Source organism: Manis javanica, chromosome 4, assembly GCF_040802235.1.
Source record: "Manis javanica isolate MJ-LG chromosome 4, MJ_LKY, whole genome shotgun sequence".
In the NCBI taxonomy this organism is placed as follows: domain Eukaryota; kingdom Metazoa; phylum Chordata; class Mammalia; order Pholidota; family Manidae; genus Manis; species Manis javanica.
Window position 1 is genome coordinate 161,510,808 of NC_133159.1, and position 60,948 is coordinate 161,571,755.

At 48.5% G+C, this 60,948-nt stretch overlaps 5 protein-coding genes and 1 long non-coding RNA gene across 23 annotated transcripts in view; 3 read left to right on the top strand and 3 right to left on the bottom strand.

The window, feature by feature from the left end:
• PLEKHH3 (pleckstrin homology, MyTH4 and FERM domain containing H3) overlaps positions 1–4,843 on the bottom strand; it is a 9,123-nt gene extending 4,280 nt beyond the window's left edge. For 2 of the 4 annotated variants that reach the window (XM_037019743.2, XM_037019741.2), the window contains exons 1-7: positions 4,080–4,804; positions 2,119–2,174; positions 1,680–1,759; positions 1,389–1,580; positions 1,145–1,302; positions 914–1,034; positions 1–157 (exon numbers count right to left, since the gene is read on the bottom strand). The exon at positions 1–157 is cut by the window's left edge and continues 150 nt beyond it. In XM_037019743.2, coding sequence (XP_036875638.1) covers positions 1–157; positions 914–1,034; positions 1,145–1,302; positions 1,389–1,580; positions 1,680–1,759; positions 2,119–2,174; positions 4,080–4,244 — 929 coding nt within the window. In that variant the 5' untranslated portion in view covers positions 4,245–4,804. Of the gene's footprint in view, positions 158–913; positions 1,035–1,144; positions 1,303–1,388; positions 1,581–1,679; positions 1,760–2,118; positions 2,175–3,506; positions 3,758–4,079 lie in introns of all 4 variants that reach the window. The other 2 variants (XM_037019742.2, XR_005061690.2) reach the window with 2 other exon arrangements.
• A 1,857-nt stretch (positions 4,844–6,700) lies between these two features.
• CCR10 (C-C motif chemokine receptor 10) lies at positions 6,701–13,379 on the bottom strand. Of its 2 annotated transcripts, XR_005061691.2 has the most exons (4): positions 12,789–13,379; positions 11,694–11,778; positions 8,204–8,393; positions 7,835–7,968 (listed from the first exon to the last, which is right to left on the bottom strand). XR_005061691.2 is itself a non-coding variant. In XM_017643732.3 (2 exons), the coding sequence occupies exons 1-2, from the start codon at positions 8,814–8,816 to the stop codon at positions 6,901–6,903; spliced, it is 1,092 nt and encodes a 363-aa protein (XP_017499221.3). In that variant the 5' UTR covers positions 8,817–9,436; the 3' UTR covers positions 6,701–6,900. The 2 variants fall into 2 exon arrangements, 1 of the variants encoding a protein (XP_017499221.3); XM_017643732.3 differs by lacking the exons at positions 8,204–8,393; positions 11,694–11,778; positions 12,789–13,379 and adding an exon at positions 8,793–9,436 and having other exon boundaries at positions 6,701–7,968.
• CNTNAP1 (contactin associated protein 1) lies at positions 9,528–23,178 on the top strand. Of its 2 annotated transcripts, none has more exons than XM_017643730.3 (24): positions 9,528–9,744; positions 10,571–10,672; positions 10,769–10,962; positions 11,481–11,628; positions 11,708–11,911; positions 12,535–12,719; positions 13,281–13,424; positions 14,101–14,362; positions 14,858–15,007; positions 15,266–15,437; positions 15,921–16,027; positions 16,169–16,288; positions 16,649–16,852; positions 17,060–17,216; positions 17,302–17,429; positions 17,625–17,810; positions 18,261–18,482; positions 18,732–18,971; positions 19,877–20,230; positions 20,393–20,520; positions 20,919–21,012; positions 21,152–21,397; positions 21,505–21,552; positions 22,026–23,178. In XM_017643730.3, exons 1-24 carry the CDS (start codon positions 9,681–9,683, stop codon positions 22,286–22,288), a joined length of 4,122 nt encoding a protein of 1,373 aa, XP_017499219.1. In that variant the 5' UTR covers positions 9,528–9,680; the 3' UTR covers positions 22,289–23,178. The 2 variants fall into 2 exon arrangements, with proteins under 2 accessions (XP_017499219.1, XP_017499220.1); XM_017643731.3 differs by lacking the exon at positions 9,528–9,744 and adding an exon at positions 9,845–10,150.
• Positions 23,179–23,593: 415 nt separating this feature from the next.
• On the bottom strand, positions 23,594–48,877 carry EZH1 (enhancer of zeste 1 polycomb repressive complex 2 subunit). 13 transcript variants are annotated; one of them, XM_073235616.1, is made up of 23 exons: positions 48,740–48,832; positions 47,070–47,142; positions 44,331–44,415; positions 41,880–41,971; positions 41,181–41,308; positions 40,924–41,052; positions 39,931–40,050; positions 38,713–38,833; positions 37,527–37,703; positions 36,495–36,597; positions 35,874–36,037; positions 35,400–35,491; positions 32,626–32,806; positions 32,150–32,346; positions 30,692–30,783; positions 30,145–30,185; positions 29,534–29,659; positions 28,369–28,547; positions 27,767–27,862; positions 27,267–27,348; positions 26,721–26,801; positions 26,234–26,318; positions 23,594–25,951 (listed from the first exon to the last, which is right to left on the bottom strand). In XM_073235616.1, the coding sequence occupies exons 5-23, from the start codon at positions 41,295–41,297 to the stop codon at positions 25,891–25,893; spliced, it is 2,244 nt and encodes a 747-aa protein (XP_073091717.1). In that variant the 5' UTR covers positions 41,298–41,308; positions 41,880–41,971; positions 44,331–44,415; positions 47,070–47,142; positions 48,740–48,832; the 3' UTR covers positions 23,594–25,890. The 13 variants fall into 13 exon arrangements, with proteins under 13 accessions (XP_073091717.1, XP_073091719.1, XP_017499232.1 ...); XM_073235618.1 differs by having other exon boundaries at positions 41,880–41,923; positions 48,652–48,765; XM_017643743.3 differs by having other exon boundaries at positions 40,951–41,052; positions 48,652–48,765.
• Positions 48,496–51,369, top strand: LOC118972637 (uncharacterized). Its single transcript, XR_005061693.2, has 2 exons — positions 48,496–48,611; positions 48,759–51,369. It is a non-coding gene; the product is annotated as an uncharacterized lncRNA (long non-coding RNA).
• A 7,330-nt stretch (positions 51,370–58,699) lies between these two features.
• On the top strand, positions 58,700–60,577 carry RAMP2 (receptor activity modifying protein 2). Its single transcript, XM_037019720.2, has 4 exons — positions 58,700–58,873; positions 59,388–59,453; positions 59,892–60,003; positions 60,135–60,577. The coding sequence occupies exons 1-4, from the start codon at positions 58,774–58,776 to the stop codon at positions 60,388–60,390; spliced, it is 534 nt and encodes a 177-aa protein (XP_036875615.1). The 5' UTR covers positions 58,700–58,773; the 3' UTR covers positions 60,391–60,577.
• The last annotated feature ends 371 nt before the right edge of the window (positions 60,578–60,948 follow it).

Sequence of the window (60,948 nt, forward strand, 5' to 3'; positions counted from 1 at the left end):
GCCAGCTGCAGGAAGAGTTCGTCGCGCAGCGCGGGCAGGTCCCGGCAGGTCTGGAGCACACCCTGCATCAGGGGCCCGGGGCGCCGCGCCCCCTCCAGCGCCTGCAGCGCCAGGAACAGCCTCACCGCCTCCTCGCGCAAGGGTGCGTAGCCTGGACCTGCGGGAGGGTGGGGGCGGAGGGACGGTTTGGAGAGGGGACACAGAGCTGGGTCCTGAGAGGAAGGCACGAACCGAGGGAAGGTCAGAGGGAGTATAAGGGGACGGGGGTGGTGAGGAGGGGAGAGTACGAACGACAGGAAGAGTGAAAGGAAAGCAGTGGTCCCCACAGAGCTACATTCTCAACCCCCGACTCCCAGGGCTCTCTCCCTCCGGATCAGCTAAGATTGCACTTTGAGCTAAGGCAGAGAGAGAGTCTCAAGGACAGAACTGCAAACCCCAGATTCTGTAATTGGGTACGGAGAGCCATCACCACGGGCCAGAAAACAGGCTGACTGGGAGTCAGAAAACCAGGCTTCTTCTCCCAGCTCCCCATAATGCTCTAGCTTTAGGACCTGGGCCAGTCACTATTCTCTTTTGGGGAGCAGTATAGCTGGATGAGGCTGGCACATTCTCCCAAAGTGGTGGCTTTTCCAAAAGGTAGTTTGACGTGGTCTTAATAGCACAATAGAAAATAGAAGAGAGAATATAAAAACTCATGAAGGAACATCGGTTATTAGAATAAGACCCAGAGAAAAGATGGTCAAAAGGGTACTTTTTTTGGTGCTGGCTTCCCTCCCCTCCACCCGGGGTATCAGTCTGGTCAGCTTCCAGTGTCAGCTAAGGAGCTGGGTAGGCCCCCTGACGACTCCTAGATCTCTGTCAGGAGAGGCATTCAGATTCCCCATCCAGGGTACTTGGGCCATGGCACACTCACCTGGGGCGCTGACTCCGTAGGGCAGGGGCAGGAGTGGGGCATACAAGGCCCCACTGGTGTGCCTCAGAATCGGGTTCCGGCAGTAAATAAGGGCTATGGCCTCCGGGTCCCCACAACTCTCCTAGAGGCCAGGGTTAGGGTGACAGTGATGGAAAAGAGGGTTCTCCGTGAACCCAGAAGTCTTCTGTGTCCACCACCCTCCTCTTTCTCACTAAGTCCCCTCTCTCGCACCTGAATGTCCCTGAGCAGCAGCTGGGTGGGGGTCTCCAGCGGCGCCTTGGAGGCTATCACTTCGCGCAGCACCACGCCCCAGCGCTCCGCCTCGGCCTGACGCGGGGAGCAAAGCCGGACGCTGTGCTTCCGGCCAGACACGGTCACTGACCACAGACCTGAAGGAAAGAGAGGCCACGGAGGGCAATCAGGACCGGCTAGGGCCTCTGCTCAGGGAGGTAGAAGACTCCCTATGAGGTCTCACCGGTTTCCTTAGGCCTGCGCTCCGGGCCAGTCACCGAACACAGGCTGGTAAGCACGAGGCTCCCGAGGCGCCGCGCCCCCTTCCCGCTGCTGCTGAACTGGTCCAGGGAGTCCCGGGTGAGCACGAACCAGGCCCGGCGCGGGGGCAGCCAGGGCCGCGCCCCTCCTCCTCGGGGCTCGCGGTACAACCAACCTGGGGGGAGGAGAGGGAGGAAAAGGGGACCAGCATTAGTCATACTCCCCTGGAGGGCTGGGATTGGAGACCTTCAGAGTGCATAAAGTGGATCCCCACCTTTCACGACAACGTCCGGGTCGTCCTCCGGCGCCCCCTTCTCTGGGATGAGGCTCCGCGTCTCCTCCCAGCTCTGCAGCCTGGGCCAGAGGAGAAAAGGGTTGGGTAAGGCTGCTGATCCTGCACCCCGCCTCCAGGGGGCTCCTCAGTAGGGGCTCCCCAGACCGCGAGGGGTGCTGTTCTGGGGCTGGGCACCCCTCCCCCAGGCTGTGGGAACCACTGGGCCACTCTGACCTCGGACCAGAAATAGCCTGAACCCCCCCTTCCTCCCCGCGCCCCCAGCCGGACCGCCCCCCGGGACCCCGGCCAAACCACAGCGTCCGGCATAAGGCCTCTCCCTTATTGCACAACCGAGGTTGGGAAGACGACGAAGATGGGAGGAGGGGTCCCGGGAACCGGCTGGGGTCTCCAGACCATGGGACGCAGGGGCGGAGCTCACCTGTCTAAGACCTGTCCGCTCCTCACAGGCTGAGTCAGTGTCACATCCAAGGGGCCCTGGAGAAACAGGCAGGGCAGCCCTCAGAATCAGAGCCTTCATCGCGGGATGCCAGTGGCTCCTGTTCCCAGGACAGCTCTGCTCAGGGGATTGAGGAGTCAGGATCGTGACTGTGACCGAGCAGGCTGAAGATGCCGGGCTCGCCCCTTCCGCCAGTCTATACCGAAGAGCCCAGGCTCCCGCCATGTCTCAGTTATCCTTTGAAGATGCAATTAGAGGTGGTGGGGAAAGTGGAAAGATCACTGCGCAGGGAGTTAGGAGACCCGCGTTCTGATATCATCTCAACCACTAACTCTGGTAGACCCTTGAGTCCTTGGGCCTTAGCTGTCCCATCTTTGAAAAGGGAGGTGTGGATGAAGTCCCCTTTTGTTATGGAAGGCTGCAAGTCACCCCCTCCTCATTTTCCTTCCTTGGGTGGAGGGCTGGCAAGCGATTGGGCACAGAGGTGAAGGAAGGGGAGAGATCTGTTTCAGTATTGGACTTTAAGAGCTTTTTATGCCCTCCCACAGACACCCCTGAGACTCAGTGGTAAGCAGAGACCCTGCCCCTTTGCTGGGGCTCAGGAAAGGGTAGGCCAGGTTGAGGAATGGCAAACACCCCCTAGTCTGGGATTTTTTCCCCTTCCCCATCGTCCCCCATGTCCTGCAACTTCAACTGTAGACTTGGGTCTGAAAGACGGAAACCCATCCAGCAGCCAGGTCAGGCAGGAACTGTGCCCTCCCGTTGAGCCCAGACTGCTAAAGCCAAGAGGGTGGGTGGGGGAGGAGGGCCAGGACACCTGTCCCCAGGCTCTGGGGAGGGGGGTGGAGGTGGAGCATGAAGGAGGCAATGGTGTGGTTCACAGAGCTGACCCTGTTCCAGGCTGGAAGCACGGGGACGCCTAGGTTCTGTGCCTTCCAGGGCGCGATCCACCTATTTTTTGGAGGATCTGAGAGGGGTTCTCAGTCACACCACCAGGTGCTGACCACTCACTCAGACCAATTCCCCTAATCGCAGTCCCCTGCCTTACTGCCTCCCTCCCTCCCTCCCTCTATATTTATCCGCCCTCCGCCTCCGCCAGGTGCTGGCGCCGGCCCCGCAGCGCAGCCCGCCCCACCCGGGCACAGAGCCACCGGGCCTGCTGGGGACCCCTGAGCGGGGGATGGGAACCTGACCCAGGCCACAGCAAATGGGAGTCTGGTTGCCGGTGTGCAGGGACATCGGAGAGGGGACGTCAGGGGTTGGAGTTCTCCCACACCAAGCGAGTCACAGTTTCCCCATGGGAAGATTCGGCAAAACTGGGTAGCCGAGTGGTCTTAACCATCCTTTCAGGGATTCCCCGAGAGCCTCACCACGGAGGGCCGAAAGTTCCGTCCTGAGAGGCAGGTTAATGACGAGGGGTCCTGGAAGAGTTGTAGCGCCCAGCTCCCTCTCTGTGGGGTCCCCGCCACGGACCCCAATCTGAGGATGCCTTCTCCCCCGCGCCCAGGTCGCCGCGGCGGGAGCTCCAGCATCTGGCCCCAGAGCTCCTCGCTCACGAACTGGGAGCGGAGCGGACCCAGGAGTCCCAGCTGCCCAGCCGGCCTCGCCACATTCCTCGGCGCTGGCGGAGGCGGAAGGAGACGGGATGGGACGCGGACCCGGGGAAGAAGGGAGAGGCAGGGCCAGGTCGGGCCACGCGTGACGCCTCCCCTGCCTCAGGGCCCCCAGCAGGTGGACAGCGCCCAGCGTGCGGCGCAAGGCCCACAGGCACATCCCGAGTAGGGCAGTTTCTCGAGTTCCCGGGGGCTTCTGGCTCCCAAAACCTCTCCCACGTCCCCAGTCCGCCAAGAAAACGGCGTTCGGCTGGAGTCTGGAGCAGGATCAGGCGTGACGGCCAGTTGTAGTGAGGATTGAGACAAGGCTCCAAACCCCCCGGGACTTACCCTCCTCCCGCCGCCCGCTGGACTCGGGGTCCGTAGCTCAAAGGTCTCCTCGTCCTCGTCCTCGTCCCCGTCCCCGCTAAACTCGCCGTCCCCGTAGTCCCGGTGCAGAAGAGTAAAGCCTCGACGGCAGCAGAGCAGCCACCACAATCCCCCGGGAAGAGGCATCCGGGCGAGTAGCCGGGGGATGGGGGTGCGGGCAGCAGGGGCCGAGCTGCAGGGGGTCGGGGAAACTGGCGGGGCTCAGACGCAAGCGAGTGAAAGAGGAGACGGGAGGAGGGGAAGAGAGAGGTGGACAGGGAGGAGGCAGTGTCTAGCTTTGGGGTGCAAGGGGTCGTTAGCTAGAGCCTGCGGGGGGCTCAGTGTCTGGGCCCCCGGAGGGGGAGGGGGGAAAGCGTCCAGGGCCCGGGTGGCGGGGGTAGGGGGGAAAGCAGGGAGCAATGTCCTGAGCTGAGAAGTAGTGTCCGTTGTAGTGTCCAGCCCTGTGGGGGGCAGTGTCCGGTGCAGTGTCCGAGGTGGGCAGTTGTCCAAGCTCCAGGGACGGTCGTGTCCGGTAGGGCGTCCGGTGGCCGGGGCCCGGGCCGCGCGCGCTGCGCTCCCTGCAGCCCCGGGACTGGCGCGCTAGGGGCGCGAGCACAGCGCCGGGACCCCGCCTCCTCAACCTTCTCCCCTCCGCGAGGGGCCCCCCTTCTCTCTTCTTTCTCTCCTCCCTTCTTTACAGGGCAGGGTCCAGTTTTCGTCACAGCCTCCTCTGCCCAATCCCTGTGCCTGGCGCCGTGAGCGGCCACCAATCAGGCTACTGAAACTGCGGCGGTTTGCATCATGTGTCCCTGGCTTGGTGACAGCGGTGAGGGGCAGGGGTGTAGGGAGGGAGGAGGCGGCGCGATGTTAGCCACACCCCTGCCTCTGAGGTAGGACGCGGAGTGCTAGTGACATCACGGAAGCCCGCCTTCCTGCCCTACTATTAACTATTGGCTTACCAACCAACATATTCAAAACCCTCTTGAGAAGAAGCTTTGGAGAACGAAGGGCAGAGGGAAAAGGGGAAGGCCCCGACCGCTGCCCTCTGAATTCCTCTGTCTTCTTAGGGTCTCTGCGCCAGGCACAGCTCTAGAGGTGGCCCTCCTCCCCTGGATGCTTCCAACTGAGTCATCTCCTTTTCGAGGTGAAGAAGCTGAGGCCAAGACTCCGGGGAAAGTGCAAACCTAGGCCGGAAAAAAAAAATCTAATTTAGAGCGCACAGTCCACTGAACTACAGTGGGGAGAGTACTTGGGATTCTAGGGAATTCTGTAGTCTTCAAATAAGTGGAGCCTCTCAAGAAGAGCCTGCGGTTCTGTGTGGAAAAGGGTTAACCGAGGCGCTAAGCGGACGGGGCGGGGCCACCGATGGGGCGGGGCCCGGGCTACCACGGGCGCGCGCGGGCGTTGCTGACTCAGCGGCGATTCCCGCGGTCTCCGGTGGACGGTTCCAGGATGGCCCCCAGTGGCTGGCGTGTGAGACCCTTTGGGGATCGGCGCCATCTCCAGGCCTTCCTTGCATCTTGGACCCTGGAGGCCGAGGCTCTCTGTGTCAGCCACCGAAGGCTCTGGGAAGGCTAGCCCGAACTGGGCGGGGCGGACAGGGCGTGGAAGTCTAGGACAACACCTCCCTTGAGATTTCCCAGCCCAGCCCCGCCCTTCTGGCCCCTGGTCCCCAGACTCTTAAGCTGGAGTGGTTCGTTGGGGCAGTTTAGTGGACCGGATATTAAACTGCATGAGAGTTGTTGCACGTGAACACCATCCTGACTGTCGTGATTGCGTAAAACAAAGACCAGGAATCAATGCGACCGTCTCTGGAGGCCATCCCAGGCTTGCCCTCACCCCAGATGAGAGTTGCCTTCGCTGAGAGTTCTTAGGAATGGAGACATCACAACCGTATACTAGAGAGGATACACTCTTCCCCGCCTCGATCCCAGGACTTGCCTACAGGGAAGTTCTTTCCGATGTCTGACCTCTCTTTCCTGCAGGCTCAGTGCATTTCCTCTGACCCTGTCTCCAGGGAAGGTAGAGAACAGCAGTCACCCCTACCGCGCCCGCGATAACAACTCTGGAAATCTGCAAATTGGAATTCTCCCCTTGGTTTTTCTCCAAGGTGAAAAATCTGCAATTCAACTTGAATTACTTTTTTTCTTTCCCCTACAGAACCTTAGAAGGGACTGTAAGGTGGTAAACTAACCCAAAAACCCACCCCAAATGGGAATCTCCTGCCCCCCTCCCTATCCCCACACCATGCACAGGCACACACAGTGCCCGACAGCCTCAGCCTGAACATTCCAGAGGCCGGGAACTCGGTGCTTGTTATGGCAGCCATTACTGGATAGCACTCAGGTTGTTAGAAAGCTCTTCCTTACGCTGTTTCAAGAGGAACTTCGCCCCTCCTGCCTGGCAGCTTCAATACCTCCTCACCTCTGTTGGCAGAGACCGGGTATAGGTGGAGGGGGTGTCAGCGCCTAGAGCTTTAGCAGGCTCAGCAGCCTTCCACCCCCACCCAGGCTCTCAGCGCCTTCCATTTCGAGCCAAGCACGGTGGAGAGCGGGGGGGGGGCGGAGGGGAGGGGCGGGGGGAACCGACCGGCTCTGGCCTGCCACAAATCACTTCCAAGTCGGTGACTCAAAAATAGTAACAGTTGTTGGGTTGCATCTCATTTCCATGTTATCAACTTAATGTGGCAAAGCACAGAAGCAATTCCTTTAGGTCCTACCTCAGTGTTCCCCCACCTACTCCCCTTTCCCACAACCCTCCCTGGAATCATTTCCTCAGCCTTCCCCTGCTCTTGATCGCAGCCCTAGTTGTCCCAGAAGGAGACACTGTGGGTCTCAGTGGGAGCCGAGCAGGAAGAAAGGCGGGGCCGGCGGGGGCAGCGGCTGCGGGGATGAGGTCCTGGGCTGCAGCCCCCACTCCGTAGCAGCCTCCGCAGGTCCTGGCGGAAGCGCAGGCCCAGAAAGGCATAGAGCACTGGGTTGAGACCGCAGCGAGCGAGAGCCAAGCCCCCGGTCACCAGCAGTGCCAGATCCTTGCGCTTGCTGGCAGGGCAGCTCCGCTCTCGGGCAGCCAGTAGGTCGGCGGTATCCAATAACAGGGCGAGACTGTAAGGCAGCTGCAGCAACACGAAGGCCGCCACCAGGGCCACCACTACGCGCAGCGCGCGCCGACGCTCAGGCCCCCTGGCGGCCAGCAGCGTGCGGCCCAAGAGCGCGTAGCAGGCCGCCATGACGCTCAGCGGCAGCGCGAAGCCCAGGACCACCTGCGCCACGGCGCTCGCGCCCTTCACCGTCTGCGTGAGGCCTTCAGGGAAGATGAGACGGCAGCGTCGCTGGCCTTCCCGCTGACCGTCCTGGCTGAAAAGGAGAGCAGGCAGCGCCAGGAGCAGCGACAGCAGCCACATGATGACTGAGACCAAGTGTGCGCGTCCAGGCGTGGAGGGCCTCGGTCCAGCTGGGAGGGCCCGCGCGATGGCCACGTACCGGTCGGCGCTGATACAAGCCAGGAATAGGAAGCCGGCGTGGAAGGAGGCGGAGTAAAGGCCCGAGATGGCGCGGCAGGTGACACTTCCCAGACTCCAGCCCTGCAGAGCCCCGGCTGCGGCAAAGGGCAAGGTCACAGCCAGCAGAAGGTCGGCCAGGGCCAGCTGGAGCAGGTGGGCGGAGGTGGGCGAGTGGGCAGCACGTCGGGCTGCCAGGTGGGTTGCCAGGACCAGGCCATTGCCAACCAGACCCAGTGCAGCAACTGTCAAAGAGACAGTGGGCTGGAAGGCCCGACCGAAGGCCTGAACATCCGCCTTGTAGCAGAGCTCTGGTAGTGGTTCTGCCGAGTATGCTTCCTCATCGTCCCCAGAGTAGGGGCCCCAGGAGACCTGGGGAGGTCAAATGAGAAGACAGACCTTATACCACATCTTCATACACACTTACCCCTCCCACACATGCCTTCCAAGCTGGGAGTTCCTATGCGACCAAGTACAACAGTACACCGGGAGAAGATATAAACTCTTCTCCAAACTTCCTAGCACACCCTCAACAGGTCTTTGCTTCCCTTGCACCCCTCCTGCCTCTGCACCCAGCTTCCGGGAAGAACTTGAGCAAGGCACTTACTCTTTTTGGATCTCAGTTGCCTAATAGGTATTAGAAGTCCTGACCAGACCACTCGGCTCCATCCTTGGAAGTAAGAATTGTTTGAAATAAGGAAGATAATGGATGTGAAGCATCTGTGCTCTCTCCTTAAGCCAAGCATTTGTGTTATTCATTCATTTTGGAGCTTCAGTTGCATTTGCAGCGCCCTCTCCTGGAAGAACACTCACATGCAGGCTTTGCCTCAGACCTGATCTCTCAACTCCATGCTTGGTCTGGAGAGGGTTTCTATGTCTCTTTTCCCTTCTTTCCCCCTCACCTCTACCTCCAATACACGTGCGCTGAACTACTCATGACAAAGGGGTCTCAAGGACTGGGGTTCAGGTTATCTGGACTGGTCTGGGACCAGGGACCTCTAGATTCAGCTTCCCATTCCCCTCAGCCCCAGCCCCATCCTTCAGGCCCATCTATCAGGAGGGCCCCTGGTTCCAGAGGGCTCCAGGCATCCTGGATAGGTCATAGCATGGCAGAGGCCTGTTGCCAGGTGGCGAATCCCATCCCTTCATCTTACCCTCCCTCTTTGTAACCCTTCCACCCCTGCCCCCACTCCCACCTGCTCTGTGGGTTCAGTCCCCATCTCTGGCTACACAGGTTTCTGAGGTGTAGCCTCTGGGGAGAGAAGTTAAAGTAGTGGGACAGGAAGGAAGGGGCGGAGTGAGGGGCCAAGAGGGCGTGGGGATTAGGGTCTGTGGGCTCTCTTTAGGTAACTTTCCCGTTTCACACCCTAAAAATATTTTTTCTTTATACTGCCATTGGAAAGAAGGTGTTTCGGAATATCATCATTTGCATGCTACCTGTGTGAGCTTAGTACGTTTTTTTTTTTTTTTTTTTTTACCTTTCTGAGCCTCAGGTTTTTTTAATCTGCAAAGTGGAGTGAGGGAAAAATGCTGATTTCACAGGGTTATGAGGGTGCCTAGCATGTGTGCCTGGACCATGATTTGCCTTCCGAAAATGTTAGATTATTTTACTTACTCTTCCCCCCATCTCCAAGCACGCCCCCGCCTGGATTCTTCAAGACCCCACGGCCAGTCCTGGCCTTCCTCCTTCCACCCCTGCTGCCTCAGTCCCTACCAGCCTCGGGTTATTTAGGGTATTTCCCGAAGGCTGGAGGCTCTCCACCCCCGCCCTTTCGCAGCAGGGCTGAGGCGCGCGCTTGCGCGGGGTCCGGGCAAGCAGCGCGTGCCTGGAGAGCCTGGGGAAGGGGGGAGGTGAGAGGAGAGAGGGAGGAAAGGAGAGAAGAGAACAGCGGAAAACCAGGAACGACAGGAAGACAGAAGGGGGCAAGGCTGGGGGAGAGGGGAAAGAGGGAGGGGTGGGTAAGAAGAGACAGCGATCCGCCTAGAACCCCAGGAGGGGAGAGCTGGGGGTCAGAGCTGGAACTGGAGCTCAAGCCGAAGCCGGGCACTGGGAGGCGGCCTCCGGGACCTGTCAGCCGTGCACGATGCATCCATGGCTCTTCTGTATCCTGCTCGCTGCTGTCTCAGGAGCCCAGGGCTGGGGTTACTGTGAGTGTGGGGCTGAGAGACAGGCAGGGTTGGGCCCGGGAGTCCAAAGCCTGCAGGGCGAGTCCCGCACCGCATTGCGGCTGGCTGATCGCGAGGCCCTTCCCCGCTGGCGCTCGCTCGCTCGCTCCTATCCTTTCCTGTCTCTCCCCTGCGCTCCGCAATGCAGCTCCGAGGCTGGTGCACGCGCCCGGAGCTAGGGCTGGGCTCTGGGCGGGGAACAGAATGGGATTTGGGACTGGGATCCTTGCCGGAGCTGGTGCCTGGGTTTGAGGGTTGGGAATAAGTGTGGTACTGGTGATCGGAGCTAGGGTTAAGATTTTGCCAGGGGCTGGAGCTGGATTTGGGGGCTGGGATCCGAGCAGGATTTGGTGGCCCTGATTTGACGCTCAGTTTGGACATGGAGCTGGTGAGGGTGCTTGGCTGGCTGGGGTTGGGACCAAAGCCGGGATTTGATGCAGGTTTGGGGGTGCTGATGAGTAGGCTTGATGCTAAGGCTGGGGCTAGATTGGTGTCTTGGGCCGACTCAGGTTCTGAAAGATGCTGAGGTTTGGGGTTGTGTCCCGGGCAGTGCTGAATGAGGGCTGGTTGGTATCTGGGCAGGGAGAGGACTAGGGTGGGTCTGGCCTAGGGGTTCCCTGAGAAGGAGAGGGCAGCCTTCCCTGAGTTCGCAGCTGTTGCTGCAGCCTGGGTTGAGGAGACGACTTAAGTTAGGGCTGTGTTGGCTGCTGAGGGACAGAGAAGCAGCTACAGTTGCTCAGTGTGCTAGGCCTTTTGGAAGGACCTGGGAGGGGCTATTCTGACCAACATGTCGGTTCCCCCAACCCAGATGGCTGCGATGAGGAACTGGTCGGGCCCCTGTATGCACGCTCGCTGGGCGCCTCCTCCTACTACGGGCTCTTCACTGCGCCGCGCTTTGCGCGGCTGCACGGTGAGCGCGTGGCGCCGCCCCTTGGCAGGGTGGGGGACTCTGGAGGGCTGGGCGTGATGGGGGAGTCGGTGACGACAGCCCTTGTCACTTTTACAGGCATAAGCGGATGGTCTCCCCGGACTGGGGACCCAAATCCATGGCTGCAGATCGACTTAATGAAGAAGCACCGGATACGGGCGGTGGCCACGCAGGGCTCTTTTAACTCGTGGGACTGGGTCACACGTTACATGTTGCTCTATGGCGACCGTGTGGACAGCTGGACGCCCTTCTACCAGAAAGGGCACAACGCGGTACTCCAGGCCTCTTGCGCATACACTTGGGGAACCTGCTCAGCTCTGTGACCTGGGCTGGGCACTAGCCTGGGGGGAGGGCAGGGGAGGTGGCAGTTGTGAGGGCACATATGAGGAGCAGTGACTTCCACTCTGGGTTCTTAGTCCAGAGGGACTGTCAGTTCACCAAATGTGCAAGACACTTTCCACTCTGGGTTCTTAGTCCAGAGGGACTGTCAGTTCACCAAATCTGCAAGACACTACTGGATGAGAGGATTTGTACCGTACTTTGAGGGTAAAATCTGGGAGATCTTCTTGAAGGAGGTCACATCTGAGTTAAGTTTTGAGGAAATAATAGGAGGCTGAGGGAGAACACGCTGGGCTAGGAAAACTTTTCGTGAAGCCATGGAGGCAGGGGAGAGCAAGAAGTGTTTGCTTTGTGAAAGCAGAGATTGGCTGGGGTGACAACTGTGGGCTGAGAGGCTGTAGAGAAACGAAGCAGAGGGTGGGCACCTGGTGACTCCTCTCCCCCACCTCAGACTTTCTTCGGGAACGTGAACGAATCGGCGGTGGTGCGCCACGACCTGCACTACCACTTCACCGCGCGCTACATCCGCATCGTGCCCTTGGCTTGGAACCCCCGCGGCAAGATCGGCCTGAGACTCGGCATCTATGGCTGCCCTTACAGTAAGGGTGCAGAGGTCGTGGCGGTGGCCTCGGGAGGCAATCTCCCTGGTCCCCGGCCCACTTACTGTTTTTCGCGCAGAGTCCGACGTGCTCTATTTCGACGGCGATGATGCCATTTCATACCGTTTCCCGCGAGGGGTCAGCCGGAGCCTGTGGGACGTATTTGCCTTTAGCTTCAAGACAGAAGAAAAGGACGGGCTCCTGCTGCATGCCGAGGGAGCCCAGGGCGACTATGTGACACTCGAGCTGCAGGGGGCGCACTTGCTGCTGCACATGAGCCTGGGTGAGCTCAGCAACCCAGGGTGCGACCCCTGAGGCTCTCCTGCCGCTTTGCTACCTACACCTTCTCCTGAGGCCCACCCCTCATCTCCCCCTTCCTTATTGTGTGGACTAGCCAGCCTTTTTCTTGTAGAATTTGGTGCTAGCAAAACACTGAGTGCTGAGTCTGGAAAACTGGATTCCAGTCTCAGCTCTACCACCTACCAGCAGTGTGACCTTGCATAAGGCAATTCCTCAGTCTGTTTCCTCTTGTAAAACCATTATGTTTACATACACATATATATATGCATATACATATACATACCTACACTCAAAAAGTTATTTTTCATTAGTTTTCCATAACATCCACATGATGAGGTAGAAGAAGCTGTCTGCCCCAAGGTTTACTGATAGAAAACAGGGCCTCAGATAAGTCAAATGACTTAATCCTAAATTGCACACTCTCCAATGGCCATTGCTCCATCCCAAGCTCTGGTTAGCCCAATCTCTGTGTGCCCACCCTCCCTGGCTGCCCTGGGACCTGTGCAGCCTCTCCTCTGTTCTGCCAGCTGCTGATCCACCTGAGGGCTAGGGGCTACCTGGGATGCTCCAGGTTTGAGGTCTGACACTGCCCCACCCCATCCCCAGGCAGCAGCCCCATCCAGCCAAGGCCAGGTCACACCACAGTGAGCGCTGGAGGTGTCCTCAATGACCAGCACTGGCATTACGTGCGAGTGGACCGATTTGGCCGAGAAGCAAACCTCACTCTAGATGGCTATGTGCAACGCTTTGTCCTCAATGGTGACTTCGAGAAACTGAACCTGGACACAGAGGTAATCAGAGGTGGGAGGCAAACTTTGGTTGAATGGAGTGCTGGGTGGTCAGTGGGGGACAGTACTTACCAGAGGTTAATACCTTGTTCTCTGGTTCCTGAATATCTTAGCTCTTGGCAAACTTGTGGCTCACAGAAAGGCCTGGGGTTTTTCTCCTTGTTGCTGTTAGCATGCAGGTTGCAGGGTGCCACAGAGCTACCAAGATGGGGTATGGAAATCTGGATTTGGGGGATCAGGCAAGATAAGAAACTTGTCCCCTTTGGATGGCCCAATTGGTCAAGACAGTGGCCCGGATCTGCAGATAAAGAACCCCAGATAGGTTACCTGTCTTACTCAAGAATCTGCTGCCGATCTGTGGTAGAGTTAGAGATAGAACCCAAGCCTCAGGAGGCCCTGCGAGCTTCCAGCTTTAATAGCGAGCCCACAGAAGTGTGTGTTTTTCAAGTCTTTTTTATAAAGCCGGGCCTGGAGCTTCGGAAAGTGCAGAGCGGACGGAGGAGGGCGGACAGAGGCCCTCGCGCTCCCACACCCCGGGAACCTCACTCCCTACCCTGCCCGCAGATGTTCATCGGGGGTCTGGTGGGCGCTGCGCAGAAGAACCTTGCCTATCGGCATAATTTCCGCGGCTGCATGGAAAACGTAATCTTCAACCGAGTTAACATCGCGGACCTGGCCGTGAGGCGCCATTCGCGGATCACCTTCGAGGCCAGTGGGCAAGGGGGATCCGGGAGGACGGGACATCAGAGCCGCTTGGAAAGCAAAGAGGCCGAGAGGGAAGAGGTCTTGAGAGGCAGATAAAAGCCGAAGACCCCTCTCTTCCCAGCCAGATGCCCAAATGGGGGTGGAGGGGAGACAACACGGACTCATAGGACGTGCAAAGGCCACTTCCCTAACCCCCCAGTCAAGCAGCCGTGGTCCAGTCCGACTACCTCAATTTGTAGAGAGGAAAACGGGTGCAGAGACCTTGGGAGTGGCTCGGCCGTGGGTCCCGCAGTTGCGCAGTGGCTGAGTAGGGACTTGGACGCAAGGCAGTTCTGGTGTGCTCGCCCATCCCAACTCAGAAGCGCCTAATCAAGTGCCGCTGCCGGCAAGTCGGCGGAAAACTGCCTCCTGACTCTGGAAGGAAGCGGTCACCCTGGAGACGGTCTAGATGAGCAATAGCCAGAGAGCAGGCGGAGACTTCGGAGGGCCGACTTGGTTGGAGACCTCTCCACAGCCGAACATATTTTTGGGGGGCTGGGAACAGGGTTGGAGGTCTAACCCCCACCTCTCACCCAGGGAGAGCTATGACCAGGGTCTTAAACCAGAAAGAAAATTGAATTCCCAGTAGAGGCGGGGCGGCGCATCGGCTCACGGGTGCTGATGGATCCTCTCACCCCAGGGTAAGGTGGCATTCCGTTGCCTGGACCCGGTTCCTCACCCCATCAACTTTGGAGGTCCTCACAACTTCGTGCAAGTGCCTGGCTTCCCTCGCCGCGGCCGCCTGGCAGTCTCCTTTCGCTTCCGCACCTGGGATCTCACAGGGCTGCTGCTTTTCTCCCTCCTGGGGGACGGGCTGGGCCACGTGGAGCTGATGCTCAGTGAAGGGCAGGTCAACGTGTCCATCGCGCAGACTGCCAGGAAGAAACTTCAGTTCGCTGCTGGTGAGGGATAGAGGGTTGGAAGAGGCACAGAGAAGGAGGTCGGAGGAGCGCACAGGAGAGTTAGGGAGATTGTAGGCCTGGCCTGAGGCCCTTACTTACTGGAGAAGGGTGAAGGAGTGCAGGGAGCAGGGCAGGTCCCTGGACCCTGGGAAAGTGGGAGTGGTTGGAGGCAGCTGGGTGGGGGAGCAGTTCTGAGCAGCTAAGGGTGTTGGGGGAAGCAGGAAGGCTGAGAGCCGTGGTATTCACCAGTTCCAGTGGATCTCTGGAGGTGTTTGTTATTCACTTAGGACTTTGCAGACCCTACCTCAGCTGCTCAAGTTATGGAGAGTGATGAGAGATGTTCAGAGATCTCACCACCACTCAGTGTGATAAGTGTAGTAATAGGGGGTACATAGGCTGCTGTTGGGGCAGTGTGGGGTTGCTGCTTTCCCATTCAAGACACTCTTCTAGAGTGTAGTGTTTCCCCCACCCACACCATCCTCCTTTCCTGTCCAGGGTACCGCCTGAATGATGGCTTTTGGCATGAGGTGAATTTCGTGGCACAGGAGAACCATGCAGTCATCAGCATTGATGATGTGGAGGGGGCAGAGGTCAGGGTCTCATACCCACTGCTGATCCGTACAGGGACCTCATATTTCTTTGGGGGTAAGTTGGGGCCAACTGGCCATACCCGTGTCTCTGGATGGGAAGACCCCACCTAAGTCCACCCAGACAGGGCTACTTGGAGAGTTGTATAGGGATAAATCTCTTTCCCCTCTGTGGCCATGGGGACTGGAAGGTCATTGCCATTGGCTACTGGCCTCCCTCCTTTCTTCCTTGTGTCTGGCTTTCCCTTGACATCTCCCTGGGGGAGGGTCTCTGGGGTCTTCCTTGGGGAGGGCCTCACAGGGGTGGTTGCTCCAGGTTGTCCCAAGCCAGCCAGTCCATCGGGCTGCCACTCCAACCAGACGGCATTCCATGGCTGCATGGAGCTGCTCAAGGTGGATGGTCAACTGGTCAACCTGACTTTGGTGGAGGGCCGGCGGCTTGGATACTATGCTGAGGTCCTCTTTGACACATGTGGCATCACTGATAGGTATCCAGAAGCCCCTTTCCCTGTAAGAGGTGATCGATCCCCCCAAAGTCCTCCTCCATGGTCTCCCAATGGGCATGGCCTCTCTCAATAAGCTCCTCTCTTCTGGTCCCAGCTCCTCAGTCTCCCACCTGGAGATGATTACTCCTTGACCTATTACCTCCTGTTTCTTCCCTAATAGTGACATATGCTCAGAATGGAAATGAAGCACCTGGTTTTGGTCCTAGAGGATTTTCTTTTTTGTGGGGGGACCAGGGGGAATATGGCATTATTTGTTATTTTGCGGAAGGGGAAACAGTAGTACTTGAACTCTGAGGCCTGCCTAATGCCTCAGTATTTAGGCTTATACAGGGCTAGCTAGGTGGGTGTGTCTCACAGGGTCCTTCCTGGTGCTCTCAGGAGCTGGGAGTGAAGCTTATAGGGATCAGACCCCACTCTCAAGCTCCCAATAAGGCTCCTTCCCTTGGTACTAACCCCCTTTCCTAGGTGCAACCCTAACATGTGTGAGCATGATGGACGCTGCTACCAGTCTTGGGATGACTTCATTTGCTACTGTGAACTAACAGGCTACAAGGGGGAGACCTGCCACCAACGTAAGCCCGTTTGGTATGGGGAAGAGTCAGGGACAGGGGAGGTCAGGAGGTTGGTAGGGATCATGAGGCTGCTAGAAATGGTGGGGTTTGCCCTCCTAGCCCTCTGACCCGTTACCTTTTCTCTACTGCATGACCTACCAGCATTATATAAAGAATCATGTGAGGCTTATCGGCTCAGTGGGAAAACTTCTGGAAACTTCACCATTGATCCTGACGGCAGTGGCCCCCTAAAGCCATTTGTAGTGTACTGTGATATTCGAGGTAAGCAATCTGGATGGGTGATAGAGGGACAGCTGACAAGGCTTTGAGGGGGTGTCGGGGAAATGGAATGATAAGAGAGTGGACAAGGGCTAGTAAGATTAAACTGTGGTGGGGGTAAAGGAGGGCAGAGGGGAAAGGGGACACTCAGGAATGTGTAAACTAGCCTTGAAGAAAATTCCAGCTTCCTGACCCATTCCAGCTGTTGCATGTCCAGCCTGCAAGGCCAAGGGCCCAGAGCCGGGCTGGAATGGAGCTGCTAGCCACATTTATTGGCCCTGAGTTGCAGCACTCATGGTGGAGGTGAGCAGGGAGATGGATAGAGAATATCCAGCCAAAGCTCTGTCCCTGCCTCTCCCCCAGAGAACCGGGCCTGGACAGTTGTGCGGCATGACAGGCTGTGGACAACTCGGGTGACAGGTTCTAGCATGGAGCGGCCATTCCTGGGGGCCATCCAGTATTGGAATGCATCCTGGGAGGAAGTCAGTGCCCTGGCCAATGCTTCCCAGCACTGTGAACAGTGGATCGAGTTCTCCTGCTACAATTCCCGGCTGCTCAACACCGCAGGTTAGGGCTGGGTCTGGTGGTGGTGGTGGTGAGCTGGAGAGCTGGAGGAGAGACCAGTGGGGGCTTGAGAGAAGGAAACCAGAGGGTTTGGCTGGAGCCCTGGACTCGAGGATTCAAGCAAGGGTCTGGGCTGGTTGGAAGAATAAAAGAGGAGCCCAGAGGCCGATGAGGGACAGAGCCTGGAAAATTCCTGCGCCTCTTCCCCAGGAGGCTACCCCTACAGCTTTTGGATTGGCCGAAATGAGGAGCAACACTTCTACTGGGGAGGCTCACAGCCTGGGATCCAGCGTTGTGCCTGTGGTCTAGACCGGAGCTGTGTGGACCCTGCTCTGCACTGTAACTGTGATGCCGACCAGCCCCAGTGGTGAGGGTGACCGTGGGACAGGGCTTTCAGGACCCCAGGGGCAGCTGAACAGCAGGCACTGAGTCACTGCATCCTGCCCCCACAGGAGGACCGACAAGGGACTTCTGACCTTTGTGGACCATTTGCCTGTCACTCAGGTGGTGGTGGGAGATACAAACCGCTCCAGTTCTGAGGCCCAGTTCTTCCTGAGGCCTCTGCGCTGCTATGGCGATCGTGAGTGGTAGACCCCTTTTGTTGGCTCTCCAGTTTCCAAAGTCAAGGCCATCTGACCCATTGGGGGTCTCTAGTCTCCACTTGTTACCCATATCTGCCCTCCTTTGCCCTACCTTTCCCCATCCTGCCTGAGGCCCACTTATTCCTCCACCTTCCAGCCTCCTTGATAAGGCCTTCCTCCATCTGGTTTTGTAGGAAATTCCTGGAACACCATCTCCTTCCACACTGGGGCTGCACTCCGCTTTCCCCCAATCCGTGCCAACTACAGCCTTGATGTCTCCTTCTACTTCAGGACCTCGGCTTCCTCAGGAGTCTTCCTAGAGAACATGGGGGGCCCTTACTGCCAGTGGCGTCGACCTTACGTGCGGGTGGAACTCAACAGTGAGCAGGCAGATACTGGGAGGAATGTAGGACTTAGGGTAGAAGATCTCTGGGGAGATGTAGGGTAGGTGGAGGCTGGGGGAAGAGAAAAGGGCAGATGCCCTTTTGAGAAGCAGCATAGAAAGGGGTTTAGTGCACTATGTTTGAGGCCCTCTGTCTTGATAGCCAGCTTTGTGATGCTGGGCATCCACTTTGCCTCTATGGAGCCAAGAGAAGCTATGCTTCTAATCTGAAGAGTGGGGCAGATGACTCTATGAGGGATGTGCAAATTTGGGAAAGACCAGGGGTATGAAGTTTTCAGCAGTTCATGGGTTTTGTCCCAAGCTGTAGACAAATTGGAGGGACATTCAAAGAGCTCCAGAGAGTGAGGAAGAGAGGTTGCATTAGACGGAGACTATGTGAGGGATCTTGCAGGCCTGAGTCCTCTCCCCCAACCCCCACATTGTCTAGCATCCCGCGATGTGGTCTTCGCTTTCGATGTGGGGAATGGGGATGAGAACCTGACAGTACACTCAGATGACTTTGAATTCAACGATGATGAGTGGCACCTGATCCGGGCTGAAATCAACGTGAAGCAGGCCCGGCTCCGTGTGGATCACCGGCCCTGGGTGCTGCGGCCTATGCCCCTGCAGACTTACATCTGGTTGGAGTACGACCAGCCCCTCTATGTTGGTGAGCAGCCACCCAGAGGCAGGTCTGAAGCCTTCTTCACCTTCTCACCACTGCAAGGCCACTCTTTTCCAGGCACCCCATACCTTAGATCCCAATCCTCCCTGCTTCTGAGTGAGCCAAAGACTCCTCTTTCTCTCCAGTCCCTGGCACCTATGCCATTCTTCTAGCCCCTTTGGTTCCCTTCCCAATGCCAGTTCTATCTCTGTCTCTGACTCTACACCCATTTCTTCACCTGCCCACCCTTCCCAGGATCTGCAGAGCTTAAGAGGCGCCCCTTTGTGGGTTGCTTGAGGGCTATGCGTCTGAACGGAGTGACTCTGAACCTGGAGGGTCGTGCCAATGCCTCTGAGGGCACCTCACCCAACTGCACAGGCCACTGTGCCCACCCCCAGTTCCCCTGTTTCCATGGAGGCCGCTGTGTGGAGCGCTACAGCTACTACACATGTGACTGTGACCTCACGGCTTTTGACGGGCCATATTGCAACCACGGTCAGTGCTGCTGGTTATAGGAGGGCAGGGAGCCACAGGGCATGTAGGGAGGGCAGGGAACGAAGGAGCATGAAAAGTCAGCACCAGGGAAAACTATGGAGTCGCCCCTGGGCTCCTGAGCTCTGAGCTGGGGCTGTCAGGCAGATGAAGATGTGGGTGAACTCCAAAGGCGTAAGTAAAGTGAGGCAAGTAAGGAATGATACAGCTAGCGGGTACTAAAAGAACTCAAAAGCAACAAGCAAATGCTGTTCCCATCTTCCCACTATCACCAAGGTAACACAGGTTACCCCCCACTTGCAAGCATATCCACCTCAGGCCGCATGGTGCCCCCCCAGGCCATTTCCTATTTGACAAGTTGTTGCACTCCTCCATGTCCACAACCGGTTCTTGGTTAAGGTGACACTCACCACAATGTCTGCAGATATACCAGATTGTGCAAATACCCAGACTGCATCCCCCTTAAGGCTGATCATGGAGAATGCATGAGCAGGTTAATGGTGTTAAGTCTGGTGGAGCAGGGAGACAGGGATTTAGGGGCCAATAGAAGACCTTTGATCTTGGTTTAGAAGTGTGAGTAGTGGTGAGTCCCAGTGGGGTGCTGATATCTTGATTTGAATCCTGGCTCTCCACTTACTGTGTATCTTTAGGCAAGTCACTACCCATTTCTGAGCCTCAGTTCCCCCATCTGTAAAATGCAAGGGTTGGATTAGGTGATCTTTCACATTTCTTATGGTTTTAAGATTCCATTCTAAGACATAGGGGCTCAAGGGGACCTAAAAATGAATGGAGGTGTGTTTGGTGCTGGCAGAAACTGAGGGCAAGTCCCAGGGGCCATGTGTGGGTGACATATATACAACGTCTGAATTTGGGAATAGGGTCCCTGACCTCATTACCTGTGCCTTCAGATATTGGCGGTTTCTTTGAGCCTGGCACCTGGATGCGCTATAACCTACAGTCAGCACTGCGCTCGGCAGCCCAGGAGTTCTCCCACATGCTGAGTCGGCCAGTGCCAGGCTATGAGCCTGGCTATATCCCCGGCTACGACACTCCTGGCTACGTGCCTGGCTACCACGGCCCTGGGTACCGGCTGCCTGACTACCCTCAGCCTGGCCGACCTGTGCCAGGGTACCGTGGGCCTGTCTACAACGTTACTGGGGAGGAGGTATCCTTCAGCTTCAGCACTGACTCTGCCCCCGCTGTCCTGCTCTACGTCAGCTCTTTTGTGCGTGACTACATGGCTGTGCTCATCAAAGAAGATGGTAAGCTCCCTACAGGCTCTCTGCCTCAATTCCAGCTTCCTTCGAGGCACCCTTCATTCTCACAACTATTGATCCACCTATGTAAGGACCCAAGCACTCTTCGAAGATGGGGATTGGGGGAGCTGAGAGGAGACCCCCCTCTTTGTCCTCCCCACTCTATAGGGACCCTGCAGCTGAGATATCAGCTGGGCACCAGTCCCTATGTGTACCAACTAACCACACGACCAGTTACTGATGGCCAGCCCCACAGCGTCAATATCACGAGAGTCTACCGCAACCTCTTCATCCAGGTGTGTATGGAGGGAGGCAAACCAGATCACAACCTCACGATCTAGGTTGTAGCACCCCGGAAAATGTTAAACATTTAGCCTTTGCATAGCACATTCCAATTTACAGAGGATTTTCCTGTGTGTTACATCATGTCACCTTCACAACCTACCCATGAGGTAATCTAAGCAGGCAGATGTTCTCAGATGGGCTCAGAAAGTAAAGTGGTTTTTCTAGTCAAGCCACTAGTAAGCTGCAGAACTCAAAGCCAGGTTGTTGGGTTTTTTAAATACCAAATCCTGCATCTGGGCCAGGGGTTGCCCACCTAGGACTGAGCTAGGACTCACCACCAGTTTGGACAGAAACCCTGTGTCTGCCTCCAGCTCTCCCTCCCTTACCTCCTTTCCCCTCCCCATTATAGGTGGACTACTTCCCCCTAACAGAACAGAAGTTCTCACTGTTGGTGGACAGCCAGCTGGACTCTCCCAAGGCCTTGTACCTAGGGCGTGTTATGGGTAAGCCAGGGGGAGAATGCGCTGGGTGAAGTCCCTGGAGTCCAGGGGAGAAAGCAGTGGAGGTGGTGATAAAAAGGAGTCCAGGGCGAGGCTATGGCTCGTTCAAGCCCTGTTTTTACTGGGCCTGCCTCTCCCTCAGAGACGGGAGTAATTGACCCAGAGATCCAGCGCTACAACACACCAGGTTTCTCAGGCTGCCTGTCTGGTGTCCGATTCAACAATGTGGCTCCCCTGAAGACCCACTTCCGAACCCCTCGACCCATGACCGCTGAGCTAGCTGAGGCCCTTCGAATTCAGGGAGAACTCTCTGAATCTAACTGTGGGGCCATGCCACGTCTTGTCTCAGAGGTGCCACCTGAGCTGGATCCCTGGTATCTGCCCCCAGGTTCGTCTCAGGGATACAGAAGAGTGAGGGAAGGAGGGAGGACAGGGAAGGGAAATGATTTTTGACACAGGGGCAACTTCTCCTAACTGGTGCTTTCTCCTCTTCAGACTTCCCATACTATCACGATGAGGGATGGGTCGCTATACTTTTAGGCTGTGAGTAATGCAAATACTACCCTGACCTCCTAATTTTGCCCTGTCAGCATTCCCTCCTGCCCATATCCCCAGGGCCAAGAGGTGGTTAAGGCGCTAGGTGCCTGCCGGTACAAAGGATGATAGGCTATGCTCAAGGCAGTATATAATTGGGCTGGAGATTTTTAAATGTGTGAGGACACTATAGACTTTTAATCAAAATGAAATATAAAGTGAGGCTATAGCTAAGGATGAGGAAATGGATGTACAGTAACATCTAGAGAGATGAGAAACTAGGGTAACTCTCATGGATATGGAAAGGGAATATTAGAAATAGAAGATGGCAGGTGATAAGCCAGGAACTCAGACCTAGCAGACACTTAGGAATAGCCTGATATGGTCAAACAGTATGCTTTTCGCCAAAAGCATTCACATGTGTCTGTACATAGCTGAAACCCCACAGATCTACCCTGAATTGTTTCTTTTTTCCTTTTCAGTTTTGGTGGCCTTCCTGCTGCTAGGACTGGTAGGAATGTTGGTGCTCTTCTATTTGCAAAATCATCGCTACAAGGGCTCCTACCATACCAATGAGCCCAAGGCCACCCACGACTACCACCCTGTCAGCAAACCTCCCCTACCTACTTCAGGCCCTGCCCAGGCCCCAACCGCTACACCAGCTTCCACCCAAGTCCCAGCCCCAGCCCCTGGCCCCCGGGACCAAAACCTACCCCAGATCCTGGAGGAGTCCAGGTCTGAATGAATCAGAAGGGCTTCAGGGACCAGTCCCCTCTCCTCTGAATCCCCAGTTCCCGCCTCCACCCGACCCTGTCAGGACATTTGGCTGCTCTTGGCTCGTTCTGCTCATCCAGAGGAGGCCCCTCCTACTAAGTCTGGGGGGCAGAGCTACAGATGGGACCAAAGGGAGTGGCTGAGCCTCACTGCCTAAACCAATGCCCTGCCCATCTCCGTTCCCCTAGACTCGTGGTTGTTTGCCTGCCCCAAAAGAGAAGCCTCATGGGGTTGAGAAAGGCCATTCCTGCCATCCTGTCCCAGCTGCTGCCAGGGATTAACAGAGCGCAGGGGAGATTAACTGCTTCCCTTCAAATATCCAGTCTCTGCAGGGACAGATGTGTGGGATTGCAGGGATGCACAGGGTATGGGGGGAGGAGGCTGCTAAATCATATCCCCCAGCCTCCCCCCTGCCCTGCAGGACATCTTCCATCTGCTGCCACTAAGTTGGGGGTTAGGGAGGACTCCACTGCTGTCCCCCTCCCAGTTTTTGTTTTTTGTTGAGACCGAGAGGCCTCACTTTAGCACCTTAGTACCTCCACTGCTTCACATGCTTTAGCCAAAGCCATAAAAAAACTTGCAACATAGAATAATGCAGATGCTAGCTAGCCACACTGACTAGCCAGCCTTCTACTCTTCCTCCCTTTTCCAAGATATGCAATAGCCTTGGTGCCTGTTCAAAGGCTTGGCCCCCTCTCCAGTGCATGAGGAGACCTCTTTCCTCTGTTCAGAGATGCTGCTTCATTTGCCCAGGAGGTCATATTCTTTATATATATTTTTTGTTGCAAAGTCTCTCTAGAGAAACTACATATTACTCTAATTTTTAAATTACCAGTTTATATATAAAAGAAAAAATTGTTCTGTCCTGTGCACAGTCTGTAGTTTGCTTCTCCCGTGTTGGAAGTCTCATGAGGTCTGCTGGTCACTCACCCAGGCTGATCCAGCCTCCACTCCGGAGCTGTGCTCAGACTTGGAGCCGTTCTAATAAAGCAGAGTGGCAGCGCCCCAGTCTGTGTGTGGTAGCTGGCGTCATGGTTAGGGGATAAGTGGCATGATTTTAAGGGAACTAATCTGAGGGCTTGAAAATTTCTGTGACAACTCTCAGAATTCTTGAAACACCTACCAGAAGGCTGATTGGTTCTTGCCATTCCCCTCACCTCCCCCAACCCCAGACTTCAGTGGACAAGTGGGGAGCAGAGTGCTAAAGCTTCAGCTCAAGCAGCCCCTGTACAATCATTTTTGGATCCCTGCAGCTCCAATGCACACAGTACACAACTTGCCAAAATGAACTCTACCACTTTATTCAGATAAGAGGTCACAAGCCACAGGACTTTAAAGTGCGTGAAATTCACTGGCAGTAAAGCCGCACACATACCAGCCTCCCCTGGGTCCCCACCACCTTGTGTTCCATCCATTATTACATGTCTTGGGGGGGAGGGGTTGAGACCCGTCATTAAAGGTGGGGGTTAGCAAGGAAAAAGAATGGGAATGCTGCAGGAACAGGAGTATTAGTGGTCTGAAACTGGGGAAGAAGGGGATAGACCACAGTGATTCTGTACACTGACAGAAGGGTGGGGTCAGTCTAGCCTCTCAAAGGCTTGATGTAATTTTCTCCCAACCTATTCCTCATAGCCAGCCCCTGGCACTTCAGACAGACCTAACTCCTCCTTCTTTGCCTATCTCTGGTTTTTCCATATAATTTATGAGTAATTCAGAGCCTGCAGTCCAGCTAGAGGGTGTCCCCAGTGAATACAAACCCAAGTAGATGTAGGTTTCAGAATCACAGTGGGGGCTGGCCCAATCAGGTGGGAAGAGGCTTCTGTCAGAAGCTGGCTGGGGCTGTGCTCAGTGCTGAGTGCATGCATGCCCACAAGTGTGGTGAGTGCAAGAATGTGAGTGTGTGTGTGCAAAATCCCTAGGCAACAGCTCGGCCAGAAAAACCCCACTCTCTGCTTCATGGGATGGCCAGCGGGGTTGGAAGGGAGTGGTCAGCACAGACTGGAGAAGAGAGGCTCTGATTCTCTAGGGAGAAGGGAGAAGCCTGCTCCCTATTCTGATACTCTCTAGGTCAGTCTGTACCTGCCCACATCCTTCTACGTTGCACAGTGCTCCTTATTCCCTGCTAGCTCAGCACACCAGCCACAGACACTGGGGCAGCTCTTAAGAGTTGGCCCCATTCTCCTTCAGTTCTTATGTGTCAAGGTAGCTCCTTCTGCTTCAGCAGGAGAGACAGAACTGAGAGAGAATCTTCACCTGTTCCCCTCTTTCCCCCTACCTTAAAATGGGATTTGGGCACGGAGCCCAGAGATCTTGGCTCAAACTCCACCTCAATCCACAGACCTTCTAAAAGAAATAAAGTGCTTTGCTCTGCATGAATCCCAGAGAGAATGGCACCATGGACTAGCACAGGTGGTGGACCATCTTCTTCTGGACACTTCAACTACCCTCTGCCCATCTGCACTGCATGCATGATGCCACCCTACACATGTGCAATGTGGCAGTCCCTCACCTCCAAACTGTCAATTCTCCCTCCCCAACAGCAGGTGCTTTAGACACGAAAGTCACACTGACCTTCCCCTTCTTTAGTCCAGGCAAATACCCAATACCTGGAAGAGAGAAGAAACGTGGCCCCATGGGCCTAGCCTCTGAGGGGGATGAAAGGCCTGAAAAACAACTACATATCCAAGGAACCAGAATGTTCACACCCAGCCTGGCACACCCCATTTCTTCTGCAGCAGCATAATGCCTGCCTGCAGTCATTAAGCCAGCTTTGGAAGAAGCTGACAGGGCACTGGCACCTGCTCCTGGAATCTGAGAACTTATCCATCCATCTCCAGAGCAGAGAGAAGGTTTCTCACAGCCTGCTGGGCCCAGGCTTACCAGTTCAACTACTATCATCAGGCTGGCTCTCACTCGCTGTCTATGGCAGGATGGCACTTAGTTCTCCTTCCCCTAGCGTTGAATAGCTATACTTAGAGGCCACACTCTTTCAGTCTGAACTCTGCAGGAGAGAAGAGGTAGTAAGGTGACCTGTCTCCCCTCTGAATTCAGTCTGTGTTGCCCATCAGCCTTTCCATTAACCCAGACCACTCCTAAGTTCCAGGTACTGAACTTCACTTAGCCTGTCCTCCCCAGGTCTTAGGATCACAGACAGATATGCTGGCAACCCAGTTACATAAGGACCCTTGATTTACAAAGTTAGAATTATAGGCTAATGCTTGTTAGGAACTGTCCAATTGATTCCTGAGGCCCACAGCCTAAGTAGCTGAAAAGAAAATAAGCATATATCACCCACCCCCAGCCTGTGCTCTCCTCCTCTGAGGCCTGAGGTGCAGTCTCCCACTTCTGCAACTCTCTCTCCTGGAAGCCCAATCCCTAGCTGCCCCTGTCCCCCCTCTCACTGATACAGTTTTGTACCCACTGGACATAGCTGAGGCCTCACTACAGAGGAAGTGGGTGGGGGGTTTCTCGGTGTGGGAGACACATAGTGCAGGAAACTTGAGCAGCAGTGGTGTGTGCATGGAAGCAAAGACAGTGCCGCTACCATAAGCGCTGGTGTGGGGCCCGGGAGGGCTAAAGGACATCGGTCTCCCTCTCAATCCCCACGTACTTGAGGGCATCAGCTTGGCTGTACCTGTCCCAGAGCACAAGAAGGAACCAAGTTACTTTGAAGGCTTTTGTGACTGAAAAGATGGAATTCCCTCCTGTCTCACTTCCCCTCCTACTCCCAAACAGTGGTTCACAATGCTCCCCTTCTGAGGCAAGGCACCAGAGACTAGAACAAAGAAAAAGCCTTGACCACCATGAGATCCTCTCCTATATTCACATCACTCTCCTTAAGGCCCCCAATCAATTCCAACAACCACCCCTTCTGCCTCCAGGGCCACCTCCCTAGGACCTTTTCTGACTGCCACACCTGTAATCAAAGAAGAGCTCTTCACCAGCTTGAATCGCCCTCTTGGCAAAGATCCCGATTCGATGGTCCCCATTCACCATGACCACTGCAAGTAAGATGAACCCAAGGCTAAGTTCCTCATCAACTCCAAGGCAACATTCAGTAGTGATTCTAGGCTGATTTTCTCCAAATTCCCAGGGAAAATAGAAATGAAGGGGGACTAGAATGTTGTCAATGAAAGTAGTTACCTCTATGCTTTCAGATATGTTATTCTAGCTAGTAACGTGAGGAAAGAACTATCTTTAAAAGGTTCACATTTGTGGAAAAACCTTTATAATGTGTTCAGTGAAAAAAGCAGATTATAAAACTGAGAGAGAGAGAGGCTCAAAATGATCCCAGACATAATCATGATGATCTTTGGACAAAAAACCCCTCATCTATGAAAAATAGTAAGTGAAGCATCCATCCCCAACCCCCTATCCGACTTCCTAGGTCACTGGGAACTCACCTTTAGCATAACAGTTGGGGTTCACTGAATGGTTTGCAAATCTAATTTTGTTTCCTTTCCGGGTAGCATCCACTACAAAATCTGTATAAAGTAAACCAGGGAAGACCATTAGCTCACCAGGCACTTCCACAGCTTCTTGAGTCTGAATTTAAAATCAATTAAATGGTAACAGAAACAATACATTCTAGTGGGAATTTTGAAGCTCAGTGTTAAAAGAAGAAGTTGAGAAAGCATGCAGCATTAGACTGCAGCCTCACATCAGAGCACTCCCTGTGGGTCCCCCTTTTTGGCTGGAATTAAGACTCTACCAGGCAGGGAGATTTCTGAGGTGTAAGCATTCAGTGCTCCAATTATAACACAACCCAGAGATGGAGGTTCTCCCAAAGCAAGTGAACTGAGACTCATGGTATCTCTGAGTTCAATCTCACCACCTTGCTCTATGCATCTGGTGGAAGATTTGGAGCTGACCTGAACCAAGACCACACACAGCAAGGGAAACCTGGCAGGAAGACTTGAGACTTTGGATGAGAGAAGGAGATGCCATACCATTGTTGAGGTTGAAGAGGAAGCTGGACATGTATTTGTCATAAACCTTTCCTCGCCGATCAGCCTCATCCTGAGAGATGAGCTGCAGAGACAGACAAGGAACAAACAGGGGGATCAGGCAGTCTGCTCAGAGCATGGTCCCCTGTCCTAGAAAAGACCGGGAGGAGGCAGTGTCACACATAGGGGCTTACAATGATGATGAGAATTGTAAGAGACAGAGCTCGGGTTATTTCATTCCAATCCCCACCCAGACTAACCAGTATTAAAGCTGAAGCACACACCCTGCACACCCCCCTTGTGTGGCCTGAGTTGCCAAACAGTTGAAGAAAAGGGGTTTATTTCAGGAATGCAAATAGGTCTATAGGATCCCCCAAGGGGTCACATGAGAATTCAGCTGAGTTATTTAGAGATTAAGTCGCAGAAGTCTGGCACACAGAAAACCAGGGTTTCTCATCAGTATCTCCCCAGGTAAGAATGTGGTCTAAACCGATAGCACTCACCTCACCACAATATTCAGAAATGAATTCGTTCTTCTGCACAGACTCCTTAATGAAGGTGCCCCATCCGGCCACATCTGAAGGGGCCAGCAACAGGTGCTGGGGAAGAAGGAGTCAAAGCTCAGATTACAGGGCGTACGTGAGGAAGTGTGTGGGCTGCATGGGCACGTATGTGTGGTTGGGGAGTAGAGTGGAAAGAATGAGCAACTGTTAAGAGGATCTGAAAACAGAAAAAGGTCCAAGGCATTCTGTTCTTGCAGGAGGAAAAACAAAAAAGGAAGGGGGTGAAAGACAACATGACGCCTCTTCCTCCAGCCTTGGGGACCTCCTGGACCTGAATCGATGGGAATTCACTGCTATGTGTCAAGTAAAAACATGACATGTCCATACTCTCTGCTCTTCTTAGTCTGGAAAGTTCAGGGGTCACTTTTATAATCCCTCACAGGGACAGAAATGTTTATTTATTCAGTAAAAGTGTGTCTTTTAGGATTTACCAAGCACTTTCATGTACAAACTCTCTAAGGAACCAGTAGAAAGAGGTTTCTCAGAACTGTTCAGTCTTTTCACTCCATAATCTGGCTGAAAGTCCTGAGAAGAGCTCTCACCTTCTTGAGTCCACGCTGAATGCTGCAGTTTTTACAGGAAACCACCTTGCAGTCCCAGTGCTCTGAGGCCCCACAGGTGAGACACAGGTCAGGGTCACACTCCCGCACTGCCAGATAGCAAGGACACTGCTTGGTATTGCACTGGGTCTTACAGCGACAGCCAGGAAAACGATTCTGACCTGGGTGGGACAATAGGTAAGGTTAGGAAGAGATGCAAGCTAATGCTGGGGCTCAGGTTTGACTCAAGGGACAGTAGAGAAGTAAACAGTGTGGCTTCAAGGATATTTGGCAAAGGAAGAAAGCAGCTCCCTTCTCAATAACCACATACTCAAGTTTTTCCCAGAGAAAATAAAGTGCCTCCCAACATGCATGCCTGAGAGTAAAAAAGCAGGTTTGACTACAGAGATGTGTTTCCTAGAGATTGTCCGACAATGCTCTCCCTCTCCCTTGTTGGTGGAATTTGAAAGAGTGGTGAATAGTTCCCCAGAGAAAATGAAATCAGTGCTTTTCACTGGTAAATATTCACCCTCAAAACAAGAATCATTTTGAGAACAGAATGCATCCGTTCTATGCCACCCACCTCCACCCCGCCCTCCCCAGCACAAGAACCCCTCCCGCTGTGGCTAAGACTTCTGTCTGCTATGGGCGAGGAGGTAGCTCCAGCCCAACTGCTTAGGCACCAAGTTCTGCAAGCTCTGGGGCTGCCATCAAAGTGGTCAGCCTTGAGTGGGGAAGGGGACGGTAGGCTAAGAAGTTAAAGAGAAGCACTTTTAGCCTCTTCATAACTTCTGCTGACATCCAGACTGACCTGATATTAAATTAAAATAGACATACACAGTATATGTCGTAAAACAGTACCTGGGAAAGGCTGGCTGTGAGTGTACCTTAGGGAAAAAGATTCCCATGCATCTTAGTTCTGCCCTGAAAGGTAAAGTTGGGAAAGCAACAGATTTCTGTGTAATTGTTGCTTTTAGAATCATACACCCAAGGTTTTTAAAATGGCTATTTTAGATCAAAGTACCCTGTTTCCTCTGTAGAATGCTTAAAACACAGCAGAGAGAATATGAGAAGGCCATTAAGCAGCAAAGGGCATGAAGGGAAAAAACCTGGGATGCACTGGGTCGACTGTTTTGGTAGACTACAGGGGAAAATGCAAAACTCTTACAGTCTGGGTTGCACTGGCAGAACTTCTCACAGAAATTCTGAGTCATGATGCAGGGGCAGGTGCTGTCACAGGGGCGGTCTGGATGGTCGCAAGGTTGGTAGTTGTACACTTGTGTGGAAGAGTTATCTAGGAGAGAAAAGACAAACCAGGACACTGCTGTGCCCATGTTCCCTGGCTGCTCTTGCTCCCAATGCCAAACTGCCTTGAATCAAAGGAAGCGTGTTCTAACCATAACCTGGGACACACATGCAGCACCTGAAGTGGGAAGCAATCATGGATGATGGATGTTCCTAAGCTACAGGGGGGGGATTTGCTTTTCTGGAGAGTGGAAATGGTCTGGGACCACAGGGTAGTCTACATTAAACAGTAAATGAAATCTAGAACCTAGCAGATGGCACACTGTGAAGTTAGAGACCACAACGCTCTAACTTAACTCCTCAAAAGTCTTCTCAGCTAGTGAGAAGCTGAACTATCCTCAGCTGCTACTGAGGAATCTGCAGTCTGGGGAAGCAGTGCAAGGTCAAGTGCAGCTGCAGGTGGGGCAGCAGGATGGCCGAGGGCAGGACCTTGAGCCCAACTGCCAAGGAACGCCCTGGGGGGGGGGCCCCTACCTTTCTTCAGTTGAATTTTCCGACAATGTGCAGCCCACAACCTGAAACAGAGAGACAGGATGGGTCTGGGTCATGGCCCTGAGGAACTAGCATATTTTGGCAAATGACAATGGGACCTGCTTTGAGGTCTACAGTTTGATGGCTGGGGAATATCCCCCACATAATAACAGAAGACACTGTTATTATGCAACTTAAAAACAACACAGGTGGGGAAAAAAAGTATAACTCTGGTCAGAGTTGAGAAGTGGCACAGCAGTAAATGAGGAGGAGAAATGACCTCGGGGTGGAGCCATGAGGCCAGCCAGCTCGTGTCTTACTGGCCAGGAGCTTAAATGGAAAATCAGTCATCTCAAGGTCCACAGTATCCAGGAATGGGAGAAGGGCTGGTCCAAGGCCTAGGCCTCCAGGCTATGAGGAGGTTGGCCCTCAGTTGTACAATCCCAAACTAATGGGCAGTGGCTAAAGAGGGAGGCAGATGGGAAGTCCAAGGGGAGGTCAGACTGGAGGGAACAGGTCAGCCACACACAGTTCTTTGTCCAACCCTTGCCTGTGTTTTCTTTTCTTCTTCTGTGAGGGGTTCATGAGCTCATCTGTCGGCAGCTTCAGGATAAGTGATTCTTTGACTGCAAACTGAAAGACCTGGAAGAGAAATCCAACAAGACCTGTCACTCCTTCTTGAGCCAGGTGATCAGATAAGTGACCTGGGCAGGTGTTCGGCTTGGGAGGGTTCTGGAGAGCTTTCAGACACCTGACTGAGCATCTCTTCAGGGAAAGAGAGCAGGATACTGGGTGTTTGGCTCTGGAGAAAGGAGATATACTGAGTACAGTTATATCTTCCTGGTTAGTAGCTTTCTTCTACAGCTTTGCCTACCAAGCCCTGAGTAGGATGATTCTTCCCAACAGTATCCATCTCTTAGGAAGAGCAACTTTGAGTACATTGTGTAATAGCCTGAGACTTGACATGATGGTACCACCCATCTAGGCACTAGCTCCCTCTGTTGGTATAAAAACGTAAGAGTCTTGACTATTTCAGCAGGACAGCATTTCAGGAAGGTTCACTCTCAACATGACTTCCCTTATAGCATTTATTTTTAACTTCTCCTTTTTGGTTATATGTCCTCTTGAGAGTCCATAAAAACTACAAACCGTCTTAGGAAAATACATACAAAGAACTGTTTTGCACACAGTTCTGTAGATTTTTAGGTTAAGAACCTGTGCAGGGATATTAGGTATAAGCTCCAAAAATCAAAGCAAAGGGCACTTCAATTCATGGTTCTATTGCTTGTTCTAGGTAGAAGCAGCATAAAGAAAAGGCCACAGAAGTTAGAGAGCTAAGCAAGCACGGCTCAAGCTCTGGTGCTCCTTTCTTGTTTAACAGACTGGCCCTGACGATGGACTCCCTGAACTTCAGTCTGTCTTCCCACTGTGGTCACTTCCTGCATCCAGAGCTCTGGTGGTTGCTCTCAGACTGTGAGTCTAGTGACGGTACGAGCGAGAAGGGCAAGGTCCGGGCACAGCTACTGGGGACAGTAATTAGAAAATCTAGTGACAGAACATTTGGAGAAAAAAGCGACTGAGGGAACTGATGGTGGGAGCAGCTGCTTCAGAAGCAGAAGCAGGAGTACACTAGATGAGAAGAGCCCCAGAGAGACCTGGGAGTCCCTTCTAAGCAAGGAGTACACGCTTAGAAAGAAAGGGGGAACCGAAAACAAAAACAAAAATGCTATAACAGTGCAGAAACATTCCAGAAGAGTTAGATAGTGGCTAACGACAGAAGTGCGAATTCAGCAAGGAGGAGAGCAGATCCTCAAGCACTGCTAGGCCCGGCATTTGCAGGAGGCCCTGTGTTTGGGGAATCCACTTCATGGCTCAGAAGCATAGGCTCATGAGCGACTGAGCCTCAGAAAACTTCTCTCCAGACAGGCAGCCTCACAAGCTTGCAGAAGGGCTGACAGAGCACATGAAAGGAGAGCCCAGGCGTGCTCCTGCTCCTTTCAGACAGTACCTGCTTGCATGTCTTCGTCCCCAGAAGTCTGGCTATTGAACAGAAGTTGTTGAAGTAGGTGCCATGAAAGACTCGAAAAAGAGATTCTTCAGCCCCAGTCCATTCCACAGGCTCCGAGGGTGCTTCCACTACACAGAGCTGAGGTGGGGCTGGACTGGCCTTCTGTTTTGTGGGTGTCTGACAACGAGAGTTGGCCTCTGAGAAAGGAAGAAATAAGAGAAACACAAGAAGGTGGAATACAGTTCTCATCAGTGACTTGCCACAAACACAGAAGCACAAACACAGAAGTACTTCACTCTACTTTAAAAGGTAGAATAGTCAGGAACAAATATATTCCCTATCTCTACTGCTTATAAGTGAACCTGTGGAAACAATTTACAGTTTTGAAAAAGTAGTAGTGTTAAGTGTTTGGCAGTGATCCTATATTTACTAGAGTCCTTGCATGGAAAGAAAAGATCATTTTCTGTTCATCGTACCTGAAGAACTGGATGCCCAGTCATTGCCTGTGTCTCTGTCACTGTCTCCTTCTTTAGTCTCAGACACAGCAGAGGCTGAAGTATTGGAACAGGAAGCACTGACCATGTGGTGTCTACGCCGGCGACGACCAGAGCACTTGGAGCGAGGGTTGTGGAGCACGGCATACTCCTTTGCTCCTTCCTGCAATGAACACATCACAGACAGGAAATAAGAACAGGCCCAGAGTCACTATATTGATCCATCATCACAAACCATCTTATTTATTATTTAGCATCTGTGCTTATGTGCAATGATACTTTTTTGTTTTGCTCTGTACCATGTTTGACCATATTAAAGCTGTTTAACAAGCATTCTAAAATTTACCAACTACTACCTTTTCAAGAAAGAGCTGTACTATAAAATAATCTTTAAAAAGATATAGTCTGTGCATCTATGCATCTCCGATTTCCAGTGAGTTTTATCTAAAATTCATGTGCATGCTACCTGTTTGGAATTTGAGAACACATTCTCCTGTTGATGAGGAAATTAGGTTCAGAGAGAGGAAGGGACCTCCTGGAGAGAGTATACAGCTAATAGGTATAAGAAGCAGGGCTTCTCGTCTCCAGGCCATACTGCTCTTCAGATTCTACCACACTGCTTCTGTTTCAATGATGAAATATTGCATTTGTACAATATTACTACTTAATTTTGGAACTTCCCTCCAAGTGAATATATTAAATTTGGAAGCATACGTTCCATTACTTTATAGCTATGCTTTTTTCTTTCTAAGACCAAATAACTATCATTTGGCTTGATCATCTATTCACTTTGGTTTCCAAAGGCTTCCAGCAGTTTCTGAAAATTAATCTACATGTAAAGGATAAAGGCTTATCATTACTAAGGATAGTCAGGATAATATCTAGTAGGCCCTAAAGGAAATTCCAAAAGAGAAGTTTTGAAATCAATTGAACACAGTATTATGGGTCTATGCTAAAGTGTGACATATGCAGCATCACTTATAATGTATTCTTATTTAAAACATTTAACATAAATATCATTAAGCTTCCAGAGCTAATTCTAGCTTAGGGGGTATGGGGACAGAGTAACAAGTTAAATAACTTCAGGAGAAAACAACAAATCCAGAATACGGGACACCCTACAAGACAACCAGCCTGGACTTTTCAAAAAGGAAAAAAAAAGTGCATTGGGGTCTGACATCTCTGCTAATGGTGTCATTACTTAAGATTAAAAGAGACTGAAAATACACAATAACCAAACAGGATTCATGACTGGAAATCTTGGTTTAAAAAGAAAGCAAAACCTAGCTATTCTGGGGACAGCTAAGAAAAACTAAATATGGAATGGGTAGGCGATAGGAAATTCTTGTTAATTTTCTTAGCTGTAATAATGTGGTTATGTAATGGAGTGTATGTTCAGGAGATGCTGAAATACTCAGCAAATGAACGTCACAATATCTGCAAACTATTTTAAGTGGCTCAGCAGAAGATACACAAACACAAACACAGAGATAAAGCAAATATGGACAAAATTTTACTAAATCCAAAAAGAAGATATCTTTCAGCTTCTTTGCATGACTGAAAATATTCTTAATAAAAAGTTTGGGGGAAGAGTCCAGAATTATATTTAAGTATGTACTGATTTCTAAAAAGCAATAAAGGAAAACCATGCTTCTGTAACACACAAACAGTTTGGGCACTGGCAGCATCGTTGTGATACATGGGCAGGATCCCAGGGTAACTACTCTGTGAAAGACAATATCCTTTTAAGTTACACTAATTTGGGCATATTGATGTAACATGGAGTAATTTAAAAAGCATGAACAATAGAGTTAGATCAGAGCTTGAATTTCGTCATTGTCACACCACTGACATACTAGCTTTAGGCAAAATATGTAACTTCTATAACCTATAGTTTTTCCATTTCAGGATGCTGTTGTGAGCATGAAAATAAGATAATATATGTTAAAGGCTAGCATGGTACTTGGCACATAGGAAGGAGTCAATACATATGAGGGAAAAAATAAATCAGATCACGTTTATTTATTCTTTTGCTTTAACATGTGGCCCCTTTTTCAGATGTATACCCGATGGCAATTCTCTACCAATTTTCCTTCTATTATGCCACAAAAGATGGTCCCAAAGGTACTTGGTTGTCTAACCTTATTTTAATTGGTAGCAGAAATTTTATCAAGGCATTTTATTCTTTACCTAGGCTCACCATATTGTCTAAATAGCAAAACTGTGTCTTTGGCAAGTCTAACTGAACCTATTCTCTCCTAGCTCTCAGTGGACTGCCTCCTCACATGAATGCAGGAGAATATATGCTACTGCATAAGGTCTGTCCATCAGCAAGGGCCCACCTAGTTGAGTACTTCACAGTAAGACAGCACAGCACCTTCAAAGCAAATTGTGTACATGCATTTAAAAGAAGACAGCCAAGAAAATGGTGTAACAAACATACACACAGGCAAGCACATACAGCCCCAATTCAAACAATACAGTTTCAGACTCTAAAATCTGAATAGATGACATTTAGAGAAGGAAAGCCTCCAATGTTCTTCTAACCTCATTCCATTAGACTAACTTCCAAGTCCTACGGCCTCAGTATCTGGGAGCTCCTTAATAGCAAAAGTCAGGCTTATTTGTACTTTATGACTGCCAGAGTGCTATATACTGGCTCACTTGATTTGTGTTCCCAGGGCAGAGAGCTCAAGAACCACTTCCTGCTCAATTTTCAACAAAGTTAACAAAGGCAGAACAGCTTTAGAACATACCAGCAAAAGGAAGCAGTCTGAACCACAGGGTTCTGGTTCAATCTTGATTTCTTTGTTCTTGCGTTTATATACATTAGGAGTGGCATGAAAAGCTGGAAAACACAAAACTGTCACGTTTCCAATGGTTCATCACTTGATAAGATGGGGAGGAATGGAATTTAACTAGGGAACTATTGTAGGAGAATTCAGATATAAACAGCTACCATCAAGGTGCACAAAATTTAATAATTTCTGATGTCAACACAATTCTTTCAAAGGTAGGAGGTCCTCAGGGACAATTATGATGCTGATTATTCTGATCTGACCATGCAAAGCATATTGCACTAAAACTGAGTAAGTGAAAATAGAACTGGCCTCTGTAAAACTATCATCAGATCAGAAGACAGGAACTCTGTATGATAAACTAAAATAAAAAGAAGGAAATGGTGGCTGGGGATGCAAAACAAGAGAACATTTCAGAGTAGCCCAACTCACGGTGGAGGAAGCAGTCATATTTGAAGCAGCGCCGGCAAAAAAGTGTGTGGAAGGAGTGCAGAGACTGTTCCCGCTGCACAGACTTGGCATTGGGGCCATCAATGTTGGGTGTGCATTGAGGGGGAAGTGCATTGGGGTCTGACATCTCTGTTAGCTCTCGATACCTATTTAAGAAAAGAGAGATAAAGAGTTCCTTCCAAGGGAACCACTGGGAAAATACAGACTGAATACTGATAGTCATGTAGGTACAATCAGCCAAGGGAGGATGGTATTTTTGATGGATCTTGTTGATGACAGAATGGTGTGTAAGTGGGTACACCATTGTAATTATGCTGGGCTGGGCATATGTCTGAAAGTAAAGAAAGGGAAAGATTTGGTTAAGTATGGTGCTAGAGTAACTCACAAGAAGACTAGCAGAATTTGAAAAATTATCTGCCCAGACTTACTCAAAAGCCAGCAAATGGTGACCCTTAACATGGGAATGGGCATTAGAGGTAGCAAGGAAGTATGGAGAAATCACAGTGCACTTACCATAAGCAATGTTTTATTAACCAAAAATAGGCTTGAATAAAAGTTCTGCCCAAACATCCTACATGGCCTGAGTGGGAGACCTTTCCCTACCTCTCCTTCATGTCATCTGGGACACCATTCTCAGGGAACATTGAGGCAATTGCACTGAAGATCATGTCATTTGGGAACTGTTTCTTGGAACTCTTTTTGTTGCCTGAATTGGAAATGACAAAAAGCTCCTGAGTGCTGTAATCAGAGTAAGCAAGCAAAGGTATTTGATCGTTTTTCCTTTTATCACAGAATTTTGATGAGAGCTGCTTTGTTAACCTAACCATTGATTGTTTAGGAATACATAAAGAAGATCAATGCTACCTAGACTTATCTAATAGGCTACCAGTAATAAGGAAATCAGAGTCATCTACATATTAACAACAAAATCTTCAGTCCAAGATAGAATCTAGTGCAAACAGGAGTATTCATGGAGAGACTTGAATATAGAAGAATCCTATCATAATGCTGATACTGAAGAATTAAGACTGATATTATAACTTTGCTATCACTAAAGAGAGACACTATGTCCCTGGACATCTAGTATAATTAAATAATGTAAGATATAAACATTAAATTAATTAGTAATTAAATATTGACAACATGGAAAAATGCTTATAAGACTACATAAAAAGCGATATAAAACTGTCATAACACCAATTTCATATAACATATATAAACATGTTGATTTATATATGTTCTTTTTAAAAATTGAGATATATATATGACATAAAATATATTAATTTTAGGTATATACACACATATTTTCTTAGGTGGAGAAGGAAATATTAACACTGGTTATTTCTAGGTATCAGGATTATAGGGTAATTTTATTTTCTTCTTTGCAAATTTCCATGTTTTCTAAACACACTACTTTTTATAAATAGAAATGAACAACATTATTCTCTAAATTTGTCTACTTTCTTCTTCAGCTAGGTCACCACTATCTTAATTATTAGTCAGTTATCATGTCTTCCTTTTGGGTGGACCACTGAGAAGCACCAATAGCCTTTAATTAGCAATGAAGCCTTCTGTTTTAGCTTCTTCCATTTCCCTGTCACTTTCAAAGTGGAATAAGGAAGTAGTGCTATTTGCCTTCAATAGCATGTCGTTTTCTCTTTCTTGTTACTGGCAGATCTTCTTTGCTGTCACCTTGCTTTCCATCTGAGGTGTCATTGTGCCCTTCCTCTTCCTCATCTGAGTATTGATTCAGAGCATCTACCAACTCCAGGAAAACAGCATCACTAATCAGGACAGATCCAGGGATCATCTCTGAAACATGAAGATTAGATGGGTGAGCAGTGGTTGTTTCATACTCCATGAGTCCTCCTAAGGTTTTCATTCCTCAGGCCCAGAAAGAAAATATATTTACATTTTTATATGGACACCCAGAGAATTACAATAATCTGATTGGCTCTTTCAACCGCAACAATTCAGTTGGCTAGAGTGGGAAATTCAGTTATAGGCTTTATTCTTACTGAGGTACTTTACTTCTTAGTCACAGATCAACCTGCATTGTCCAAAATCTGACAAAAGTTTGCAAACAATACAAATGAGACAGAGAAAGAATTATAAAATGAAAATGTACTTGGTTTTGCTGACGATGGATCAGCAGTGACTTCTTGAATCAAAAGAGCATTTTTTTTCCTAAAACCATACCAGATGGGGTTATACAACTTAGGATAAAGTCTTTGAACACTAGGGGGCGCTGTGGATAAATAATGCATTTCAACAGTATCACACCCACAACTATCTGAAGAGCAGGTGAGGTTACTGGTTTGCAAATCCATGGGGAGTCTTTTTCCGTCTTCCCATTTTTTACACACTGACAACCTTTTGTAAAACAAAAACCACATTCAAAGGAGTTGCTTTTAAGAAAGTAAAAATATAATCAACTTCTGGGAAATCCAGGGGATATCTGGATCAAAGAAGTAGGACAGAGAGGTTATTCTACTCATTGACATACTCAAAGAAAGGGAAATGAAGAACAAAATGGTCTTGGATGGATTTATGGAAAACTCTTCTAAGACCAAACTTATTTGTACAATGACTGAACTTTCTCTCCAGCCACTGATTACTGTATAATCCTTTTACGTCCTAATTCCTTTTAGAATGTAACTGGAGCATTTTTATAAAATATTTACTCTTAGCTATGTGATGACATTAAAATATTATTCAGTGTATACACCATGAGGCAGCAGATAAATGTTAAGATGATGATGGACTAAAAAAGAGGCAGCCATCTAACAAAGTTTTCTCCCAAAGAGCCCAGCACCATTACCTTCTTCACCGTGGACTTTCCCATCGTAATTATTGATCAGCTCCTCAATGAAAGTCTCATCTTCTTCTTTCACCTCATCTCCCATGTAGGGAATATTGCACAAAACCGTCTCATCTTCCACCTGAAATCAAACTAGATGTGATTCATTCTTGATGAATGTGATGAATCCTCTACAGATCCTCTATGGATCTGATCTTTGCTGAGCCTTCTTTTGCTGCTTAAATCTACTCTTAAAAATGCCCTTAGTTTTAAAGACAGGCCATTTGTTTTGCTAACAAAATTCTCAAATGGAAGGGGGCAAATGCTACTTAAAAAAAAAAATGCTTAACTACTTGAGGATATTAACTACCAAATGTTTAGCTTGATACTAACAATGACATTTCCATGAACACTTAATATTTGACACATTTATTTTTCACAAGTGATTCCATCTATTATCTCATTTTATTCACTAAACATCATTTTGAAATAGGTATGAATATCACCTAAACAACAGTCTAAAAAGCTTTTAATTCTAATTCTCATAAGTAGAGACAGATAAATGGAAAGGAAGCTCCCAAGAATATAATCTGCAATATAACCAGAATATTTATAACAGGAAATGGGCAACTGTAAAATTTTTAGATATTGTATTATACAAAGATGAGCCTCCCAAAATCATAAGAAAATTATTATTATAACTAATGTCAATCACACTCAGTGGGAACCTAAAGTCAACTGTACTATGAGCTATAGTAGGAGCCAGAATAAAGGCTCTGATGAAAGTGTTGTGTTTAAGTGTGAGCCTCTGTTATCTCAGTTGCTTTCACAGCATCTTGTCATTAGGGGATTAAGAAAGGACTGCTCCATCAGCAGAGAGCTGTCAACCTGCTTAATTTTGAAGTGTCTGACTTAGACTTTTTTTATTTAACTGCACATAATGTTACAAAATTGGGCCAATGTAGTAAGGGAAAACTGGAAACTTGCCCAGTCTCACTTGATTCAAAAAAGAACCAGAATCAACTCAAATGTACACTTCATAGAGAACAAAATCTAGTAAGTTAGAACAACTTGCAATATATATTTTTTAGAGTAAATACATTACAAAAACATTCTGCTCTGTATGCTCAAGCTTTGTTAAGTATACTCTGAAAATCTTTATCGTAAGAGGAGCACCAGCATATCAACATAGGAAAATCATACAGCTTAAACAATCACCACAGTGTTTTCAATACATACCATAAAGTTTTGCTGGAGAGGGGACCAGGAATACATGATAGGAACCAATGCAACTGTGTTCAGAGACCTCATTAACATATGTTGGCTTGAAAATCCCGGGAAAATGCTTTCTATGGTACACTGAAATACAAGCAATGACATGGAGAGGGAAAGGCAAGCATACAACCCAAGAGAGAATTACAGTTTCTTTCCAAAACGATCCCAAAACAAGCCTTCTAATTCTTGCAAATTAATAAGATAAAGGTTTTAGAATAATAAGCTCCTAAAAGGAACTACTCAACTCAAAACCTGTGGAAAGCAAGAACTGTCTCTTATTCACTTATTCTACAGAGTCCAGCACAGTGCCTCCGACACTCAACTGATGTCTATGTCAATCTAAAACTGTTGGTTTCCTTGGGTAGTACACAACCTCTGAAAGTCCTAAAAGATGAGGAGGAAAATGAGAAAGTTTTCCAGAAGAACTAAAGCCTAAAATAGTGGGCATCAACTTAGCTGCAGAGGTGATGGGGACAGTACAGGGGGAAGCAAAGCAGTACAGAAATTAGAGTCACATTCTGCTTTTTATGTTTTAAAAATATTATCTCTTTAAGATACTAGAGTGATTTAAAAATTAACAGTAAGAGATAGTCTTTTGCTCAATATGCTCCTGTCCCTTATCCAGGGCATTCCTTTTCGAATTTCAAAATACCTGAGGTGCCAAACAAGGCACAAAAAAGGTTGTTTTGAAGGTTAAACACAGAACCCAGGAAAGGAGACAGTAACTGTCTTGTTTTCTATGAAAAATGCCTAATTTCATAATTAACTGAGGAGAACAGTAGGCAAAAAAGTCATTCTTTAAGCTACAGATTTAACATTTTACTTATTCAAAGTTGACTATAGTATCTGTATTCATTATCCTTCCTTATTTTTTAATGAGTCATAAATACAGAATGAAAAAAAAAAACTGAAAGTCTAAGAAAAAGAGGAAGGCTGAGCTTAGACACCTGGAAGTACCTTTTTGAGAAAAGGATGCCCACTCACAGGCTTCATCAACTGTACAGGTTGGACACGAAGCTTCTTCCATTCTTCATTGAGGATCTGGGTTTTTTCTTGAACCTTTGCAAAATTTGCTACATACAGAGCCTAGCAAAGCCAAGGTAAAAACTGTTAGGATTTCAAGGGAGGAGAAAAAAAAAAAAGCCCAACCCTCCAACACATACCTTTTCTATATCAATATATATATAAACTTTCACCTGGGAATTATGTTTTACCTTTGCACCCATATTTGCCTGTAGCCGTTTAAGTTGTCGAAGTCGCATGTACTCAGATTTAACTTTTCTTTTCCAGTAAGTGATACATTTGGAAGTTGGGGGATTTGGTATATCCATTTTGCTGTAATCTAAGAGAAAGATGAGAAATAGCCTTTTACTGCCTGGAAATGAAGCCTTATGCAAACTCAAACATAGTTATACTTTCATTCCTATTATATTTGCTCATAAAAACTTAAGTTTAAAGAACCCAAATCTATGAGTTTCATAAAAAATAGTCAAAAAAAGATTTTACATCAGCAATTCCTGGTCTGATTATGAAAAAGCTTGGTCTCATCCATTTGTGGTACTTTGTTTTTAATTTAGCACTCAAGTTCTCTTGCAGATACTTGGGAACATGGATTACTTGGAAATTTTGAAGCCTACACAATACCTTGATTAAGAGAAATGTTGAGCAGGAACCAAGTTAGTATGAAAGAGCTTCATGGAAAGATCCACCCACACTACAGAACCATACTTGCCAAATTGTCTCAATCTACCACATGCCTAGCAATAAAGGCTGGATATGCCAACAGCATAATCATTTCCAAGTCAACAGCAAGACACATGAAAATATATAACATTGTAAACCACTCTATTACGTGTGTGTTTGAATTAAATTCAAAATTTAAAGAGGTACATGTTGTAACACACTCTACCTACCTCATAGAATGCAAGGAGAGGTATCACGTTTTATATTATGCCTTCTGTTCTTTGGAGGAATGGCAGGACACAAAGGCAAAACAAATGTTCAGCTTTTCAAAAGAGCAAAGGTAGGGGTTTTAAGTCAGCGGAGCACATTTAGACCCTGATACCCTCAGTAGAATGCTCCCCCAGAACTATATCCTTTGAGGTCTCTGCTATCACTATTTCTGCATGTAAGTTAGGTCCTAATACTTGAAGCTATTTGGGAAGGGGCCTTTATTTTATTAAATTATATCCTTCCAGTCGTGTGTACAAATATATTCTCACAATTAACCGAGTCTGCTTTTTTGCTTTACAGAACCAATTTCTAGGCTCAGCCAGCAGGCCCATCAACTGTTTTAGAGAAAGAACAAATATTACATACATGTAAAAGTTCAAGAAAACCTACATGATTATGTTTTTACTCTGTATTAACTACTCAGATTTCCTAGAGAACTAGTTCTAGTCATTTCATCTAACAGTTTAAATTTCTGAAAGCATTACGAGGAGCCAAAATTTGAAACAAAAACTAAAGTTTTAGGTCTTTTTTTAATTTCTGAAAAACATTTTTTTCCTTTGGAGTTGAATATCATATTTCTTCTGAAGGACCATTTTTAAATTACCAGTCTCTCCCCGTAAGACAAACAAGAGAATAACTAACTTAAATCCACTGTCAAACTCTGCCATAATCAGATCACGATTATAATATTTCATTGGATGTGGACTTTAAAAGAATTTATTTGAATGTTCCCTTTGAAGAACCAAAAGGATTGGCGTAATCCTATGTTAAATTTAAAGAATAAATAAAAGAAGGAAGGAATAACAAAGAAGTAGAGAGACTCACTGCATTTACTGTTAACTCAAGTGATTCAAACTCAAAAAACAGAATTCCCTGTGAGTTAAATATTCTCTCAGGGAAGGTAATGAAACAACCACGACATAATCTCAGAATTTGAGTCCCAGAGTGTTAGGGTGCAGGGTAAAAAAATTAGGCTGACCTGAATTTCTTCCCTATGAATTGCACCCTCTCTCTTCCCCTACATCTTGTAAATACTTCTCATTCCTCTATGGAATGGGGCTAAAATAGGGACTCATTTTTTGAATGATAAAACTATTTAAGAACATACACCACACTCACATGTAATATTAAATAGTTGCTCATATAATTTCTTCCTTGAACAAGTTTTAATAATAGTCTGCTCCAGGAAATAAAAAACGGTTCAAATGTAGGGGACAACGGTCTGCCTAAGAAACCTTAGGTTACCCTGATTAAGACCCAAACGACCCACATGTTTTAGATTACAATTCAGTGAGATAACATAACCTCCCAAAAAAATGATTTTGAACTCAACCCCTCTCCCATTACTTTTGAAAATCATTTCCCTTTTTGATATAGTAAGCTTAGGGCAGGTTGTTCCCTCTATTTAAAACTGGAGTTCAAGTAATGGAAAATAACATAATCCACAGCTGCTAGGGGGTGTATGTGCATAGATTTCTCAGAGAAGAGAGCTGCAGAAAAGTATCAATATTTTTATTAACAAAAGGCATTATAACTGAAATGTGATCTCCCACCGTCTGTCAAAAGAGACGATGTAAACACACCACAACACTCCAATAATTAATGGCATCATTTCTAATTTTACTTAAGGGCTTTATTTAGGCAGAGGAGTATATACATATACACAAAAATGCCATTGAGTTTTAACCAATTATGATGTAAAATAAGCCACACTTCCCCCTTTTATAATTACAGTGATCATGTGACCATGAGCCAATATTTACTTCAGTTGGCTTTTTAATGGGTCTTCAATGTTTCTAAAAGTTTATTTGGCAGTTAGTCTCCACATTGTATGAGGCAGATGAGACACACTATTTGGAACAGACAGGTATGATTATAATAAACACCTGAAACACAGCTATAAGGCAGGTTCTCGTAGCATCTGGACACTAACCAACAACTATCACTTCAAAGATTTAAAAAAAGAAGCAAACAAAAAATTCAGCATTCACTGGAACAGATTTGCAGAAATGCGTTCATTTATCTTGGGCAAAAGGAGTGGCACACACAAGATACTTTATATTTCTACTAAATCTATTTTTTAGTTATTTACACATGCAAAACAGCATTCTATAAGTACTAAGCTTTTCATTATTCTCACTTACACACTGAATTAACTCCATGACATATGCTGCTTTGGTCAGAAAATTTAAAAGTAAGTCTTTATATAAATAATTCCTATAATTCAATAGTAAGATAACCCAATAAAAGCGGGGAAAAATATGAACAGATATATCTTCACCAAAAAAGATATAGGAATGGCAAATAAGCATAAGAGATACTCAATGCCATTAGGGAAATGCAAACTAAAACCACAATGACATACTGTTACACACCCACCAGAATGTTAAAATCAAAAAGATTGATAATACCAATTTTTGGTGAAGATGTGGAGCAACTGGAATCTTCATACACTGCTGGTGGGAATGTCACTTAGGAAAACAGTGTGCCAGTTTTCTAAAAAATAAAGTTAAATATATGCTTATCATACAATCTGGCATACAATTTCTAATTATTCACCCACAAGAAATGAAAACACATGTTCCCACAAAGACCTCTACACAAATGTTAATAAAATCTTTAATCATCGTAGCCAAAAAGTGGAAACAATATAAATGTAGATTGTTAAATGGATACAAAATGCAGTACTTACATGCAATGTAATACTATTCAGCAATAAAAAAGAATGAACTGTTCCTATACATGTACACTGTATCTCAAAACCATTAAGCTAAGTAAGAGAAGTCATACACAAAAACTACAACTATAAGACATTCTACTAAAATGAGTCTAGAAACGGCAAATCCTCAATGGCAGAAAGTATATCATTAGCTGTCAGAGGGAAAGAGATTAAATGAAGGAGCATAAAAGAACTTTGGGGATGATGAAAATGTTCTAATCCTTGGTTGTGGTGATGGTTATATGACTTTGAACTTTCATGAAAACTCACTGAACTGTACTCGTAAAGTGATGTTTATTGTATGTAAATTTTTACCTCAATAAAGCTGATGAAAAATAAGTCTTTTTTGATGATAGATCAATCCAGTATTTCCTAGAAACTTTTACTATTAAAAGTATGCAGGTAATTTGACCTTTTAAAACTCAAGCAACTTCAGAATGAGTAACAGAATGATCAATATGATCCTTTAACTATAAAAAATGTTAAACGTAGCACAGAGAAGACAGGTGGTGACTGTGGCATCTTACTGCGCTGATGAATACTGACTGTAGTGGGGTATGTGGTAGGGACTTGATAATGGGGGGAATCTAGTGGCCACAATGTTGTTCATGTAATTGTATATTAATGATACCAAAAAGCAAAAAACAAACACAACAGCAACTAAAAAAAAAGTTACATGTATACTAATGTAAGATAGTTAATAAGGGGAAACTGGATGTGGGTTTGCTGTACTATCTCTATAATTTTTTGTTTGTAAATCTAAAACTGTTCATAAAAAAAGTTTATTTTTAAAAAAGATTGAAACTGGAAATTAGAACTACCTTATTTACATGTCCAATCCCTACAGGAAAACAAAGCTATAAAAACTTGGAACTCCTTCCCAAGAAAACTGGATCTCGAGTTGCTTCAAAGACTAAAACTTGAATGCAGTCTGTCAAGTAGTTAGAAATGGGAAAATATCATTGAAATGTTTGGGGATAGGTCCATTAACTATAAAAAATTATAAAATATGTAAAAGTCTCTAGAAAATTAATTTTATCCCCATTTAAGGAACACTATTCTTAAACTTTGAGAGATTAAGATCACAATATAAAAATCCCAAACTATTAAGTTTTTTCATCCACTTAAAGGTGCCCCTTTGCAGAAATAGCTTCTCTTAGGAGCAAGTTCAATGACTCTACTACTTCCTCTTTTATAACAAATAATTTTGATAACCAGCAGGCTAGGGAAGTCTTTAGAGGCAGGCAGTGTAGTACATTTTTAAAATTTCCAATCTCATTCTTTCCTTTTCAGTTCATGGTGGAGTTGAAATACAAATCTCTGCAAAGAGCTCACAGTTGAGTCATTCTGGTGATGACCAATTTTATCGATACACCCATTAAAATCAATTATGTGGCTAGATACACAGCCTGATAGATCCTTCAACTAGGATCTATTAAACACATCATTAGTTATACCCTCCCAGTTCTCCAAGGTAGTTACATTTATTAGTTTGAACTCCTGGGCACTATACATAGAAAGAACCTTACCACCAGAAAGCTATGACCTTGAGTTATTTAAGATAAAATTATAGCATTAATATTTTTTTGTGTTGCTTTATTAAAAGAATCAGGTTACCTGCACTGCAGACAATGGTGAGAACAGAGCAGGATTTGTTTTCATGAGACCCAAAGGAAAACGCTTGCTCTTAGGATGTATAATGCTGGTATCCAAGAGTTAATGCAATCTTCTAACAGGCTAGAGCCCTGTCTTGGCTACTTCTGTACTACACTAGCACAAAGCTTAATATTTAGTGACTGCTCATTATCGTTCAATAAAAACAAGACGTGTTTTAACATTCTGAATCAAAGTATTAGGGCAGGTGGGCAACACACCAGAGACACTAAACTCTACCTATTAAACAATTCATAACTTAAAGGTCTGGTGCACTTAGGTCCCAACTGACAAGGCTAATAGACTAAAGAGAAAGGAAGGAGCCCAGTTCACGGTTTGGACAAATTTAAAAAAAGAAAGAAAGAAAGAAAAAAACCCTGGGACTTTCTGGAATGGAAGTATCTCCAAGAGCAGTTTTTCCATTTTAAACCCTCCTCCTCAATCCTAATCTAACTAGCATAATTATCTTCAGTTTTCTCTTTAGTTTAACTACCCTATGCAATGTGTTTTGTTTTGCTGCCTCAAACTTTTTTGGGAAGTTGCTAGTCAACAAAGTAGAAACTTTTTAAACCTAGTCCAAGAAAGGTAAAAGACATATTATTGAAATGTGCGTCATGTAAGGCACAAATCAAGGGCAGGAAATGTTCCCCACAGGACTAAGAAAGCCAGATTTCGGATATCAAGAATTAGACATTACTATTTTTAATACTTTTAAAAAAGCACACTAATTCAAAGGCAAGTAAGTGTAAGAGAAACAAGTTTGACTACATTTTCTCACCTCTTCCATTTTCACAGAAGTCTAGTTGGGAGTAAAGTTTCATTTTTTAAATCCTGGGCTTCTTATGGTAGTGCTGTTTCAATGGGAATTAAAGTAACACCATAATGAAGACTTGGTCATTTCCACCTCAGGAAGTTTTAAAGTTGGGTCTTAGTATCAAGTTCCATGATTAGTCTACACTACTTGCCAGTCAGTGGCAGGAACAAGATCCAGATCTCCCCACTCCCAGAAAGCTATGACCTTGCCCATTATTTATTTATTCCAAGTATGCATCAAGCACCCACTGTGTGCCCAGCACTGTTGTAGGTGCTTAAGGTACATGAGTGAATAAAACATTCCTGCCTGGAAGATTTAATTCATACTGTGATACATGCAGCATAAACCTTGACAAAAATAATATTACATTTTTATACATGGTCCTTTCCTCCACTATAAATGTGTTTAAGTTTTGAAAAAAAGACTTATCTCTTAACACCCACCTCAACACCATCCCAGCCCTGGGCATTCCAAGGCTTAAAATAGACAAGCTTCACTGAAACCTCTGATTGAATTTAGCACCTTCTGGGGCTGGAAACTTCATTCAGTGCCAGTTTTCTACCCTTAAAAGCACTGATGTGTGTGTGGAGGAGGGCAGTGCTCTTCAAAGACGTGATGGCAGCAAACGTGGAGAAAGAGACCCACCCTTTGAACGCCGGGCTCGCGCACACACAACCTGTTGGTCTATTCTCGGCTCTTTTCCCTCATCCTCACCCCTCCAGCACCAGGCTCGATGCCAAGGGTACTTAGCAAAAGCCCACTCTCGATATTCCACCCGCGGCACTAACATCTTTCCACATCCCTACCACCCACATCCCCGAAACAATTTCTCACGAGTCACTCTGTACCAAAATAAGTTTGTCCCACTTTCCTAGCAGGCAAGTCCCCAAAACACCTTGCCTTTGCTTCAAGGCGCTTTCACTTCTATCATTTAATCCTCAGGAGAATTCTGGGGTGGGCAAGGGTTTGGCGCTAGACCAAATCTGGAGAGCAGCAGCCTCTTTCTCACTCGGGGCCGGGACTGAGGTGAGGCGAGCGAGGCGCCCGCCCTGCGCGCAAAACCGTAGCGGACGCTGGGCACCCGCGCGACCCTTAGAGTGAGCGCCCCCTTACATTTTGCGCCTCAGGAACCCCGCTCGTTTCACCCTCCTCCCAGCCCTGTTTTTACCGCCACCCCTTCCTCAACACCTCCCGAAGTCACCGCAAGCTGAACCTCCGGGGCTGGCCCTCCCAGTCACAGCCCCAGGTCCCTGGGAGTCCACCTCTCGGGGGGCCCCCAGCAGGTGCCGCCGCCCACCGCGCCCTCTCCGTGCTCGGGCTCCCGCCCACCGGCCCTCCCCGCCCATCCAACGGGAGTCCCGGGCCCGGGCCCGCCCCCGCCGCTCCTCCTCCCGGATACGCCGCCCTCCCCGCCCCAGACGCAGTCCTCGCCGGGGGCTCTTCGCCTGGTCGCCCCTTTACCCCCAGCCCTGGAACGGGGAGGGGCGCCCCGCTATCCCCGGCCAGGTAGGCAGTGAGCCCCTCCGCTTCCTCCCAATTCTCTGACCTCTTCGCCTTTCCCTTTCTCCGGCCCCGGGTGGCGAGGTGCCGAGGCCCGGCCCCACCGCCCGGCCCGGGCTTGTTTACTCACTCACCCTCCATCCCGAGCCGCAGGGACCCGCCGCTAGGACGCCTGCGCGCCGCGGCTCCGCCCCCGCGCCGCGGCTCCGCCCCGTGCCTTCGCCCGGCGCCTGCGCCCTGCGACGTCCGCGCCCCCGCGAGTCGGACCACCTGGCTCCCATCTTCGCACTTCTGTCCGGTGGCACTAATACCCTGTACTCGGGAGTCTGAGAAGGTGTAGTCGGAGTCCGACGATTTTCAAGGCGGCTCTGTCAGGAAACCGGATGTCCTTGGGGAACGTCCCGGAGCCACTGATACCTTCTTAAAGATCTTACCCAGCGGTTGCACCGTGCCCACATGCTGGTGACAAGCCATATCTCACTCGAGCATTTGAAACCAACCTGGAACCGCTTCATACTGATCCCTCACACCTACCAATACTTCCAAACACCCGTCTGTAGACTCTAAATTATTCTGATTTATTTACACCCAACTTCCCTATTTCTGTTAAAAGCTGTCACAGCCACTTAGATTCAAATTAATAGCCTTTTATCAAAATATCTCCTCACAAAATACCTATATGTTACAAGTGGAAAAATAGTAACTGCAGGAGAAAAATCTGGCGGACATCATCTTAACCAAGTGATCAGAGTTAACATCACTAGTGATGAGAGATACTAGGTACCTCTAAATAGGCTCCAATGAGAAGAGCACAAAATCACTTCCATAGTATTCTTGAGAAATGCATAGGCTGAATTTAATCATGAGGAAGCTTCAAGCAAATCCAAAATAAGAGGAAATCTACAAAATAATTGATCAGTATCTTCAAAAATGTCAAGGGCATGAAAGATGAAGGGTGAACTGTCCCAGATTGGAGGAGACTGATGGCACATGGCAACTAAATGTAATGTGTGATCTTGGATTGAATCGTGGTCCAGAAAAAGGACACTGGTGGGATAATTGATGAAATTGGAATAAGGTCTGTAGATTAGTTAGCAGTACTTCATCAGTTGTGAGTCCTGCTTTTGGCAATTGTACCTTATTTGAGGAAGTTGGTTGAGAGTATTCAGGAACTCTGCCATCTGCAATGCTTCTATAAATCTTAAGTTATTTCAACATACAAAGTTAAGTAATTAAAATATAAAATACAAAAATAACATTACCTTGACTTTGTCTCAAAACGTGTAATTACAAGAGCCTATAGTGTTTATTTTTTCATATAATAACTGAGGGAGGATTACAATTTTACACACAAGGCTATTCTGGCATAAAGGAGTTGAAAGGCTTGCCTTATACAGATAAAAACTTGCTTTGTCAGGTCTTAAATTCAGGTGTCTGGATTCCAGATTTAGTATTCTTTTCCTTATATCAGAAACTTTGACTTTGCTGTTTTTCTCTTGCTGCTATCCAATTAACTACCAAATTAAGGCAACTATTCCTTCATCCTTGACAATTTACAGTGATGTTCATTTCCATTCTCATTGCCTTCTGGATCAGTGGTTCTCAAATTTGGCTGACATTTAAATCACCTGGGGAGCTTTCATAACTACCAGTGCCTGCTTCCTACCTCCAGAGAGTCTGATTAATTGGTCTTAGGGTATTGCTTGGGCTGCAAGAATTCTAAGAGCATCCTAGGTGACTCCACTGTGTAATCAAGCTTGAGAACCATTATACTACACAAATAATTGTTGGAACAAAGAATGCGGGTTAAAAAAGAGGAGAGGGAAACAGCTTAAAAAAAAAGTGAGCTCTCTAAGGAGAGATGTTCCAAAGGCCTGAATGTCAGAACTGAGACTACAGAGGGATTTGGGAACCGTCACCTTTTTATTGGCAATTAACATCATGGGAGTGGACAACATTGCTTCAGGAGGGCTTGCCAAGTGACAACAGGAGACATACCAAGAAATTTTGCAATAACAAAATTTGGTTATAGAAATATTTTGAAGTGGAAAGGAAAGAAGGTGAGGGGGGTTATGTCAAAGATGTACATCAGCGTGTGAAGCTCAGCTCAAGTTCCACCTCCTCAGTAAGGCTTCCAAGCCCCCTTGGATCACCAGGTGTTTCAGTGCCAGTACCACATCACACTCACTGCCACGCTGGACACCTCTTTCATATCCACCACCGTACTTGGCTTAGGACTAAACCCAGGGTTTAATAATCCTGTTCACTGGAGGATTATAAAAACAACTTTCCACATCACCAATAAGGGTGAAGTTCCTGGGGAAAATTTGTCAATTGGTTCCTCATTGTGATGGGAGTTTCTCCTGAGACCAGGCTCTTTCTTAGCTGACTGTGGTCCATGAGACACTATCAGCCAATCTTTGTTTGGCCAGCTCTTTCTCTACAATTTTTTCTTTTCCAACCCTTCGGGTCTTTGTCCTATAAATTCGCAGAAAAGCCATTGGCAAGTGCCAGCAACTGGACCTTTGAAAAATAGAACCATCACCCCTGCCCCACTCCTCCCAGCCCTATCCCCAGGCAGTTAACAGGAGAAAAGAATGACTGTGTCACTCCTGGCTGCCAGTTGCTCATCTTGCTCTTACATTGGAGGCCTCTAGGGCTAAAAGAAACTGGACAAAGTGTGCTGAGTAGCCTAATAAAGCTGGTTCTTTTTCTGAAAGTTCCATAGTGTAGAAAAATAAAATTATGTGTTTAATTTCTGAAACCTGATGCCTAATTTGCCTTGGCAGCCGTTCTCCTGGGGTTGGCTGAGAGTCCAGCAACACTAGTATACTGATTAATACCAGCTCAACTTGCTCCCTGGAGAAGAAGAGCATTATTTACTTGACCATTTTCTTAAAGCTTTCTTAATTTGCATGTACTTTAACATGATCTTATTGACTTTAACATACTGTATCTCTGACCACTGGCCCCAGTGAAGGCTTAGGGAAGACTTCTGCTCTGTTCACTCATTCCCATCACAAAGTGAGATTTTTGTTTTAACCCAGTGATCAGAAATGACATGTCACATGTTCTCTTCCTTCTGTGGTGGTCAAGTTCTAAGTGTACTTTTGTACTCTGCTGGTCTTTGGACCACTGGTAGAAAAGGAAGGAGATGATGCTTTCCAGAATTTAAACAGAGCTTTCTGCATCATTCCCTCCTCCCTCTCCATGTGCCTCTCTTCCTCTTTCCAGCCCCCTTTGTATGGTGACCCGTTGGCTCCTTCTGCCCCTCCCTTGTAGAGATCACAGAGATATCAAATAGCAATTCTTTGAGGAGACACAGAGGACTGAGGCAAGGTTGGGCCCCAGACGGCTCCTGACAGGGAAGTATAAACACAGCTGTGGAGATGGGAGCAAACCATACTCCCTCCCCCTCCAGTTCCCACCCAGAAGCAGGGAAAGGCCACCCTGCTGTGCAGAAACAAACAGCAAAACAAAGTGAAGCACAACCTAAAAGCCCGTGTGAAGGTCACCAGGAACTGGGGCTGCTGCCCAGGCCTCCGTGGGGCCAGCTTAAGTGCCAGACCCCTCCCGGAACACTTAGAGTCAAAGGCAGCTCCAAAGCAAGTTGAGGTCTGGACATTACTGAGCCTGGAAACACGGTTTGGTTTTTGAAGCCTCTCCACTCCTGGACACTCTGTCCTCTGATCTCAAAACCCCAGCTTTCCGCCCCAGGTACTTAGCTCCTGACCCCTTGTTGCTGAGGGATCATAATAATGCATTCAATTCAGCAAGTAGGAACAGGCCCACAATAAACCCTTGTCCATGGCAGTTAAAAGTTAAAATTCTGAGTCTTCAAGCCAAAATACTACAAAGGACCTCCTTAGCCTTTGTTAATTACAGAATAAATAATTCCAGCAGGAAGAGACTTTCTCTTTTGGTGATTACTTGAATGGGACTCATGCCTTGCTTTGCACATACTCTCAAAGCTCCAGCCCAACAGCTAGGGTGGTGCTGCCCAGTTTTGCTCTCTTGGCACAGCTAATGCAGGGCCTTGATCCCACGGGACACGCCTTTGGCAAGGCCCTGCCTGGGAACTAGCCCTGATGGGGTGGACAGCTAATGAGCTATGCTTCCTTTCTGGCCATCAGGGTCCTCAACTATAAAACTGCAGAACTAGAAAAATGGTTATAGCCTTCAAATATTGACCACTCAGCAAGTGCCTGGCATTGTGCGAAGTGCTATGAAGTCAGTAATATTCTTATCCTCTTTTACAGCTGAGGAAACTAGGGCTTAAAGAGATTCTGGAACTTGCCCAGGGTCACTCGGCTGGTGACTGATGTGGCCAGGGTTTGGACCCAGTCATTCTGACCCCCAAACCCATGTTCTGAACCACTCCACCCTATCTCCTCCTTTCTCTGAGGTCTTCTACCTCTGACATCATGATTCTGGATTTTATCCACGGCTTTCTGTTCTCACCAGTGGTGCCAGAAGGAGAAATGTTTTTGGGACTCTACTCTGCAAGTTCAGAGGAAAAGTTTCTGAAAGACAAGGGGCTTCTTACTCCCTCTGTCTTAGAGATGCCAATCAAAGCTGAACACTCAGCAGACCCCCCGTATCAGCTGGGAACAGCCTGTGTGGAAGACAAACAAATCCTAGCCAGACAGGAAAGGGGAGTTCCCCTTGGTTTTGTGACTTCCCCTGCTCTCTTCCCTGGCTTATCATCAAGGTCCCACATTGCTGATGCTATGGCCCTTTGAACCCCACTGTAGCTAGGATTGGGTACCAGGCTACAGAGACCCGAGACACTTTGGGAGCAAGCAAAGTATAATACATACATCTATAGATTATATTCATAACATTGTATGTACATAAAGGAGCAAAAATAAATCACATTTACTTATAGATTTAACAGATTACCTTTAGCATTCAGCATTCACATAATCACTAGACATTGGACTGGGTGGGAACCTACATCATTCTCATGTAATCCTTGCAGGATGCCTGGGAGGTAGGCATTGTTACCTCCATTTTACAGAGGACATTGAAGCTTAATATTGGCCATGGCCATGTGGCTAGTGAGTAGGAGAGATGGAATTCAAATCCAGGCTAGGACTGTCTGACTCCAAAGTCTGTATTCTGTTAAGTAGGAGTATTATGTAATGAAAAGAACAAAATTATAGAACTGGAAAGGATCTCAGAATATCTTGGAAATATAGTTGTCATAACTCTATGTGTTACACATTATGATAGTAACTACCATTTATCACTCTTTTACTAGTGCTGTGCATTGGACCAAATGCTTTACATGTATTATCTCTACTAAGTGAGATACATGCAAGTAACCTCATTTTGCAGATAAGAAAACAAGCTCAGAAGAGCTAAGTAATTGCAAAGGGTCACATACAGTTAAGTAAGCGATGGGAGCTGGGATTCAAACTCAAGTCTGCTTAACTTCAAAGTGTGTGCTCTTAACCACTAAGCTGACAGAAATAGTAATAATAATAGACATTGATTATGAGCCAAGTACTGCTCTCAATGCTTTAAATCTTATAACTTGCAGATATTATTATCTCCATTTTACAGGTGAGGAAAAATTAGTTTTTATAGTATTACTTAAGCCCACATTACAGATACCACACAGGTTAAACACACGAGTATCACATTTGCTTAACATATGTTGGATCTTGTTATGACCTAGAAAATGATTTATTTCATAACATTATGGTGTTTTTTTCATTGTCCATCTACTGCATTAAGGTCTTGGGGAAACGATGTGAAAAGAACCTGTCTCTAGATGAAGCAAGCATAGTCAAGGGAGGGGTCGTCCTGACTGGGGAAGGCCCCTTTGCTAAGAGGAGCCCTGTTTGGTTGCCCTTTCCTATTTCAATCTGTCTAGCTGGCTGACTACCATCAGGTATTGTGGAGCAGAGGTTAAGTGCTCAGCTTCAGCATCAGGAATACCTGAGTATCTGTATTAGTTACATGATCTTGGACAATTTACTGAACATTTCTCATCCTCAGCTTCCTCATCTGTAAAGTGGGTTACTATGGTACCTAATTTAATAGGGTTTTGTGAGTTTTAAATGAAACAGTTTGTATGAAGTGCTGAGCATATTGCCTAGCACCCTCAGGGCATTCTCTGTTACACAACATCCAGTCTCCGGGGACCCTGGGAGGGGACAGAAGGGCTCTGGGGTGGTTTCAAAGGACAGTCCTCATGAATGGTGGAAGGGTGGAAGCAATCCTGGCATCTGGCATTGGGTCCTGACAGCAATCGTGAGTCAGCCCCAGGTGCCGAGGGACCAGCAGTGTTCTCAGCACTGCTGGCTGTGTGCTGTGGTCACTTGGCCACGGTCCTCTTCAGTCATGCTGCCTGAACGTTGTTCTTGTAAAGCTGGCCTAGGTTCTTTTTAGAAAAACAGCCTCTACTATGTGATGTCATGGTCCAGCCTGGGTCAGGGAAGTGGGGAGACACTGTGTGCACATAGTTGGGTGAAGCAGGATCTTATTTCTGGAGGGGTCATTCTAGTCCTAGAAGAAACTCTATTCTTCTCCCCTCCTTTCCAGACCCAGTAGGGAATTAATATTCTGATTTAGAGTGAGATGGAAGTAACAAATCATAATGGTTAAGAAACGAAGCTTAGCATCAAGCAGTTCTGGGTTCAAAACTGGACTCTGCCAATTAACTCTAGTACCTTTGGCAAATCACTCATGCTTCCCCATTTCACCCATGGACAAGATAATTCTGATGGTAAGGTGGAAAGGTTTTAAGAAACACTTGCAAAGCACTCAGCACACATGTCAGAAAACACACTATATATTGTTTCAATAAATGGTAGCTACTATTAAGTTGATGAGGGATATGACTTGACCAGTTTCTCTGTTGGTGGCGGTGGTGTTTTTTATCAAATTGAGAGTCAAAGTTTTCTCTAACAACCATTCTTCCTTCTGAGAGGCGGTCATGCTCCTCATACTAAATACGCCGTCATTCTGGAGATGAGGAGACTGGCAAGAGATGGAGTAGTTATGTTCCTACCCCTTTGTCTTGCCTCCCTTAGCTGGCTCTCTGGATGTGGCGCTTCTGGTTCTCCCTGCTGCCTCCTTGCCCTCTAAAGAAGTCTGTCTCCTCTCACCAGCTTGGAAGGATCAGCACCCCCCAGGCAGGACTTGTTTTTCTGACCCTGACTCTCTCCCATGTCTTCCCCTGTGCTGTGCTTTTTATTTTACAGACAGCTGGGGACAAGGCCAGCATGTGTGACTGTCTCCACACTGCATGGATTCTAATTCTAGGATGCTCTGCACGTAATTTCACCACGTAGGAGGCCTTCAGTGCTTCTTATTTCCCCCTATGTTGTTCTGGATTTGAAGTCAATCTAGGTTGGGGCCAGAAAGTTCACCTGGACCCAAACCATGTTCCACTCTCCCCAAGGACTAGGGGTTGGAGTAGAGTAAGGGAGTGTGTAGGGAACTTAAAAACCAGACTCCACTGGATAGAAGAAAAAAAAAGATGAAAGACAATACTATACTACAGTTAAAAGGAAAGAGCCGTATCTATATATGGTATTAGGGAAAGCTACCTGAGACATACTATTAAGTCACTAAACAGCAGGGGTATTAAATCCCATTTATGCTTTTTTTTTAGTCCAAATAAGTAGGGTGGTGAGTGAGAAAGGAAATGGGGCATAAAGCTTTCTGTGCTTAAAATTTTGCAATGAGTATATATTTAGAATTAAAAATTTTTATAGAAAAAAATTATATATTTTAAGGCAGAAGTAGGTTTAGAAAGGGAAGGTAAGGGCCCCCATGGGTAGAAAATGGAACTTCCCATGAAAGAACCAGGCTCTGTGTCCCTAATGAAGACCTTCTCTATCCTCTTGCTACAGAACAAGGGACTATTTTCTCTGGCAACTTGGAAGAGTAAAGTGAGGTCTTTAGACCTCGTTCAGCCCCAAAGGACAACCATTGCTGATTTCCAGTTACCAGGATAACTCTAGGGGGTCAATGAACTAGCCAAACATTCAACTGGTAAGGAAAAGTGGGAAAAGGAAAATGAGGGGGAGAGAAAATTCCCAGATTCTCCAAGGGAAGATTTGGACTCCCAAGTTTAGGAATGACTACAAGCTCTCCTTTGGAGGTCTCCACATCAGGATGCAAACTTAACCCTACTTCTAGGCTAAAAATAACACTTTTCCCAGGTCATCTATATTTTCCCTTTGATTCTAAGGTCATTTTATAGATGAAACTGTTGAGCTCCAGAGATATGAAATGATCTGCCCAAGGTCACACAGCAAGTCAGAGGCAGGATCTGCCTTCAGAATCCTAAACAATTTTTGTTTTTATCAATGATACCATACTGACCTATTTAAAGTCAAACATTCTCTTTTGTCACCTGTAATCTTGACCCCATCCCCAGTCCTGACTCACAGTGGATTCAGGTGCTTCTGGCCTCAGCCCAGTGGAAATGGTTCATTTTGCTTTCTGCCACTCTCTTCCTCCTCCAATCTTACACCCAGATATGTCTCTTGACCCTGTTTCCTTTTTGAAGGGCAATCACTGGTGGGAGGGAAGGTTTGGATTTGGTCCCTGGACTGAAGTAGCTCTGAGGCTGCCTGGCTCTTTTCTGCAAAAGGTGACTCTCACCAGAAGGGTTTGGGGACTCATGCCAAGTGGGCAGGGATGATTTCTCCGTCTGGATGCTTTGCTAATGCAACCTCTTGACCCTAGCTATGGAGGAGGACAAGGTTATTAGTGGCCATGATTCAAGAGTCTAAGCCCCGGAGATGATGATTTTAAGAGAGATCATGGAAGATAATTTGTGGGGCAGAAATCAATAAACTGGGACAGCAGCTGAGTCCTAGGGTCAGTGTCTGGGAATAATTTAGGAAGGGAAGTTCAGTGCTGACAGCTGTATCTGGAGTTGAATGTCACGGCCAAACCAGCTCCTGGGCTGCTTATCTGCTTCAGGCTAATGAAGTCCGGCTCAGGACTCAGAGACAGCTGTGGTGTGGCAGAAGTCATGGCCCCTGTGGCCCCAGGCTCAGCCTTGCTGTTTCCCAGCAGTGTGACCTTAGACTAGTCCTTAGGAAAGGAGAAAAGGAGACTAGCATCTGCTGAGTGACGGCAATGTCCTTTAACGTATGTCATCCTCACTACAGTTTAACGAGGAGAGTAATGTCCTTATTTCACATGGGAGGAAACAGAATTCATGAAGGTAAATGAAGTCATTCCACACTATATATATAGTGGGAAGATAGAAACAGAACTCAGAGTTTATGAACTGAAGTTCTGAGCTCCTTCTCCAGAGTTTCAACTTCTTGCTCTGTAAAAACGGGATAATAAAGTACACACCTCATGAATGCACACATTGTAGGTTCTAAAAACCCATCCCTTCTCACGACGTCGGTCCTGAAGAGTTGTGGCCACCTTCTTCCTGGGAACTGCATAGTCTTACTTTTGCCCCTCCTCTCAACAGGGTTTGTGGGTCTAGGCTCTAGGACGTGCCTCAAAGGAAAGGTACTTAGACTTTGATTTCCCCTCTACCCTTAATCCCAGGCTTTCCTCCGACTCCGGAGGGCCAGTTCCCTCTCCTCCCCGTTTTGGCCAGCGGCTGACATCAATGGGTGTTCCCTGGGAAAGGGAACTCTGAGCCCAGCTCCTGGCGCCCCGTCCCCCACGGCCCAGGACAGCGCCAAACCCCTTAGATCCTGCGGCGTAGAGAGGCCCTCTGCGCTCCCAGACCCTCCCTCTTCTCCAGGTCCCCGAGAGCAGCTCCTATCCACCCCTTCCCCACTACCCCGCCGCGAAAGAGAAAGGGCGACTAGAAACCAGGGAGCGGATGCTTGGAGACCCGGGCGAGTCCTGGGCGCCACGCGGCCGAGCCCAGGAAATGGAACCCCGTGCTGGGGTTACGAGGGGAGCTGTCCAGCCCCGCAGGGTGAGCTAGAAGTAAGGGTACGCCAACGCCGACCAGGCGGAGGCAGCGGCGGGCGCCAGGGCCGGGTGGGGCAGCGACTCCCCCTCCAGTGCGCCAGCCCCGGGCGTCGCCCCCGCCCCCCACGTGGCCCCAGCCGTCCCAGCCCCTGCGAGGAAACGGCGCCGCTTCCTGCGGCTGGGGCTGGGGATATAGGCGCCCCCGCCCGGGCCGGCTCAGCGCCGCCGCCCCTCCCCGCCTGCTGGCCGCGCGATGGCCTCGCTCCGGGCAGAGCGCGCCGGCGGCAGCCCGTGGCTCCCTGCAATCCGCGCGGGGCGACCAGCGGCGCTCCGCCTCCTCCTCCTGCTGGGCGGTGAGCGCAGCGCCGGGTCCCGGGCGGGAGTCGCGGGAGGCTCTGGAGGCTAGAGGGGCTGGACGGCGAGGCCCGAACGGGCCCCCGGGTGCGGGGGCGGACTGTGCTCTCCTCCGGACAGTCCCTGGCCCCGTCTCGGTGAGGGCACAGCGCGGGCTGCTTCCCACTTGGGAAAAACTGGGGTGCTGGGGCCCCGCGGAGAGGTCTGGAGGGATCTGGGGCCGGCGAGGAGGCACGGGATTTGGGGGTCCGGATGTGAGTGGGACGTTGCTTAAATTTAGCAGAATCTTTGTTCTCTTTCCATGAATACATCTATCTTCCCCAAGGATATATCTGTCTTCTTCGCTTCTCTTTTCTGGGCACTGGGGCATTCTGTGGGGCCTGGATTATTCCTCTTCCTCTTCTAAAAGTAGCCCTGATTTCCACGGGTCTCAGCTCCCACCCACACAACCCCTCCAGACTTCACTGCTTGGACGCCTGCTATCCCACCTGCCTCTCCCATTTCTGCCCACAGCTGTCCTGAAGTCCCAGGAGTCCCTGGCTCAGCTTCTTCCCACCCCAGGTAGCATGGAGTCAGAAGGTGAGTACCCAGAAGCTGTGGAAGGGTACTAGGGCAAGGAGGAGAGCCAGGGCCGTAGAGAAGGGTCCGTTTCTCACTACTGACATCCTGCTGATCTCCTCTCTGTTCTCCTTTGGGACTTTTTGTGGTCTTTCTTCCTCTCATCCCACAAAGCCCCCACCCAGCCCTGTTTGAGCTGGACTACCCCACAGGTGGTTTACAAGATCCCAGAAAAAGTGTATGTGGAAGCTCATGTCAGGCTGGGAAGTGCTGTGCACATGGAAGGCATTAAAATTTTTCTTAGTAGAACTCTCTTCAGTCAGGAGTATTTTGCTTGGGAAACTTTCTGAGGCTCTCCTGGCAGCTACCATGTTTGAAGACAGGAACAGTGTTCGTACGGGGGCCAAAGGGCTTGGAGAGGGGTCGGGTGTGGTCAATGCGCAGCGTCTGTGCCCACAGGGAAAACAGTGGAGGAGATCTATGAGGCAAATGTCAATTTTTGCTGGGAAGAATATAAGATTAAAATGGACTCTATCAAAAAGGATTGGTGCGACTGGGCCATGATTAGCAGGTAGGGGCCGTGCTGGAGGGTGGTGGGGCCAGAGGTGGGGCCTGCTCCTTGTGGGTGGACCTTGAGTGAGTGTGGGGCACACTCTCTCTGGGCCCAACGCCTCCCTCACTCTAGTCCTCTCCTGCCCCCAGGCCTTATAGCAACCTTCAGTATTGCTTGGAGCAGAATGCAGAAATGTTTGATCTGGGATTCCCCAATCCCTGGGCGGAACAGATCATCTTTGAGACTCACCAGATCCACTTTGCCAACTGCTCCCTGGTGCAACCCACCTTCTCAGACCCCCCAGAGGATGTGCTCTTGGCCATGATCATAGCCCCCATCTGCCTCATCCCCTTCCTTGTCACCCTTGTGGTGTGGAGGAGTAAAGACAATGAAGCCCAGGCCTAGGGTGGCATGAGCTTTTCTTGGCAGCCTTTTACTCCTTTCCTCCTCCACCACCAGGTCTCTCTCCTCCCGGTCCTATCTCCTCTTCTCACTTGCCTACCACAGAACCTTGGACTGATGGAAATGGAAGCCCGGTGGGGCCATGGCACAAGTCTGGAATATTCCAAATAAAATTATTTTTGGTACCATCTCCCCCGTCACAATGGGGCCTGTGTCCTTCCCAGAGTCTCTGCCATTCCCACAGACCCTCAGCTCTGGACAGCAGAGCTGAAAGAATCTGGATAGCCTCACTGTTTTGTACACTTAGGTAAGTGAACCCCACTAACCCCCCACCTCCAACCTGAAGGCCACACCCCTACACTCCTTCCTCCCAAGGCAGGGCCTTTCCTGCCACTATCCAAACCCAGCTAACTCTAGGAAACAAGCAGGAAGAGACTCCCTTCCGGTCTGGACAACAGCTGGGGAGGTGAGGGGGGAGGGGTAAGGGAGAAATCTCTGTTGTGACTCCCACAAGAAGGAAGAGGGACCACCCAGGAGCCCTGAATTTTCCCCTTTTTCATG

Bases quoted from the DNA above. Each gene is read 5' to 3' on its own strand.
- RAMP2 (XM_037019720.2), top strand. From the start codon at position 58,774: ATGGCCTCGCTCCGGGCAGAGCGCGCCGGCGGCAGCCCGTGGCTCCCT. The intron at 59,454-59,891 runs GTGAGTACCCAG...CTGTGCCCACAG, and splicing joins AGGTAGCATGGAGTCAGAAG to GGAAAACAGTGGAGGAGATC. The intron at 60,004-60,134 runs GTAGGGGCCGTG...TCCTGCCCCCAG, and splicing joins GACTGGGCCATGATTAGCAG to GCCTTATAGCAACCTTCAGT.
- CNTNAP1 (XM_017643730.3), top strand. From the start codon at position 9,681: ATGCATCCATGGCTCTTCTGTATCCTGCTCGCTGCTGTCTCAGGAGCC. The intron at 10,963-11,480 runs GTACTCCAGGCC...CCCCCACCTCAG, and splicing joins ACCAGAAAGGGCACAACGCG to ACTTTCTTCGGGAACGTGAA. The intron at 11,912-12,534 runs GTGAGCTCAGCA...CCCCATCCCCAG, and splicing joins GCTGCTGCACATGAGCCTGG to GCAGCAGCCCCATCCAGCCA.
- EZH1 (XM_073235622.1), bottom strand. From the start codon at position 41,297: ATGGATATACCAAATCCCCCAACTTCCAAATGTATCACTTACTGGAAA. The intron at 38,834-39,930 runs GTATGTATTGAA...GTTTGATTTCAG, and splicing joins CTCTCCAGCAAAACTTTATG to GTGGAAGATGAGACGGTTTT. The intron at 35,492-35,873 runs GTGAGTTGGGCT...TGTGTTTTCCAG, and splicing joins ATATGACTGCTTCCTCCACC to CTTTTCATGCCACTCCTAAT.
- CCR10 (XM_017643732.3), bottom strand. From the start codon at position 8,816: ATGGGGACTGAACCCACAGAGCAG. The intron at 7,969-8,792 runs GTGGGAGTGGGG...TGACCTCCCCAG, and splicing joins GGACTGAACCCACAGAGCAG to GTCTCCTGGGGCCCCTACTC.